Consider the following 72,089-nt stretch of genomic DNA (forward strand, 5'->3'; position numbering starts at 1 on the left):
GACAGGAAGACGTTCGAAGCCATTGATCGGCGTCTTAGGGAGCACGGAACATTCCAGCCTATGACTCGTGACTGGGGAAGACCTAGAACGATGAGGACACCTGCAATGGACGAGGCAATTCTTCGTGCAGTTGACGATAACCCTAATGTCAGCGTCAGAGAAGTTGCTGCTGTACAAGGTAACGTTGACCACGTCACTGTATGAAGAGTGCTATGGGAGAACCAGTTGTTTCTGTACCATGTACAGTGTGTGCAGGCACTATCAGCAGCTGAATGACCTCCATGGGTACACTTCTGTGAATGGTTCATCCAACAATGTGTCAATCCTCATTTCAGTGCAAATGTTCTCTTTATGGATGAGGCTTCATTCCAACGTGATCAAATTGTAAATTTTCACAATCAACATGTGTGGGATGATGAGAATCTGCATGCAATTGCGCAATCACGTCATCAACACAGATTTTCTGTGAACGTTTGGGCAGGCATTGTTGGTGATGTCTTGATTGGGCCCCATGTTCTTCCACCTATGCTCAATGGAGCGCGTTATCATGATTTCATACGGGATACTCTACCTGTGCTGCTAGAACATGTGCCTTTACAAGTACGACACAACATGTGGTTCATGTACAATGGAGCTCCTGCATATTTCAGATGAAGCGTTCGTACGCTTCTCAGCAACAGATTCGGTGACCGATGGCCTCCACTCTGTCCTGACCTCAACTCTCTGGACTTTCATTTATGGGGGCATTCGAAAGCTCTTGTCTACGCAACCCCGGTACCAAATGTACAGTAGAGACTCTTCGTGCTTGTATTGTGGACGGCTGTGATACAATACGCCACTCTCCAGGGCTGCATCAGCGCATCAGGGATTCCATGTGACGGAGGGTGGATGCATGTATCCTCGCTAACGGAGGACATTTTGAACATTTCCTGTAACAAAGTGTTTGAAGTCACACTGGTACGTTCTGTTGCTGTGTGTTTCCATTCCATGATTAATGTGATTTGGAGAGAAGTAATAAAATGAGCTCTAACATGGAAAGTAAGCGTTTCTGGACACATATCCACATAACATATTTTCTTTCTTTGTGTGTGAGGAATGTTTCCTGAAAGTTTGGCAGTAGCTTTTTGTAACACCCTGTATTTTTTACCCTCATCTTCCTTGTACAAAAATCATCTACAGTATTTTGAAAGCCTGTATCTTTTAGTTCACCATTATCTGCTAATTTTTCTCTTTATCTTTATAAATTGCTTGGAACAACACAAAATCACTCTTCTCTATTTCAGTTTCATACTGACTGAGTTATACAGATTTTACTCAACCTGTGGCCTGACTTCCCCCACCAATCAGGATGAAATGTCTCTCAAAACGCTATGATTTTGGTCTTTACTCCCTTTTTCTCATTACTGTCTTCGTAATTATCATGTACCATTCTCAAAATTTCAACCAAATCATTATTTTTACTTATGTCACCCTTTTCAGTTAATGCATTACTGATCTTCATTGGTGAACTCTGGCTGTTGTGATTTGTATTGCCAGTGTCTTCACTTCCAGTACTTGTCTCATCATCAGCATCTAATTCTGCTAATTCTCCTTTCACCTCAACAGAAATTATACCATCAAGTTCCTCGTCCTAACCATCCTCATTTCTATTGCAGGGGCTACTTGCCCAAGGGTATGGTGAATGGTGGGCCACTGGGGCCTGGGGATAGACTGGTGGTTGAAAAGATACTTTATTGCATTTAATCACAAAATTTCTCCATTGTCGATGACAGGCAGACATGCCCAACCAGACATGCACTACAGTCGACAAAGGTCGGGTAGTTGATGCCCCCACCCCAGACGAATGGTACTTGAGTCAGCATCCAGTGATGCTGGGGTCAGACCTGGGAATTGAACCAGCAGCCTGTCAGTAGGCCAAGGCTCTGACATCAGCAGTGTACTCCCTTCTTCTTGCAGCATCAACCCTCCGATGTTGAATGGCTGTGCCCAGGCGATGCAGGCACGGCTCACATCTTCCACAGTGATGACAGATAACTGCTGTACATGCGACCTGACCTACTGCTTCCTGGCAGGTGTCTGGGAGTGGCTAGTGTTGGTGGTAGAACTGCTGCACTGCTGCGCCAAGCCCCCCCAAGGTGGACTTAGTGGTCTTCAATACATGGCTGCAGCTGACAGTGTAGTTCTGCCATCATTGTAGTACTGCAGGGCTTCAAATATCTCTGTCACAAAATTTACATTTATTTATGCTGGTCCAGGACACATTTGTTGCATCATTGCCTGGTTGTCGGTCACTTAGCACATAGCAAAGTTCTAGTCCTTGTGTTGTCATACCCTCTTGCCCACTCTGGCTGTTACTACTTCACATTGCAGGTTTTGCAGAGCACAGCGAGGCCGCCTTGCAATCTTTGTGTGTACATGTTGCTATAACCTGTGTGTCACCTCAATGTGCTTACCGGCCAGTGGCAGCTAATACAGTGCTTTACAGTAGTTTCTTACAAATTTCACCTAAGACTATGTCGCAGCACTGCATAACACCTCTCCATGGGAAAGATCAAGTCCTTAGGTCTTGCTCAGGACCGGTTTGCCACTGTAACTACTTTTATCATCGAATTACAAAACAAGTGATACTTCCAAAATGATACTCGGATAGCAGTCTAAAATACTATACATTTCTTATATTACATTACATTTCATGGCAGCTTCCTTTTAACACCTAAGGCTTTGCTTTCTGTATCTGTGCCCATGACACATCTTTGCTCATGACAAAGCTATCTCTGTGCTTATAATCTTCCTTAAAGTCTAACAAATTCATCTTTTACCAAATAGTCTCCGGACCACTGGGATCTGGATTACCCACAGATTGGTTGTTCCTCCATCTCACATAAATACGAGCAATGGAAAACAAAGTTAGACTCCCTATGGTGCTAGGAATAGAGAGACTCAAGGTAATGGTTATCCATCTTCTGTCATCCTAGTAATGTTCAACGTGCAGCATTAGTTGCTCCACAGTGATCTGCCTTTCCTGTGCAGCTATCATCTAATTCGGAGAATGAACTAGACTTGGCTCCCTGGTATGATTTAGAAAGGCAAGGTTTTGTTTAGGAAACATTTCCAAAGGTTCATTTGGCCAATACAGTTTTGGTGTCCACCTTGATAGCTGAATGGTCAACATGGTGGACTGCCGTCCTAAGGGTCCCGGGTTCAATTCCTGGCTGGGTTGGGGATTTTCACTGCTCAGGGACTGGGTGTTGTGTTGTCTTCATCATCATTTCATCCCCATCCAGAATGCAAATTGCCCAATGTGGCGTCGAATGTAATAAGACCTGCACCAAGGCGGTCGGACCTGCCCCATAAGGGGCCTCCTGGCCAATAACGCCAAACACTCATTTAATTTCCATTGAGTTTTGTTTATATTCTAATGAGTAACACCTGTCAGTGTAGCACATTTTATACTGTGGACATCCATAGCTATAGAATTAATACCATGATGAAAGAAACCACTTCAGCTGTATGATAAATCTTTATTTATGCTCCAGCTGGTTTCATAGTGTTTGACCCACATCTTCAGGAGAACATCTGTATACAAACAAGAGTAAAATGAATAAATATCCTGCTTTGGGTACAATGTAGTTGAACTAACATGAAGCTATACAGGAAAAAATATATACTTACATTTATTTTATAATTTATTTTAAATGATAACCTGTATATGGCCCAACATACTTTGTCCAGTTGTGATAAAATAGGTTAGTAGTCCAATTTAAAATAGGACTGAATACAGGAAATGTCATCCTGATATAATAAATCTAGAATATGAATAATGTAGTAAACAAGATGGATCTAAAATATAAAACAAATTGTATGTGTTGGTGGTGAAAGCTGCATGAGCACTGGCAAGGGTAAAAGTAAATCTCATAAAGCAGAGCTTGAATGATTGTACTGTGGGTAATGAAGGTCAAGTTTAGATAAAATGCTGCTTACAGAATAAACTATCAAACTAAAAGAAAGACTGGGAAAAAACAGAATGCAGGGAACATCACCCAGATACAGGATATCTAAAATAAGGATAAAACAATAAACAAGGTGGACTGTAAAAGTATAAAACAAATGAAGTGTAGGTGAGTAAACAAGTGTTCACCTGGTACAGTAAAATATATCTGAAAAGGCGTGACTGTATGATAGGTAATGAGGCTCCAGTCCTGATAAAATGCTGTTTAAAAAATAAACCATCATCTAGATAAAAGAAGGACTGGAGAAAGGAAAATTGAAAATATTATACAGGCATACCGTATGTGCAGCATCATTATGACAATATGAGGTCTACAGTGAACACCTAGGCAAACTGAACTGAACCAGCACCAGTGCTGATAAGTACAACTTTGATCAGTTCGATAGAATGACCTGGTACATATGTTTGTTTCATATTTTTAAACCATTTTTACATGCAGTTATTTGATGTTTATCCCTCAAATCAAAATTCTCTACTCTGCCATTCCATCCTTGACCTCTAGAATTGTTAATCATTGTGAGATTTGTACATCACAATTCATAAAGAAGTTTACTAATAAAGTCTACATAATTCATTTAATTTTGTTGTTGCATTCCATTATGCGTGATTGCTACCCTTATTTTAAAAATAAAATAACAAGTGTATATTAGGTTATTCTACTTTTCACATGTGACATTACTTGTAATGATGCTACCCAACTTTCCCTCCTGCCACTGTTTATGATTCTATTGCTATGCCACCTCACGTTGCATATGTTGTCATGTGGATACACCTGTTTCCTTATCAGTACCAGCACTGATTCACCTCAGTTAATCTACGTTGTCACTGCGGACCTCATGTTGTCATGGCAATGTTACACATGTGGTATGTCTATATAATGTTTCAAGTTTCTTTTCTCCAGTCCTTCTTTTACCTAGATGATGGTCTGTTTTCCAAACAACATTTTATATAGACTAGACCTATCGCCTCACATAATTTGTTTTATACTTTTACAGTCCATCTGATTTTCCACTTTATCCTTATTATACATTTCCTGTATCAGGACAATTTTCCCTGAATTCTACCTTTCCTTAGCTCCATCCCCTCTCACCCCCTAACCCCCCCCCCCCCCCAAAAAAAAATCCAGATGATCTGTTTCATAAGCAGCATTTCATCTAAACTTGACGTTCGTTACCTACCATACAAGCTTTACTTTGTGAAATTTATTTTACCCTTGACAGTGTGAATGTAGCTTTCACCACTGACATGCATTTCTTTTGTCTTCTACATACATCTGGTTTGCCACTTTATTTTTAATCTAGACTTAATGTATTTGGACGATGTTTCCTGCATTCTTCTCTGTTTTAAATTGGGCTACCAACCTTTCGATCGTTGAACATTTTTGTCATGACTGAACAAAGAATGTAGGGTCATTTATTGGTTATTGTTTGAAATAAATTATGAAATAAATGTGAGCACATAATTTTTCTTATATAGCTTCATGCAAAGTTCAGCTACTTTTTGCCGAAACAGGATCTTTATTGATTTTACTCTTGTTTATAAACAGATGTAACACATCTACAGCTACTCCTACATGATCACTCTGCAATTCACAATTAAATACCTGGCAGAGGGTTCATCGGACCACTTTCAAACTGCTCCCCTACCATTTGACCCTCAGATAGTGTGCAGGAAAAGTGAACACTTAAATCTTCCTGCATCAGCTCTGATTTCTCTTATTTTATTATGATGGTCATTTCTCCCTATGTAAGAGGGCTCCAACAAAATGTTTTCACATTCTGAGGAGATTTATTTTTATTTATCTATTCATGTTCAAGTTCCATGGATCTTTGATGTGAGTGTATCACTAGGATGTAGAACATGTCAAATTATTACAATAATAACTATATGTAAATGGTTATAGTACTTACAACGTAAATCTACATCTACATCTACACAGACACTCTGTAAGCCGCTGTAAGGTGCATACAGAGGGTACCCTGCACCACTACTTGTCGTCTCCTCTCCTGTGCCACTCCCAAAGAGAGTGAGGGAAAAATGACTGTCTGTACACCTCTGTATGAGCCCTAATTTCTCACATCTTATCTTCATGGTCCTTAGGTGTGATGTATGTTGCTGGCATCAGAATCATTTGGCAATCTGCTTCAAGTGGCACTTCTATAAATTTTCACAATAGTATTTTCCAAAAAGAAAGCTGCCTTCCCTCCAGGGATTCCCATTGAAATTCCAGAAGCATCTCAGTAATACATATGTTTTGTTCAAACCTACTGGTAACAAATCAAGTGTCCCTCCTCTGAACTGCTTCAATGTCTTCCTTCTATCTGACATGGTATGGACCCCAAACACTAGAGTAGTACTCAAGAATAGGCCAGACCAGTGTCCTATATGTGGTCTCATTTACAGGTGAGTCATTCTTTCCTAAAATTCTCCTAATAAATCAAAGTCGACCATTTGCCTTCCCTACCACAGTTTTCACATGCTTGTTCCATCTCATACCACTTTGCATCGTTATGCCCACATATTTAAACAACTTGACTGCACCAAGCTGGACACTAGTAATACTGTATACAAACATTCCTTCTCATCTGCATTTACTTACATTTTTCCACATTTAGGGCTAGCTGTCATTCATCATAGCAACTGGAAATTTTGTCGAAATCATCTTGTATCTTCCTACAATCACTGAACTTCAACATATTACCATACACCAATGCATCATCAGAAAACAACTGCAGACTGCTGCCCATCCTGTCTGCTAAATCATGTATCTATATAGAGAACAACAACAGCCCTGTCACACTCTCTTGGGGCACTCCTGACGATGCCCTTGTCTCCAATGAACACTTCCCATCAAGGACAACATACTAGGTTCTATTATTTAAGAAGTCTTCAAGCCACTCACATATCTGTGAGCTTAACCCATATGCTCTTATCTTCATATGTAAACAGATACATGAGGTTCAAATAAGAACATAGATTATAGTAATAATGATGGTTACCCAAACAAAATATAAGGCTTACATTCCACTTCATATAAAAAGCATTGTCAACAACTGATATGCCACTGCTGCAAAGTCATTTCTTATAGAAATTCTTAAACACATTTCACTAATTACTACATATTGTCAAAAAATTCCTGTAAAGAATAGAAATAATTATTCAAAAGATAAAGTTTTAGCTGTTCTTTGAATTTGGTCTTAACCCCAATAACTTATTTAACATGAACTGGAAGTTTGTTGTGCACTTTGATGCTTGAATAATGTACTCCTTTCTGCACTATGCTGAGATTTTTTAAATCCTCGGAAGCTCATGTTTACATTTTGTATCATGATCATGATATGCACTGTTTGTTCTGTACACTGTATGATTATTGTTCACAGAGCACATTAGTGAAAAATGTAATGACATCATATGGTGAAATCCCCAGCTGTTTCAATAAGTTTCTGCAAGAGCATCTAGAGTGAACTCTACCCGTAATTCTGATGACTCTCTTCTGTGCAATAAAGACTTTATTTGCTCATGACTGGTTTCACCAGAACATGATGCCATATGTCACAAGTGAATGGAAATATCCAAAGCATGCAGCTTTGATTGCTTCCAAGTTACAAACAGGTGAAACTGAGTGACTGGAAAATGGTGTCAAATGCAATCTTTTACCTAGGTTGATGATGTGAACTGACCTGTTTAGAGGGTTGTTAATGTGCAAACCCAGGAATTTGGAAGACTCAGTTGTCAATATTTCTTTGTCATTACATTCTGTTTCAATGTTTTCTAGTTTTTTGCTTGCTGTTTGAAACTGAATGAACTGAGTCTTGTTAACACTGAGGGAGAGACCATTGAAAGTGACCCAGTGTAGAGCTTCTTCAGATATAGTGGCCAGAGAGTTCTCTAGACTACATTTTGGTACTTTCTCTATCATAATGGTTGTGTCATCTGCAAATAGGACGAAGTGTGCCATACACCATGGGAGATCATTGATAAGAATTAGGAAAGTAAGGGACCAAGCACTTATTCCTGTGGTACTCCAAATTTCACTGTGGCCCAGTCAGAACAGTCAGGTGCCATTTCAGAATTATTCAGTACTGCCTTCTACCATCTGTCATCTAGATATAAGTTGAGCCACCTAGTTACTTCACAATATAAGCCGTACTGCTCAGAATTTGTAAGTAGAACTTTGTGATCTACACAGTTGAATGCTTTAGACAAATCACAAAAGATTCCAGCTGGTGACATTTTGTTGTTTATGGATTCAAGGAGTTGGTTGACAAATGTGAAAATGGTGTGTTGAGTTGAAATACCTTTTTGAAATTCAAATTGATTTTTATTAAGAATGTTATGTTTATTAACATGACGGATGATTCTCTTGAGCATAAGTTTCTCTAGGATATTGGAAAGACTTATTAGCAATGAAATTGGAAACCTCATATTTATGATCTTTTTTGAACAGTGGTTTAACAACTGGATATTTAAGTCTATTAGAGATAGTACCTTGATTTATAGACTCCTTAAATAGGCGACAAAGAACTTAGAGAACAAATTTGTAGCAGTGCCTCAGTATTTTCACAGACATATTATCCACTCCAGTGGAATGTTTAGTTTTCATTTGATTTATTACCTTCACAGTCATATTGTTTGTAATGTAAAGCATATGCATCTGACTAATTTTGTTCTGCACTGCTTTTTGAAGAAGGTTCTTGGCTTCAGTAATAGATTCATTACAACCAATTTGAACCACTGTAATTCTTCAGGCTTTCCTGGCGATCTAATGACATCTTGGGTTGTCAGGTGTTCTGCCGGATATCAGCATCATACTTGCACAATATTTCAGTAGTGTAACTCATTACCTTCATCAAGTGTGACCTGAGACTATTCCTCGAGTGGACCTGGTCCAGTAATTTTGCCTGTGGCCTCCCCCCTTCACCAGGTGCTCCCTCTGCGGTCCGCGCCTGCTCGCTGCATCTTCTGGAGCATTGCCATTCCCTTTTCTGTCTGCTGCAGTCCTGGGTGTTCTCTTTGCGGTCCGCGCCTGCCAGACACCGAATTGTTCTGGCCTGATATTTTCGTCTTCCAGAAGAGCGGATTGGATTTTATGCAGGATTATCCTTTTGAATATCTTTCCCATGTTTGACAGTAGGCTGATGGGTCTGTTGTTAGCTGGATTTCTTGGGTCTTTTCCTGGCTTGGTGATGGTGATCAATTTGGCTAGCTTCCAGGCTGAGCGAAAGTAGCTTAGCTGCATGCATCTGTTGATAATTCTCATTTGCAGTGCCATTGTTTTTTGGGGGAGGTTTTTGAGGTGCATGTGTGGGATCTTGTTGAGGCCAGGTGCAAAGTTTCATTTCCTTTTGCTGATTTCTTTGCGGATTTCTGTGGGGGTGACAGTGATTGGGGGGCTGGCCGGGGTGGCTGAGCGATTCTAGGTGCTACAGTCTGGAACCGCGCGACCGCTAGGGTCGAAGGTTCGAATCCTGCCTCGGGCATGGATGTGTGTATGTCCTTAGGTTAGTTAGGTTTAAGTAATTCTAAGTTCTAGGGGACTGATGACCTTAGAAGTTAAGTCCGATAGTGCTCAGAGCCATTTGAACCATTTTGCAGTGATTGGGATAGTGTTATGGAGTGCTGAGACTGATCTACTGCCATGTTGTGCTGATGGTCTTCCCTGGATCTTACATCAAACTCTGGAAGGGTGTTCTGAGCTTCGAATGTGTCGGCTAGAAGTTCGGCCCTCGACAAGGCATTGTATACTGGTCGTTGGTTGCCTGCTAAAGCCCTATTTGCTGTTTGGGAGCCCTTGAGACGTTTAACTATCTGCCACTCGTCTCGCTCTTGGAGTTTTAAGAGCTCCATTTTGTCCTCCCACGCCTCGGCACACCATTCTATTAGATGCTTCTCTAGTTCCCACTTCAGATGGTTTGTTTCTGTATGGTACTCCTCGAGTGGACCTGGTCCAGTATTTATGCCTGTGGCCTTCCCCCTTCACCAGGTGCTCCTTCTGCAGTACATGCCCTCTCGCTGTGATCTTCTGGACCATTGACATTCCCTTTTCCATCCGCTGCAGTCCTGGGTGTTCTCTTAGTGGTCCATGCCCACCAGACACACTCCTGGGTGTTCCATCTTCGGTCTGGTGCATTTGGAATCCCGTATGTGGTGCCAGGCATTCCCCCTGTGGTCCTCTCCCGCTCACTGTGATCTGCTGGAGTGTTGCCGTTCCATTTTCGGTCCACTGCGGTTCTAGATGTTCCCTCTGCGGTCTGCACCCATCAGTCCTGACCTTGATCCAGAACATCCCACCTCTGTTATGTACAATGCACTTAGCTTTTCACTCTTATTAACTCATTAATGATGTTTAAGCAGTAATCTCTGTCTGCATATTAACCTGTCTTCCACCTTTAAACTCTCAGTTTTCCAAATCTCATCTGATGCAGCCCCAGACAATCAGCCTTCCTTCTCATCCCATACGGTAAGTCTCCTCTGACCTGCATTTCTGTGTGACTTCCCCAAAATCTGTCCCTTTTCCTAGATCTCTCTGGTCTTTTTCCTTCATCCCTCTTCCTCCCCCTTCAACCCTTCTGCCTGGAGAAGGAGCCATGACTCCAAGAGCCACAAAAGCAGAGTTACTAAACATGATTTTCTGAAATTCCTTCACAAAAGAAGATGAAGTAAATATCCCAGAGTTAAAAACAAGAATGACTGCCCACACTGCCCACATGAGTAACTTAGGAGTAGATATCCTCCGTGCAGTGAAGCAGCTTAAAACATTTAAGAAAGCAAAGCCTCTGGTCCATATTGTATACTGGCCGTGTTTCTTTCAGAGTATTCTGATACAATAGCTCCATACTTAGCAATCATATACAACCTCTCAATCATAGAACGATCTGTACCCAAAGACTGGAAAGTAGCATAACTCACACCAATACCCAAGAAGGGAAATTGTAGTAATCCACTGAATTATGGACCTACACCACTAATGTCTATTTTCAGTAGGTTTCTGGAACATAAACTGTGCTTGAACATTATCAATTACCTCAAAGAAAATGATTTGTTGACAAATAGCCAACATGGATTAAGCTCTATATGGTCATGAAATAATGACTGTTATCAACAGGAGACATCAATATGATACCACGCTTTTAGATTTCCAGAAGTCTTTTGACACCATTCCCCACAAGTGACCTCTAATCAAATTGCGAGCCTATGGAGTATTGTCTCAATTGTGTGACTGGATTCATGAATTCCTGTCAGAAAGGTCACACTTAGTCATAGCTGGAGAAAGTTATCAAATAAAACAGAAGTAGGCAAATCGATGAGATTTCGGGATTGCAGCCGGATCATGTAGACTTCTAGCCACGATATTTTGGCTGGCAATTGTCCAGACTGGAAGGACCACATATGCAATGTTGTGGGGAAAGAAAACCAAAGACTCTGATTTATTGGCAGAAGATCTAGAAAATGTAACAGATCTACTAAATAGACTGCTTACACAATGCTTGTCAACCCTCTTTTAGAGTACTGCTGTGCAGTGTAGCAGCTGCATCAGATAGGATTGATGGGATGGAAGACATTGAAAAGTTCAAAGAAGGACAACTCTTTTTGTATTATTGCAACACAAGAGAGAGAGAGAGAGAGAGAGAGAGTGCCATGTATATGACACACAAATTGGGGTGGCAATCATTAAAACAAATGTTTTTTTCACTGTGGCAGGGCATTCTCATAAAATTTCAATCAGAAAATAAAGGTGATATATTTGCCAATATCTTCAACCACCATTTTTTGACAGCAGTGGTTCAAATTGACATCTTGGGTTGTCAGCTGTTCTGCCTGATATCAGTGTCGTACTTGCATGATATTTTGGTAGTGTAATTCGTTACCTTCATCGGTGCGACCTGAGACTATTCCTCGAGTGGACCTGGTCCAGTATTTATGCTTGTGGCCTTCCCCCTTCACCAGATGCTCCCTCTGCAGTCTGCGTCTGCTCACCGTGATCTTCTGGAGCATTGCCATTCCCTTTTCCATCTGCTGCAGTCCTGGGTGTTCTCTTTGTGGTCTGTGCCCACCAGACATGTTCCTGGGTGTTCCATCTCCATCTTCAGTCTGGTGCGTTTGGAATCCTGTCTGTGGTACCAGGCATTCCCCCTGTGGTCCTCTCCCACTCGCTGTGATCTGCAGAGCAGTGCCGTTCCATTTTTGGTCCGCTGCGGTTCTAGATGTTCCCTCTGCGGTCTGCACATGTCAGTCCCAACTCTGGGTGTTCCATATTCTGGCAAATACTGGTACCACTACTTCATCTTAACGTCTCAGCAAAAAACTGAGAGAACTCAGCATCCTGCCTTTCCTCTGTTGAAGCTTGTCCAGCTTCTTTATATTCTGGTACATCTCCTCCCTGTAGAGTCTCTTGATGTAATTCTTCAGGCTTTCCTGGTGATCTAGTGACATCTTGGGTTGTCGGGTTTTCTGCCAGATATCAGCATCATACTTGCACAATATTTCGGTAGTGTAACTCACTACCTTCATCATGTGCAACCTGAGACTACTCCTCAAGTGGATCTGGTCCAGTATTTATGTCTGTGGCCTTCCCCCTGGGGGGTAAAAAATAGATGGGTAAGACAATGAAATATGTAGAAAACTAAAACAGAGTGAAGCAAAGAGTATAGAAATGCTGAGATGGAAGAAATTGATGCAAATTAAGTCCAGGTGGGTGGCAAGAACCAATGACATGTTGTAGGCCTCATTCCCATCTGTGGAGTTCTAAAAAACTGGTGTCTGGGGTAAGAATCCAGATCGCGCATGTGATGAAACAGGTGCTGAGGTCATGTTGTAGAGCATACTCTGCAACAGGATATTACAAGTTGCCAGTATACACCCTCTGCCTATGCCCATTCATCCTAATTGATAATTTTGTGGATGTCATGCTGATTGCATATTTACCTTTAAGCTCTCAGATTTTCACATCTCGTCTGATGCAGTACCCAACAATCAGTCTTTCCTTCTCATCCTGTATGGTAAGTCTCCCCTGACCCACAGTTCCGCATGACTTTCCTAAAATCTACTCCTTTCCATGGACATCTCTGGTCCTTTACCTTCACCTCTCTTCCTTCGCCTTCAACCCATCTGCCTGAAGAAAGAGCCACTGGCTTGCCAGTTACAACCATCTTTTGTATGTGTGTGATGGTGCCACTTGGTGAGTAGAACATTTTTTTCGTCTATACAATTAAATAATTTCACCTATCTTGGGTGTTTTGTGTTCTTTTAAATTTGGAATGCCTTTTTCAGTGCTTCTGCAACAATGTTCTGACCTGTTTTGTGTGCCATAGGGGATCATTACCATCTCTTATTAATTTATTTGGTATGTATCTTTCAACTGCTGTCAGTTCTATTTCTTTGAATCCAAAACTCATCTAGTCTACACTGACACAGTCAGATTGGAAGGAGCAGAGCCCCTCTTTTAGGAAGGTGTCAAGGGCATATTTATCTGCTTTTTTAAATAGATGTATTTTGTGTTTATTTTTGGTGGGTTTGGGTGTTATGGTATTCAGTCTAGCTGCAACAACAATGTAGTCACTAATCCCTGCATCTGTCATAATGTTCCCTATTTAGTCAGGATTATTTGCTGCTAAGAAGTCAAGAGTGTTTTCACAATCATTTGCATGTTGAGTGGACTCCTGAACTAATTGTTCAAAATGATATTCTGAGAAGGCATTCAGTACAAGTTGGGATGATGTTTTTGCCATAAGGTCTTTACTACTCTGTTCCACTTACTTACTAACAGCATTGTTGATATTCCTACCTGTAGTTTCCACTTGCTTACTTGTTTGTTCTACCCTAGTAGCACTCTCTTTGAAGCCCTTCTCCAGCATTTTCATTAATATTGTGAACATGTCAGACTCAGTTCTACATTCTCCTCCTTGTGGTGTACCTAGGATAGCCAACAGTTCAACACCTGGACAGTCCGTCCCCGGCAGCTGAGTGGTCAGCACAACAGAATGTCAATCCTATGGGCCCTGGTTCAATTCCCAGCTGGGTCAGAGATTTTCTTCACTCAGGGACTAGGTGTTGTGTTGTCCTTATCATCACCATTTCATCCCCTTTGATGCGCAAGTCACTGAAGTGGTATCAAATAAAAAGACTTGCACCCGGCGAATGGTCTACCCGATGGGAGGCCCTAGTCAAGTGTCATTCAACACCTGGACTCCTCATGGCTACTGAGAATCTACAGTCCACTATATTGGAATCTTTTGACATCTGACTACTGCCTGCTTCATTTTTCATTTATATTGGATCATTTTCACCTGTGAGTCTGCATTTGCATCTGTAAGCATTGCAGCTGCATTAATTTTGTTATCTGACATCGTGAAATATGCCACACAAGCACCCAAGTATAATTAGGAAACTGAACCACAATAACTCTCTTCTATTTCTATAGTACACAAAACAAAACAATAATTCAAACTGTAATGCTGCATTAAGTTCAACACAAGACACACCTACATAAACAAAATAGGATAGGAATAAGCTTATATTTATACAGTAGATTCAATTCTAATTTAACATTGCATTCACAAATTAACATGGGCTAGAACGGTAAGACTGGGTAATGACATTTACATTACTGATTAATAAGTACCACTGTATAATACCAATGTTGTAAAATGCCATCAGTATAATAATTAATAATGAAGTACTGTCTGAAAGAAACTGCGTAAATATCCAATCAGATATTGATAAGATTTCAAAGTGATACAGAGATGAGCAACTTGTTTTAAATGTTCAGAAATGTAAAACTGTGCACTTCACAAAATGAAAAAAATGCAGCATTCTATGACTATAATATCACTGAATCACAGATGGAATCAGCCAACTCATACAAATACATGTCTGTAACACTTTGTGGGCATGTGAAATGGAATGATCACATAGGCTCAGTGATGGGTAAAGCAGGTGGTAGACTTTAGCTTATTGGTAGAATACCAGGGAAGTGCAATCAGTCTGTGAAGAAAATTGCTTACAAAGCACTCGTGTGACCGTTTCTGGACTATTGCTCAAATGTGTGGCACCCATACCAAATAGGACCAACAGGGGATATTGAACATAAACAAAGAAGTGCAGCATGACTGGTGACAGGTTTGTTCGATCCATGGGAGAGTGTCACAGAGATACTTAGGAACTGAACTGGAATACTCTTGAAGATAGACATAAATTATCCCTAGAAAATCTATTAAGCAACGTTTCAAGAATTGGCTTTAAATGATAACTCTGAGCTATTATTTATTTAGCATATGTGGTTTTCAAGTACAAATGGTTTCATGTTTAAATACATACAGACAGATAAAGATAAAATCAACATACATTATAACACATAAATAATGTCTCGTCTTATGGACATTCAATTAAGGATAAAGTAGGCATACATAGGTTGTTACAATAAGGTATCTTGTCATAGATAAGATAAAATTATCATATAGAAATTGTTGCTATAAGGTCATTCAGCAATCACATATGGAACCTATACAGTCACTTTAAAGTTCTATGTCTAGGTTTCCCGTCCACTCAATGGCTGCAGGGGAGGCTGCATAAAGTTCTCAAATGGATCCTTTAAAAGTATGTTTAGGGCATTCCTGAATGATGTGCTGGATCGTTTGCTCTGGATGTCCACAATCACACTGTGGTGAATCTCGTATGCCCCATCTACAGAGCATCTCGCCACTTCTGCCATGACCAGTTCTAAGTCTATTGAGTATAACCCAAGTTCTTCTTGGCAGGTCTGTACCAGGTAGGTTTCCACCAGGTGATATTTCATTGCAGTTCTTGGATAGTCCGGTCTGACACCATTCATTTTTCCAATAATCCATAGCATTGTAAGACGTAGCCATAAGGTTTTGAGCTGTTCTCCATGGTGGTCTTCTAGATCTTAGTCAGGAAAGATTTGGGGCAATGTCCTGATGGATTGGAAGGTTGGTATTGGAGGAGATTTTACACCATTCATTAACTAAGGCGGTTTGCCGCTTAAGATGTGGTGGAGCTATACTGCAGAGAACAGGAAGCCAAGGTAGTGGGGTGGATTTAATGGTCCCAGTTATGCTTCTCGTGGTATTGTTTAGTTGAGTATCCACTTTAGACGTGTGGCTGCTGTTAAGCCAAACAGGGCTGCAATATTCCGCAACAGAGTATACCAGCGCTACTGAAGAAATCTTCAGAGTACGTTCATCAGCTCCCCAGCTAGTATTGGCGAGCTTTTGAATAATATTATTTCTTGTATGTATCTTAGCAGCAGTATCTATTAGGTGTGGTTTGAATGTAAGTGATCTATCCAATTTAATACCAAGATATTTTGGGTTTGGGTTATGCTTTAACTTTCTACCAGCAAAGGTAACGTCAAGGGATTGGGTTGCCTGTTGGTTGTTTAAATGAAACACTGTAACTTCTGACTTTATTGGGTTAGGAATTAATCTCCAAGATCTGAAATATTTACCCATTACTCTGAGGTCTTGGTTAAGGGAGTTTTCACACTGTTCAAAACTTTCATGTTGCACAGCCAGGGCAATGTCGTCTGCATAACAGAACTTCTGCGCATTTGTTGTTGGTATGTCGCTTATGTACACATTGAAAAGTAGTGGTGCCAATACAGAACCTTGTGGTAAGCCATTGTTTGAAACAATGGTTCGACTCTTCTTTCCTTCTAGAGGAACTTCAAGGGTTCTATTGCTGAGCATATCACTTAGTAATTTGTACAAGGTCTGGCAAGGGATAATCTCAAGTATCTTGCTAAGAAGACCATGCCTCCACACAGCATCATATGCAGCAGTTTAATGTACAAATGCAACAGCTGTTTTAAGTTTCCGTTCATAACCGTTCTTGATATGTGTTGTTAGAGCCAGTACTTGGTCGCAACAGTACGTTGTGGTCGAAAACCAGCCTGCTCGATGGGGATTCTATCATTCAAAGTCGTCCCAATAGTATTATACAAGAGTCTCTCCAAGAGTTTGAAGCAGGTGCTCAGGAGAGAGATTGGTCTAAAATGTTCAGGCTTGTCTGGTGTTTTCCCAGGTTTTAATATTGGAAATACTTTAGATCTTATGAATATCTTAGGCACTTGGCCTTCTTCAAGGATGTTATTATAGAAGTTCACGAGCCAGTTGATAACATTTTTCCCACTATACTTAATGAATTCTGGGTATAACTCATGTGGCCCAGTTGCCTTCCTAGTTTTTATGTTCGAGATAGCCGTTTTCAGTTCTTCCACTGTGAAAGGTGCTGCAGGATGTGATCTTTCAGTAGCTTGTCTCCACCGTGTTTTAAGTGTTTTAATTAGTTTCTTAATGTTTCTGGCAGTTTCTTTGTCAAGAGGTTCCCTGGACATATTGGCTATATGGCCTGCAAATGCATTGGGAGCGGTTTTTGCTCTTTCACAGGGATTGTATGCACCACATCCTAGTTTCCTGAGTAGGGCCCACGCTTTTCGACTGGACTTTCTAAAGTCTATACCTTCCGTGGTTTTTTTCCACTTTTCTCTTCGGGCACTGTCAAGTGACTCAATAAGTTCCTCTGCCACTTACCTGTCTCCTGATTCTTTGAACTCGTTATAGAGGCGTTCAGTTGTTTCATTCCAGGGAGGTGTATATTCTTTCCTGAAACCGTGTGGTATAGTTTTCTTAGCTGATGCAATAAGAGCTTTACTAAATCGTTCATAGTTCTTAATGATTGGCTTTATCTACCGTACAGTGGCATCGGCACATTTTGTGTATGACTCCCAATCAGCCTTTTCAAAATCCCATCTTGGTTTTGGAGCTGATTTTATAAGAGGGACTTGTATTACAATGTGGACAATGACAGGTCTATGCTGGCTGTGTGGGAAGTTAGTTAATACTTTCCTGCTTGATGGGTAACCTTTACCCTTGTGGTCTCTACTAACAAAGCACAGATCGGGGTTGAAACTGATTTGCCATCTAGCTGACCAGAAGATGTGTCTCTCTTTAGCATCATATATTAGTTGCAGGTCTTCAATATCTGCCCACTTAAGTAGTGCTTGACCATTATCATCGTTTTCACTATAGCCCCATAAACTGTGGTGGCTATTGAAATCGCCCATTAAGAGGGTAGGGTATTTTGTTTCAGGGAGTGCTTCTTTTGGCCATTGGATGTTAGGAGGATTATATACATTGACTACTGTGAGGTTACTTACTAGTGTTTCAATTAAAAATATGTTATCCGAAGAACTTATTTTTATTGGAGCCCAGTTATCAATGTCACTACACACGTATGTAGCAGGTCCATAGTTTTCATGGTGAATAGCTCCAGCAATGGTGTATCCAGTTATGAGACCTCTTTTCATGAGATCTGCCTTGTGGTTTACATGTGTTTCTTGGACCAGTATGACATGTATATTGTTATCCCGTGCTAGTCTTGAGAGGATATCACATTTAGTCTTACTTATACCTTCTATGTTAATTTGCAGTACTCGGACTGATGGGCCAAGGTCTCTTGTCATTGGGTTTTGAGAAGACCCATTCATTTTATTGTTTGCTTCCATTTGCACTTTTAAGCCGCGAGATGAGTTCACAATCATAGTGCAGCACCACGATAGTAGTAGACTTTTAGCTACCTTTCGGCATTGAGTAAAAACTACAATCTCCTGTGTATCATTCACATACAGATTATGAGAATAAGATTAGAATAATTACTGCATGCACAGAGGCATTCAATCAATCATTTTTCCCATGCTCCATATGTGACTGGAACAAGAAGAAACCCTAATAACTGATGCAGTGGGACATATCCTCTGCCATGCACCACATGTTGGTTTGGAGAGTGTAGATGTAGACATAGATGTAGAAACTTATTCATTTCCCTTTCTAAAATACTCCACCATATATACCCAATTAAGGGATCTAAAGTTCCACACTCCAACCTTTTTTTCTCTTGATGGTGACAAGCTCCTGAATAGTCCACACCTATTGATCTTAACTGGGGACAATTTTATTTCCAGAATATTTAACCCAAGCAGACATCTTAATCATTAACCACACAGTAGCCCTGCATGCCCTTGGGGGAAAAAACTTAAGAGGTGTAATTTCCCTTTACTTTCAGCAGTCCGCAGTACCAGCACAACAATGCTGAGGTGGCTAAATGGCTCAAGTGTGTAGAAACCATACCAGATTGGACTAGCAGGGAATATTGAATGTGTACAGAGAAGGGCAGCATGAAATGTCACAAGTGTTGTTGACCCATGAGAGTGTTACAGTTATGCTGAAGAAACTGAACTGGCAGTCTCTTATACATAGACATAAACTATACTGAGGCAGTCTACTAATAAAATTTCAAGAACTAATTTTAAATGATGACTCTAGGAATACACTACAATCTCCTATGTATTACTCCTGAAGGGCTCATGAAGACAAGATTAGAATTATTACAACCCACACACACCCATTCAGACAATCATTCTTCCTGCACTCCATATATAAATGGAACAGGAAGAAACCATAGCAACTGGTACGATGGGACATACCTTCTGCCATGCACTTTGGAGAGGTTTGCAGAATATGGATGTAAACATAGATGTAGATAACTGTTTGAGTCTATTGAAATTATCTGATTAAAGTCTGCATTGCCAGTCAGTTATGTGCTGGTATGTTACTTGCATGTGTGATCACTGCACTGCAATCAGCACTTATGTTAGACAGCTATCTGCACAGTAGCACAAGCATGTACATGAAGTCACACTCCTCCAGAAGTCACCATGGTGACATGCAACACTGCTGTCTGCTGGCCATACCATGAATCACTGCAACAGTTGCCCTGCAGTTCCTTGCATTGCTCCTATGCATCACTTGTGTTGCAAGTAACATTGCATGGATAATAGAATCACTTTTCAACATAGGTTTTTTGTACTGCACATGGGTGAGTGTTATCATTGTACTCTAAGCTCTGTGCTCCATGCTGTGCAGTCAGTCTGGCGTCACACAACACTAAGAATTCTGTTCACTATTTATGACCAGTCACTAAATTATAAAATCCACATTTCTTTGCTTAAGATTATGGGTCCTGTAGTTATTGCCACATAAGATGCCCAGGGATAATACATTGTACTACAACTGGTCCTTTTCAGACTGCACAAGTTACAAAACACAGGGGTGAAGTGTAAATATTTTACAGCTGCATGCCTAAGCCCACATACCTGGTTTCCCCATAGCTGTCTTCTTGCTTCTCCCGCTACCAGCTAGAAGTGGGCTCTTGTAATGCTTATTATTTAACAGGTTGGTGAGACACTCACACAATGAGATCCAAGTTTATCTGACGAGATTTAAAAATATTCTGATAATCAAACACTTCAAAAGCAGGGCTGCACTGTTAACAACTAATAGATCAAATAAGCAGTGCAATATTGGTACTTCTGCCACATAATCCATTGGAATGCCCATGGTCAGAAAGTTAACCAAACAGCACAAATGCCTGGAGCACAAACACATGAAATCCACCGGTCAGAGAAGCTGTTATAAATTTTGATGAGTGACACAATTCTTGCAAATGGCATTAATCAGTTCTAGTGGCATTATTATCTATTCTTACAGGCATACACATGACTGATTGCAACACAACTGTTTGATGATTTAGTGGTGCAATATCATGATGAAAAGTATTTGGTCAAACCAATTTTATGTATCTCTCTCACGTTTACTGTTCACACAGATAATTATTCAGTACATGTTACTTGTTCCATAACCAACCCAATGCAGCTGATTGTTGTTCTCTTAACACAACACATGATTTTGGAATTATTGTTTTCAAATAAATCACCAATACTGGACCATCAACACTGATCTGGAACGCACATGTTCCAAGACAACATACTGTGAACTGTGTTCTACTGCCATGGCACTGACACACACGCACCACTCCCTACAATCTCATTCTTTGCTTGTCACAGAGGTAACTATTGATATCCACATGTGGGATAGACAGTGATACTATAATATGCTTACAAGCTGTGCACTATCTGTTCTCACTTGCACAGTTGTTTCATAATAGCAGCAATGCAAGTTTTGCCGCCCGCATCTCGTGGTCATGCGGTAGCGTTCTCGTTTCCCACACCCGGGTTCCTGGGTTCGATTCCCGGCGGGGTCAGGGATTTTCTCTGCCTCGTGATGGCTGGGTGTTGTGTGCTGTCCTTAGGTTAGTTAGGTTTAAGTAGTTCTAAGTTCTAGGGGACTGATGACCATAGATGTCAAGTCCCATAGTGCTCAGAGCCAAGCCAAGTTTTGCCCATTAGGCCCTGTTACTAACTGTAGTTCTGGTAGTAGCTCTGTCTGCACCTTTCTCAGTCATGTTAGCTTCACTCTTCCATACCGAACTCTATCCGCTAGTAATGGCAAAAGTCAGGTTAGCATTACTCCTGCATCTAATACTTTCATTCACGCATGAACTGCCTCTAAACTGTGGTTTAGAGTGCTAGCTGATGCTCTAACATAATTCATTACTTCCCCAGTGAAATGTTAAACTATGCACATATTACTCAGCACACCACTCACCAAACTCACAATCCACATGTAATGTAACCCTGCAACCACTCTGTTCCTCTCATCCAACTGTCTCTGTCTCTTCTGTCCTATACAATTCACTCATATCACTTGTATCCACCATCCATAATATCGTCTTGAATATACTTCCTCCAGCATCTATCCACCTCTCTCCCTCCTCACAATTCTCCTGGCACCATCCTCGCTACTTCTTGAATTTGTTCCTTCAGTTGCTCGTGCACTATGTGTAACTTCTTGTGTTTCTGCAGCACCTCCCTAAATAACCCATTATTGCTTGCTAACTGCCATTAAACCAAGAAGAATACCTCTTCTACTCGCTTTATTTCATTTCGTAGTTCCCATAAATTAAATATCAGATTTAATGTCCAGACAATACCACATCCTGCTGCCTGGAAAACAAAACTCCTCCTTGCAGGTAACAATCTCACAGTGTTCATCTCCATCTCAGGTGAAGAGGTACAGCATCACCATGATTACCATCCTTCCTTCCTCACCCACACTGAGCGGCAGGCAATCTAAGGACAGGGACCATCATTATATCCCTTCCCCCCAAAAGCTGCTGCTGCTGGTCAGCATCTCTCACACAACAACTAAAGATAATTCTTACCCTAACACATACACATGATCCTACCCAAAGAAACACAATAAAACATAACAAAACACACCAACTACCTTCTTTCACTTAATGAATTTATTGTATTAGTTACATGGCCCTCCTTCTCGCATTGCACACTCTTTTGCTCCATCTTATTTACTCTCTTCTTTGGTTCTAGTGATACTAATAGATTCTGGTGCACCATCAAATGGTTATGTGTCTGACAGGTATGATCATTGACCTTAATGGTAATTGTAGTTTCATATTCATAAGTGATGTGGCTTCAATTACTTGGTGCAAGTCCTGGTATCATATCACAAACTTCTCTGTTTTTCCTTTTTGAGTATGGGGGAGTTAACATCACCCATTGCTCCATGTTGCACTGAGGTAAGTTTCCCATGCATTAATTACCTCCTGTTGCCTCTCCAACATCCTGGTACTTGCCCTCCTCTAAACTTCTCTCACAGTTCTTGCAAACTCTGCATTCCTACTCCTTTTCTGCTTAATCATATTGAATGGTAAGGGCATTTTTTTGCCACAGACCACCTCAAATAGTGACAACCCCATGCTGTTGTGCACTTTCAACTTATACATATTCATCACAAAAGATAAATACAATTACCTGTACTTATGGTTGGAGCTGATGTAATAAAATGAGCTTCCTTCCAGTCATTTGATGAAACCACCCCATCCTTCCAATTGTCTGAGGATGATGTGGGCTATTCCTTAATTTCTTCACTTTCAGCAACTGAAATGACTATTTCTTCAGGTCGATAAGAAGTTTGTCCCCTGATCTGCTATTATTGTTCCTGGCACCCCAAACTTCAATACCATCTATTCACCAACACTTGCATGATTGTGACTGCCTACAGGTTTGGCATCAACACGGTCTTGATACAATATAAGAAATGGTCTATTATAGTCAGAAAAAATGACTCCTTGCTTCGTTTTGTTTAAATAGTCTCAACACATACACCCCAATCATCAAAATTGGTTCCATAATGTTGCAACTTCCTTTGCATACTTTGTGGTTCTTTAGTGGATGCAGGAGCAAGGAACAGATGTAGTTCATAGACACAGAATTTCAGCTCTTAATTTATTCTATACCAAATATCAAATAGTAAAAGTAATATGTAACCTTCTTTGTTGTAGACACAGTGTCAGTTGCTAACAATAGATTTGCATGTTAATATATATACAGATACAAAGGTTTAAAATCCAGTTAGTGTTCAATGCAATGACTGTTCCATAGATGGTGAGCCCTAAATGCTATGAACACCTGTACATGTTGTGGAATGGCAAAAACACAAAATGGGCTCTGTGCTTCAATTTTTGAACTTAAGTAGACCCACCACTGGAGTTCAGCAGAGGGGATGGTCGCCTCTCATTGGCAGCAGCATAAGCATTTGTGGGAACACCATCATATCAAAGTGACGGCTGTATGAAACATGGTGGCATGCCACTAGTGCACATATTTTAAAGTGTGGCTGACTGGATGGCAGCCTATACTGCACATAACTTCTAGCAATCTCTGCAACAATACATGTTTTTGACTCAAGTCTGCACATTGTGTGCACTGCATACAGTTATTGATATACTGATTGACATCACTTTTTCTTCCTCTCCATCAATGCTTCTCTGCCACTCTCCAATTTGTTTCTCTGTACGCTCCAAGGCCAGACAAAACATGGTCATGCATCTCTTTAACCACCTCTTCCCTTTAGCTTCACTGGTACTATAATACCACTCATGGCCCCAACCTTGTCTCCTTGTATAAAAACTCATTACACATGCTGAATTGCTGCTGCGTGCTGTATTGCTTACATTATCCATTAGCACTCTGCACTGCTTGCTACCAGCAAGGTCTTGACTTAGCACTTGTATCATTGTTATCTTCTTGCTTAATACATGCGTGTTTATTTCCACTTTGTGGATTACTTCACATTCAGATTTGCTTAGTATTAATGACCATCTCATCAGTCTTCTAGATGGGTCCTTCAGACCTAGTAACCACTTCAAATCAGCATGATCAGTCACTACTTTAAACTTTCTCCTGTAAAGGTAAAACTGGAACCATGTTGCTATGCATGCCAGGCTTAACATCTCCATCTCTGTAGTAAAATAATTTCTCTCAGCTCCATTCAGCAATAGGGTGTTCATCTTCATTGATCTCCTGGCTCAAAACTTTCTACAGCATGGTTCAAGGCATCAAATGATATTACAAATTCTTTACGAAAATTTGCAAATACAACACTGGACTTGATGTCAAAACTTCCATTAGCTTGTCAAATGCTTTCTGACACTCCTCATACATCATAAATTTGATACCTGATCTCAGCAGTTGCATAAGCAGTGGTGATCTATCTGCCAACCCTCTCACAAATTTCCTGTAACAATTTACAAGGCCTAAGAAAGACTGTAATTTTTTGCTCATCCCTGGGGCTGGAGTCTCCTGCGGCCTGTATCAGTCTCACATTGGTCCTCACATCATCCTTGCTAATTACATTTCCTAAGTAATTCATTTCTTTCAGTGCAAAATGACAGTTCTCAGTATTCACTGTTAAAAGTGCAGCCTGTATTCTCTTGAATATTTGTGTCAGTCATTGCCTATGCTCTTGCATATCTCTAGAAAAAAAATTGTATTGTCCAAACACACTAAACATTGACAAGGCACTAATCTCTTCAACACTATGTCTAACAAATGCTGAAATGTTGCTGTAGCTTTCTTCAAACCAAACAGCATTGTTCTATACTGATTTATCACCAAGGCAATGAAAATGTAGTCTTTGGGATGTTGTCCTTTGTATGTCTTCTGGAATCACTTCCAATTGATGGTATCCAGTCCTCAAATCCATGATCAAGAAATACAGGCAACGCCCAAGATTATGAGCTGTTTCCATGATGTTTGGAATGGTGTAAGCATCAGTGATTGTCTTACTGTTCAAATGGTGATAGTTGCAGCAAAATTGATACTTCCTTGAACAATAAATAGACTTTTCGGGTACAATTTCAATTCATGCCCCCATGGGATACTACTTTCTTCTATTATCCTGTCTACTAACTGCTAATTGATAAATTCTTCTAAAATCTGCTGCAGGTAGTGTGGTATTCTGTACAGCTTCTGGTATAACAGCACTTCATTCCCCCATATGAATATTGTGCTGCATCACATGTGTTGCAGATGACAGCCCCCCAGGAAAAAACAAATCCTAAATTTTCAACAACAGTTTTCTATATGCACTCTCTCTGTTCCTTTCAAATAAAGATCTTTCCACGAACAATACGAGACTGGAATAGAAGGGAGAACCGATAGAGGTACTCAGGGTACCCTCCGCCACACACCGTCAGGTGGCTTGCAGAGTATGGATGTAGATGTAGATGTAGAAATGCTTAACCTTCTCATGCAATGCAGGCTTAGTGGTTTCCTCTGCCAATTCATAGCTCACACCTTCTGTGCAGCAGTCTTCCTCTTCTGGAATCTTTGATGTGGTCACAAACATTCTCTTTAACAACCTGACCTATGTGACACAAAAATTATCCACACTGGCAGATATTACCTTGCCTCCATCCTTTTCCTGTACGTGCACAATACTTCATCTCATTAAACAACAACCTGCATCTCTTAAATCACTACTCTCCAGCTGTTAAACTATACACAACATACCAACTGATAAGCCAGGCTCCCCACTCACCCACAATGACTTCCTGGTGACACTTCACACAGTCATGTGAATTATGCCTTATTGTCATTGCTTGCAGTTTAATTGGATTGGATTGCTTACCATGACAGATGCTCCTCATGACAGATAAACATTGATGGCAGCTTTCCCTACTTGGAAGTATTCCCATTAAATTCCATCACACATTGTCAAAAGCCAAATATGGTATGATGCTGTAAACCTTATTTTCACGAGAGACCACTTCTACAAACTACCTTAAGTTGGTCGCTCCCAAATAGAAAATTCACTGTTGTCAACTTCACTGGCCATAAATTGTTTCCCCACCCCTCACAAATTACAGGCAGAGTCTGCCCAGAATAACATGCCTGGTACATGTGCAGTCAGCAGGACACACATGGGGAGAGTGGTAGTGGTGGGGGCTACAAGCAGGCATTGTACGGGAAATGCCAACAACTCAATGGGAAATGTTGTTTTAAACTGAAACCTGTGCTCACACTTTTTCTGAATATTACATGAACACCCTCTACATGCATACTTGCATGGTGACCTATCAAAAAGATCTGCCACCTCTGCTTTGGTAAGTATGTAAAAATAATTCAACTTAAAATGTAGCAGTTATTTTCACCTGGCTTGTTAACCATTTGTAACTTTCAGAGAAGTATCATCATCATCATCTTGGACAGTTTCCAGCCACTGGCTGGGTCTGTCGGGAACACAAGCCTCTCCATCATGTTCTGTCTTTCCACCATTCCCCCTCTTCCACCTTTGTCCAGTTCTCTCCTCTTCTCGTCACACATTCCTTCACTCCCTTCACCCATCTATCTCTTGGTCTTCCTCTGGGCCTTTTCCCCTCCAGTTGCAGATCAAACATCCTCTTTGGAATTCTTCCCTCATCCATTCTCTTCATGTGTCCATACCACTGCAGTCTTGATTTTTCTGTCCTGTCCTGTACTGGTTCCTCCTTTAGTCTTTCCCTCACATACACATTTCGCAATCTGTCTCGTATTGTTACACTCAACCTGCTCCTCTGGAACTTCATTTCACTAGCCTGTATTCTACTTTTGTCGCTTTTGTGCATTACCCATGTCTCACTTCCGTATGCCAATATGGGGACAAAGTAGGTTCGGTATATAATTCCCTTGGATTTCTGTGGCACCTCCTTGCTCCAAATAAGCCCCCTAATGCATTTGTAGAACTGCCCTGCTTTTCTGCACCTTTCATTTATTTCCATTGCGTTTCCCCCCTTACTTTCAATCATGCTTCCCAGGTACTTGAAGTTCTCTACCACTTGTAGTTTTTCCCCTCCACAAGTCATATCCACATTTGGCCTATTCTTCTTCCTTGTTGTGACAATTATTTCACTTTTCTTTGCAGAGAAATGCATTCCATATTGTGCTGCCGTTGCCTCCCATACATCTAACTGCTCTTGCACCTCCTTCTCGCAATTTCCCCATAACATCAGGTCATCGGCAAAAAGCACTGCTTTCATTTTATGATCTCCAATTGCATCTGATACTTGCTGTAGGATTTCATCCATAACAATAATAAACAATAAAGGCAAAAGTGCACTTCCCTGTCGCAGCCCATTTTCCAGCTTGAACCATGCAGTACGTTCCCTCCCCACTTTCACACAACTCTCACTTCCCTCATACATTTTTCTGACTTTTCGTGTTATCTCTTCATCTATCCCTTTTGCATTGAGCACATCCCAGAGCTTGTCCCTACAGATACTGTCATACGCCTTCTCAATATCTAAAAAGGCCATGATTAAGTCCTTCCCGTACTCATAGTGCCTTTCCTGCAGTTGCCTTACCGCAAATATGAGGTCCGTTGTTGATCTTCCTGGTCTGAAACCATACTGCTCCTCTTGCAGTCTACTTTCAATACTGCTTCTTATTCTCTTCTCCAGGATCTTTTCATAGATTTTTCCACAGTGGCATAGCAGGGTGATTCCTCTGTAGTTCTCACATCTCCTTTTATCCCGTTTCTTGAAGATCGGGACTATAATTCCTTTCTTCCAATCCTCAGGAATTCTGTTCTCCTTCCACACCACCCTCAGCACTCTGTATAGCCACTGGGTTCCTACTTCTCCTGCTGCTCGTATCATATCCACTGTTACTTCGTCCCAACCTGGTGCCTTGCCCCCTTTCATCCTCTTTATGGCTTCTTCCACTTCATTCCAAGTTAGATCATCAATTTCCCCACTATTATAATTGTCTGCTGCCTTAGGCTGTCCAACGCTGTTAGTTACCCGCTTGGCGGCATTCAACAGATCTTCAAAGTACTCCTTCCAAATCTTTTTGAGCTCATGCATTTCCTCCACAACTCTTCCATTATTATCCATGATCCTCAGGCACTCACTTCTGTCGTTCCTCTTATTTCTTACCATGGTGTAAAGTACTTTTTTGTTCCCTTCACTGTCCTCTTCTAACATTCTTGTCCATTTTTCCATCCACTTCTTCTTCTCCGCCCTTACTATGGTCTGTGCCACTTTCTTGCTTTCCTTATATTTTACCCTAGCTTCCTCTGTTCGGGTCTGGAACCATTCTCTGAAGGCTTTGTTCTTTCGAAGTACTGCCTCTTTACATATGTTGCTCCACCATGGGGTTTCCTTACTTCTCCTCTTTGTGCTAGTTCTTCCGCACACAGTCTCAGCTGCCTCAACTAGAGCCCTCTTAAAATCTCCCCATTCTTCTTCCACTGTTCTCTGATCTTCCTTTGGCAGCTTCTTCCTGATCAGTGTCTGGTACTGGGTTCTCCGTTCAGCCTCTTTCAGCACCCATGTCTTCAACCTTTTCTCCTGTATATCTGTTGCCCTCCTATCTTTTTTCTCTCTCAGGGTGGCTACCAACAGCCGATGGTCACTGTCTAAGGCCTCAGATGGAATGACCTTAACATCTGTGAGGCTGCTCATCATCTGCCTATCCACTAGTACATAGTCTACTACTGAAGTTTGGGACCAGTCTCCACTGTACCAAGTTATTTTGTGGCTACTTCTCTTCTTGTACCAGGAATTTGCGATCGCCAGCCCATTCCTCTTGCAGAATTCCAGCAACAATTTTCCTTCTCTATTTCGTTTCCCCCAGCCCTCTGGTCCCATTATCTCCTCGAATCCTTTCCTGTCTGTGCCAACATGTGAATTGAGGTCCCCTATTATAATCTGATTACCTCCAGTTAGCTGCTTTTGCATGTCATCTTCAAATTCCTCCTTCTCCTTTTTTGTACACCCCACCTGTGGGGCATATGCTTGGATGATTTCAATGCTTTTTCCTTTCACTCGTACTCTGGCTTTTATCATTCGATCATTGATACCTTCCACCTCCTCCTGCAGACCCTCTCTGACCACTATTGCCACTCCATTTCTTCCCCTCTCATTCCCTATCCAGTACAGTTTACATCCTTTACTTAGTGGTTTTTCACCAACTCCTCTCCACCTAGTCTCAGCAAGTCCCAAGATGTCCAATTTCCTCCTTTCCATCATTTCTACAATTTCTTCTAACTTCCCAGTTAGAGTCCTTACGTTTAAGGTGCCCAGTCGTAAACCATCTCATAATCCTTTTCCATTGCTTGGTCGGTTTCCTTTAAATCCATTCCGTGATCCAAGGCATGTTCCCTTTTTAAAAGCAGTTGATTTATCCACTACTGGCTTGCTAGGCCTATCGCAGCTTCACCAGAGCCCCGTTAGCCGTCACGTTTCAGGGTTCCCATAGGGCCTTCCCAGCTACCGTAGCGGTCCTGGGGCACACGAAGCCCCTGCTGTACACCGCCCCTATAGGCAGTCCCCTACTTCGTGCCATTGCCCATCTCCCACGACTTGCACGAGGGGTTGGACTTATGGGAGACCAGAGAAGTATCATGAGTCGCAAATTCTGAGTAAAACCTACAGATTTCTCTGGTTGCCTTGTTAAAATTTGTTTCTTTTGCCAAAACATAGCAGAGTTTAAACAGCATCACCTTACTAACACATTGCACAGACCCAATTTGCATGAGTATTGAGAAACAGTGATTTATTAACTGAGGTACTGAAAAAAGTTACTTCAGCGGCTTATGAAAAAGCACATCTTCAATACAAATTAAATTTGTAAGTCTTCACTTATGTTATTCCAAAAATGACAGCATTTCTCCTTTCACCAGATGTCAATGGCCCTTAAAAATCACATTCTTTCATTGGAAAAGTCATTAGTTGGTGGAGTAACATGGTAGATAATTAAGTTTTGTGTAATAACCATATGGCAAAATAGTCTCCTCTTTGCTTGCTATCATTTGCTAAAACCTCATTTTGATATCTCAAACCGTTTATGAACTATTAGGAATGTTGTAAATATTTCACCCTAGCTTTATTGCTGGTGCAGTGTGAGTACAGAGTGCGCTACATCATATCGATTTTCTCAAGTCTGGTGACAGGTAGAGACCTCCACCCAAGTCTAAAGAAAAAATCAATATATGATATCAATATAATGGAAGGAAACATTCCACGTGGGAAAAATTATATATAAAAACAAAGATGAGGTGACTTACCGAACAAAAGCGCTGGCAGGTCGATAGACACACAAACAAACACAAACATACACACAAAATTCAAGCTTTCGCAACAAACTGTTGCCTCATCAGGAAAGAGGGAAGGAGAGGGGAAGACGAAAGGAAGTGGGTTTTAAGGGAGAGGGTAAGGAGTCATTCCAATCCCGGGAGCGGAAAGACTTACCTTAGGGGGAAAAAAGGACAGGTATACACTCGCACACACGCACATATCCATCCACACATACAGACACAGACACAGACACAGACACAGACACAGACACAGACACTGCTTGTGTCTGTATGTGTGGATGGATATGTGCGTGTGTGCGAGTGTATACCTGTCCTTTTTTCCCCCTAAGGTAAGTCTTTCCGCTCCCGGGATTGGAATGACTCCTTACCCTCTCCCTTAAAACCCACTTCCTTTCGTCTTCCCCTCTCCTTCCCTCTTTCCTGATGAGGCAACAGTTTGTTGCGAAAGCTTGAATTTTGTGTGTATGTTTGTGTTTGTTTGTGTGTCTATCGACCTGCCAGCGCTTTTGTTCGGTAAGTCACCTCATCTTTGTTTTTATATAGAAAAAATCAATATGTTAGACAAAGATTGTGCATATTATGTAATATGCACCAACACAAAATGCTAAATCATAGTGAACCTAGTTTTCATTGCAGACTTTTTCAAATTTTGTGCAGTCTCTTACTTCCATGTAAATATCACAGTAACTAGGACCATTAATGAAATGATGAGCACATCATCATCGATCTAACATATAAAGCTATTAATGCAAAAATGAATTTTTTTCTGAATAGTTTCTGTAATATTGTTTGAGAAAGATTGCAGGGCATGTGTCTTGATTCTCTCATCGCCGACCAGTTGAAAGGTGGCAAACACTGATGGCCTCCCATTCTGAACAAATGAATGAACTTGCCCAGTGCTTTGGATGAAAATTGGTCACTGCATATCACCCACTTTATCCTGCATGGACTCTATGACATGATGGGTCTCCTACCTATTGCATCTCTCAAGGTCACTGAGATATATGCCCCCATGTACAACAGAAACGTATACCTTCTTTCACCTACTTTACCCAGTATGGCAAATACCTCCTCTGCATTTATATTTCCTACATTCTTTTGTATTGGAAACACCTTTTGGCGCTTCTAGGGTTCCCTTTTGAGTTCAATGGGAGCTTATTACCATACTGACCACCCCTATTGCTACTCTCATGATACTGTTGATGGTTTGTACCATCCCCATATTCCTTCACAGCTGAAGGAACTGCCTCTGCACAGGCTCCATATGCACACAGTTAAAACATTTTACATTAGCTGCAACACTTTATCTCTCTTTCACTGTGATTGCAACATCAGTATCTTCAAATTCCATTGCCAGCCTCACAGCTGTCAGAAGATCCTTCACAACCTCGTAGACATTCCCATTGCCAATGCCTTGAGTGCCCTTTGCTCAGATTCCTGTAAGAACACCCTGTTTGCCTCATCACTCTATGTTAATTTGTATATATCTGTGCCATCTGAGCATGACAACATTGGTGTTTAGTTATCAATTGTATCTGCCTTATGTATGCCCCTGCCTCATTGCTGTGATACCACAGGTTGCCTACCCACAAGAGGGTGCAAGAGCAGCAGAAGCCAGTGATATAGGGGCAGCAAGCAAGGGGCAAGTGACCTGCTGGCAGTGGTGTGGAGAGTTGGAGGTCTACATTTACCTAGGATGTGTGAGTACTCTGTTGGGCTGAACAAAGCTGGAGTGTAACAGTTGGTTGTGTGGAGTGTCACTGACTGCACCATGCTGGTTGGTGTTTGTCGGCTACTCTACCAATGAAGGAAGTGAGCCTGCTCAGGGAAGTGTTGTATGCTCATATTGTGGCCTGTATTATAAGTTCTTTTGTAATAGGAATAATGTTGTTCTTAACTGATGTGTGACCCACTGTGCCCTTGTTCCTGTTCAGTCTAGCTGGTATTTGTTCATGTTCCTCCAGTTTTCTGTTGTGAGTGAAGCTGCTCTTTTCTACTTTTCTACCAGGCTGTGTTTAAGCAATTTTCTGGACACACATTTGTGATTTGTGGGGAACTTGGATTATAATTTGATTTCTGTGCCTACTCTTCACGTTCCTGGGTAGTGTGGCTTGGTTATTTGTGTATGCAAACCTGCACTTCCTGTAAAATAATTCTATCAAGTTAACTTTAAACCACTTGTTCATTGCAACGCCTATTTAGTACTTGCAAGCCTTATTTAGTTCATTGGTGTCTTGTGTTTTATGAAAGCAGTGTTTATGGTATTCAGCACTTGCCAAATTTATTTTATTCAGTGGCATTTTGTATTTTGTTAGAACTGTTTTTAATTCTGCTTTTGTGTTTATGTTACAGGACAGGTTAGCCATTCTTTAATGCCTTTTTTATGGAGTTCAGGCTCAAACTTGGAAAAGGGTCTCATTATGTGGTTTCATTGGCCTTGCAGCATTCCACAAATCATTTTGTAATGTAAATACCTGTGTTAATTTGTATATATGTGCACCATCTGAGCATGACAACATTGGTGTTCAGTTATCAGATGGGATAGCACAGGGTGCCTGCCCACAAGAGGGTGCATGAGCAGCAGAAGCCGGTGATACAGGGGTGTACTCAGCAAACAAGGGGCAAGTGACTTGCTGGCAGTTTGTTAGAAACGTGGCCAGCTAGTTCAAGTAAATCCATGTTACTTGTTATTAGCTCTTCTCCAAACTAATTGCATGTATAATAATTATCCTGTGATTAGTTTATTTGCAGTTTCTGCCTGGGCTTAGTTGATTCCTTCTGTATATTTGGTTGGATAATACCACTGTTTGCTTACTTGTAATCTCTGAGATTAGGTCTATGCCTTGCTTTGATGTTACATATTCCAAGTGTGCGTGATACCAACAAGGCAACCTCTATATTTATATCTAATTTAATAATGGTCTGATGCTGTTGATTTCTTCTAAAACCTGTTTGAGTAAATCCAAGGAATACCATCTAGAGGCAGCTTTTTGTGTAAGTTCAACCTGGTGTTTGGTTGGACATTGTGCCATAAAGATCACTATATTTATGAGCCTGATAACCTGTCTGCCTGTGGAGACATGTTTAGACATAAGCTTAAGATCCCTTAAAATGTATACAAATGGAGTTCTTGTATTTTAACAAAATTTCAGGTAAATCATAAAGCTCCTTCACCAGCTGTAAAGCTTGTTTGCCTGGTTGCCAGCCATTAATTCAGTTATCCCAAATATCCTTTAAAGACTATTCTGTTCACCTCAGACTGATTAGTGTTGCCATAAATTGGTCTTTAAATTATTTTGGCTTCACTGTGGTAGGCATTTTATCTAAAGGGCCTTTTGCCTTTTGTTCAGTTTATAAGTGTAATTTTTTGCTTGATCAGCTGATGTTTTTGACCTGCAATTGTCTCTTAATGAGTAATGGCATATGTAAATTAATAATTTTACTGCAACTACTTAGTACTTTGAACTATTTTGATAATTTTATTTTGGCCCACCAATGTGGGATGATCTTTGTTATCTTTCCAAACTATCATCATCCACCCATGCATTTCAGGGATTGAATTTATTGATGTGGGAGTCTTGGCTTGAACTACCTTACACCTTGTCATCAGGGCTCCCAATTAAATTGTGTATTTTCTCATTGTAAGGATTATATTTGTTTTTAACAGAAAATTGCTGTTCAAGTAAACTTTATTTTGTGGTCCCAGTGCCTTAACACTCCCCAACCAGCTCTGTACCTCTTCAGTGGTAGCAGAGCATGGTTAATGCTTGAGTGGCAGGGTTGTGAACCTGTGTAGTGTCTAACAGTCTCATTCCCACATTCCAACCACCAAGAAACTATTAAAATGATGTAATAAGAGTTTTCACATTTCTTTTTCATAACTATCTGATGTCTAAATGTATAACAGTATGTGATGGGGTACAGCACTTTGGATCAGCAATTCCAATAATGATTGTTGATTTAGTCATATAAATTTTAATACTCATCTTGATTATCTGAAGAATCTTTTGCTTAGCTCATTGTCAGAATATGTTTTGTGGAGTGATTCTTTAGGAGATGCAGGTTTGTACAGTTTCAGATGAAAAAAGTCATAGTTTATTGTCAAGTTCAACTTATCCAGTAATTAACTTCATAGTTTAATAGATACTGTTTTCATAACTGTTGACATTGCATTGATTTTTGTAGTTGTAGAATTATAAAAAAAATTATTGACATTCATGTTACATACAGTATCCACAGTAACCAGTCCAGACTATGGAGCTCCACTCCATGACCCTGTCAAGACACAACTTGACACTACTGTTCTCTCTCCATAACTGAACAAAGTATTTTTCTCCAATTACTCAACAAAAGCATTACAACTCTTTGATGCTGATCACCAGCAAAGTGTTTTCATTGCAAGGCTGAGTTAACATTTACCACAGAAACAATTTTCAGGATATGAACAAAGTTTATAGAAATAAAATGATAATGTATTTTTGAAAGTAGTTTTAGAATGGAATTTTCATGACCAGATAATTCAAATGCTGAAATATCTGCCACTTACTGAATAAAGAAACAACTGGAATTTTATAGGATAATTAACTTTCTTAATAGTCAAAGACAAAAATGGATTTCCACAATACTGCATGGAAAATATGAAAAAGAATTAAATTTCAAATAAATACTCCCAATCAATATATTGATCCCAGAGACTCCCTCCTTGAACATTAGATTTGCAATTTTTGAAAAAACATAGCTGAAAAGTGGACAGAATCATAGATTCCATTAATCAGAATATCTATCAAAGTTACTATTGAACAGTGGTCCTTATGGTACAGATTCATTATGAGTGGAAATATGGAATAAATTTTATTGATTGGCGACTCCATGTTGTCTTGTGCACTACGACCAGATAACAGGTATACTTGAAAAAAGAGACAGCATTGGTCGTATATATTTTTTACTATTGCAAAATCGATTTTCTGTCACTGAGTGACCATCTTCAGTGCTATATTGTATAACTTAAATTGGGATGCACTGTTGTCACTAAGCTTACGGCAATCACATAGAGTCTATGTGATTGCTGTAAGCTTAGTGACAACAGTGCATCCCAATTTAAGTTATACAGTATAGCACTGAAGATGGTCACTCAGTGACAGAAAATCGATTTTGCAATAGTAAAAAATATACGACCAATGCTGTCTCTTTTTTCAAGTATACCTGGAATAAATTTGCTCTTTACTGTGTGTTTTGATTTTGGTGTTTCAGTATTTGATTAAGAGGTGAAGGGTCATGGATTGGAATGGAGCCCTAGGAAGTACAACTACAGTTTGAGCTGACTGTGTGGGGTGAGGAATTGGAGGTCAGTGTTACGGAGCTGGGACAATGCTTGCTGTGTGCACTGAGCCTCTGTCTTGTATTATACCTAACACCATGGGAAAGGTAAGTGACATTGTTCAGTTCATAGCAGCCGCCTTGCTGATCTATAAGCCATCATTGAGATGTTGCAGGCTACTGTCCTTACCCATACTCAACAATTCAGAATCAAATTCAACTCAGTCATTTAGACAATTGAGTGCAAGATCTCACCTTAATTAGTACAGACCATAAGCAGAAGGTTGCAACTGAAGAATTGCTTGACAGTGTTATCAATTTGGAACTTGAGAGCAGCTTGTTCATTTTCCAGGAGAATGTGCACTGGGATGAAAATTCTGTTCCTGGTTAAGCCAATCAGCTACAAATGTTTTGAGTTCACTTGGTGGGGCAAGATAGATGGGTGGAAATTATTTAACAAATTAGCCGACTTCCTCTGATCTAAGATGTAGGGGATCACCAAGTTATCTATTGATGCCTTATGAACAAGTGGTAGACATTTTGTGGCTAACTTTGCACTCACAAGACCAAGTGTCCACATTGTGCATTGCTCATTTGGTAATTTTTCAGTCTCACAAGGGCCTTCTGAGAGAGGCTGTTAGAGGAAAATGTGTCTAAATGGTGTCACAATGACTTAGTGAGTCAATCTCTTTATGAGGTCCAAACACATGATGAAATTTTGGTGTTGTATCCTGAAGAAGTCTGCATCATGATGATGGCACTACAACACTTTGTTAACATGCACAGATGTATACAATGGCTTGCTGTTAATAACATTTTAGATAGGATGCATCTGGAGGACTAAGCTTGATTTTATTTTTTAGTAAGCCCCAAACCCTCTCTGAGTTAGATAGGTTAGTGTCCAGCATCAAAAATGTCTCCCTCAATGATGAGAAGTGTGCACCAGCACCATCTGTTTCTAAAACATGAGAGCAAACATCAGCCGCCCAGTATGATCAATCTAATGTCAAACCTAGTAATGAGAGGGAATGTTTTTGGAGCAACCAAGTCAGGCACTTGGTGTGGGACTGCCTAGTACTGGAAGAAAAGGATGGGTAGAGTTGCCACTATGTGAGCGAAGGCCATTGCATAAGTCTGCACATGTTAATAAAGCATTGTAGCGAGGTCAGGGCTCTCACAAAGACTTACTTACCATTCATGCGCACTACAGTGAATCATGAACCAGTCTGTACAATTCTTCATACGAATTGGCAATGGTATACGAGAGTTTCTTGTATTTGTAAATTACTGATCAAGTATGGTGTGTTACTTTGTGAATGGGAGGCTGTTACCAGTGGTGGACCAGGTGCAATTGCATCTTGAAATTCAGGGACACTCTTGTCCTAGTGAATTCACCATTGTTGAAGTACTGATTACTAATATGCTACTAGGGTGTGATTTCCATCAGCCGCCTTGAATGTATATTAAATTGTGTAGAAAAGATCATTATCTTAAATTTTAGGCCAGGGGAGAAGTTTTTTGTGTTGGAATTGGCACAAGAGTGGAGCATGTTTTGCAGAGGCAGAGTGGTCACCATTTGATATGTCCAATTTGAGTAAAGGGCAGGGATGGGGCTTGTTGGAGGTCTTGGGATGGTATGCAGAAGTATGAACACCCACCAATAGGATAGGGGTCACCTACAAAATCCAATACAAGTTCTCACTGATGGATCCCATGCTGATTCAGCAGTCACCCTACTGGTTATCACTACTGAAGATGAGAGAGTTTGGAAAAGTTGTTGATCACCTTTTAGCTGATTGTGTAATTCAACTGTAAGCCTTGCCTTGTGTTTGACCAGTCTTTTCGGTTCCCAGACTTAATGGTGAATGCTACTAGACATTTGTGGATAATAGTGCACTGAATCAAAAGGTGAATCAGGAATCTGTACCACTGCCTGACCCTCATTATTGTTTTATTTCACTTTCAGGTGCAAAATATTTTACCATTCTCAGCCTGAATCAGACCTACCACCAAGTGCCTCTCACAGAGGAGTTCAAGCCTCTTACTGCTTTTTGCACAAATTGGAACCTCTTCAAATGTAACCAAGCTTTGCTCACATGTGTTACTGGAGCACATATTATCACATGTACTATGTTCTTTGCTGGGTGACCTGAAATTTAAGTACCTGTGTGCAACAATATGGACAATGTGGTTATTTACAGCAAAACCTTCAGTGAGCACCTGGATCATATAGCCAAGTCCTTCACTGTCTCCAGGAAGCTGGGCTGACTGTAAAATGCTAACGTCAACCTAACCTGAGAAGAGATCTTGTTCTATGGTCATCTCGTGTGCAGTGACATTGTAAGTGTGGACCACAATCAAACTAAGGCTATTCATCTGTTCCACAGGCATAAGGATAAAAAGTGTATAGCTAGATTTATAGGAATGGTGAACTTTTTCTGTATATTTATTCTCAACTTTGTACACTTGGCTGCCCATTTTAACCTGCTGCAGAGGAAGGGTGAGCATTTTCGGTGGGGTGATACCCGACAGGCATCATTCAGTGCATTGAGAGTGGCGTTGGTGAGTGTACCTGCCCTTGTTGTACCAGATTTCAACAGACAGTTTGTCTTGCAGACAGACACCTCTTGCTCAAGAGAGAGAGAGAGAGAGAGAGAGAGAGAGAGAGAGAGAGAGAGAGAGAGAGAGAGAGAGAGAGAAGCCTATCACTCGTGCCTCCAGATCATTATCAGTGGCAGAGAGCAAAAACACTGTGCATGGATTAGAAGTGCTAGCTGTATTATTTGGATTGGAACAGTTCAAGTTTTGTCTCAGAAATAGCCATTAGACCTAGAGAGCAACAACCAGGCCTTAACATGGGTGATATCTAGGCCACAGAAGATGAGGAGAATAGCCTGGTGCGCTGTGTAGATATTCACCTTCTGTTTTTATGTTAATCACATAAGGAGTACAGATAAATGCATGGCTGACACCCTCAGCTAAATGTATCAACATGAATCAGAGGCAACGGATCTCCTGCTTGCTGTGGAAGTAGTGATTTGTGTGGGGACAGTCCTTGGGAAGATTCTGGGGCTGTTTGGAGGGTAAGCCAAAAACAGGATGCTGATCCTCAATTACTGAAAACAAAATAACACCTGAAAGGTGGGGAAGAGGTGCCAGGATATTTGCTTAACAAGGATTGTTTTGCTTCCCTATCTGCTATAATGCAAGGGATAAGATCTGCCTGCCCCTGGTGCTCAGTAATTGATTGTATCTCCATGCTATAGGGCATGGGAGTGGTGACAGCTGACAATATAGGTGTAGGCTTGGTAAACAAGGGACAGGTGACTTGCTGGCAGCAGTGTGGACTGTTAGGCTGAACACAACTGGAAGGTGGTGGCCTGGCCTGTGGAGTGTCATTGGCACCATCCTGCCAGTTGAGATTTAACTATCAGCTACTGCACCATTTGAGGAAGTGAGTGAGCCTGCTGAGGAAACCATTGCACTGCAGTGAATCATGAACCGGTTTGCGCACTGTTAGATTCGATAATAATGTGTCACTAGTGAACTGGGAATGTTTCTAGTTAGTGGGTACATAGGAATCACATATGGTGTGTTGCTGTGTGTATGAGAGGCCATTACCAGTGTTGGGGATGGTTCCTCTGAAAGGGCACGGCCGACTTCCTTCCCCATTCTTCCTTAATCCGATGAGACCGATGACCACGCTGTCTGGTCTCCTTCCCCAAACCAACCAACCAACCAGTGTTGGGGAAGGTGTGGCTGCATCTTGGAATTCAGGGGTTCTCTTGGCCTCTTGAATTTGTTACTGAAGTACTTAACACATGAATAGTGTAGTTGTTCAGTAGTGGATCTCTTTTCTTATGTATGCATAATGTGTTGCATTTATTTACTATCAGGGTCAGCTGACAAAGCCTGCACCATTCATCAACCGTCTGCAGGTTGTTCTGCAAAATAGTAATATCTTCCGGTACTGCTACCTCTTATAGACAACAGTATCATATGTGAACAGTTTTAGTGAGCTTCTGATGCTTTCTACTAATCATTTGTATATGTTGTAAGCAAAAATGGTCCTATCACACTTCCTTTTTGTTGTGCATTGGCAAGATACCCAACCCACTATGAGAGGAAACCGAAAGGCATGCTTTTTAGCTCACGCAGGCTGGCGTGAGGTCTGGAACAGGTCAAGGAAATGAGACTAACAAAAAATGTACGTAGCTGTTGGAGTACTTAACTTTAATCCATAATTGGTGAACATCGCTCTTGATGGTACATGTTTTACAGCATCAATAGTAACTGGTAATGGCGCCTTGCTAGGTCGTAGCAAATGACGTAGCTGAAGGCTATGCTAACAATCGTCTTGGCAAATGAGAGCGTATTTTGTCAGTGAACCATCGCTAGCAAAGTCGGCTGTACAACTGGGGCGAGTGCTAGGAAGTCTCTCTAGACCTGCCGTGTGGCGGTGCTCGGTCTGCAATCACTGATAGTGGCGACACGTGGGTCCGACGTATACTAACGGACCGCGGCCGATTTAAAGGCTACCACCTAGCAAGTGTGGTGTCTGGCGGTGACACCACACTTTTAATACTCTGGAAATTACCTTTACATTGACCAGTTTTGTCCTATTAAGAGCAACATGTTGAGTTCTGTCTCCAAGGAAGTCTTGAATCCAGTCACAAAGCTGATCCAGTATTTAATAAGCTCTTTTTTTTTTCACTAAACAGCAACACCGGATGATGTCAGATGGCTTCCTGAAGTGAAGGAACATGGCACCAACCTGACTGCCATTGTCTACAGTGCTATGGATCTTATGGAGAAACAGAATAAGCCAAGTTTCATAATATCTCTGTTTGCAGAATCCATATTGATTTTTATAGAGGAGATTTTTGTTCTCCAAAAAACATAATAATTATTGAACGTGAAACATGTTTCATAATTCCAAAACAAATTGACATCAGTGATACAGGTCTATAATTACGCACATCTGAATCAGGTGCCAGTATGGCGGTCACTCTACTGGTTATCAGCACAGAAGATGGAACAATTAAGAAAAATTGTTAATCAGCTTTTGGCTTACAGTGTAAGTTGACCATTGGTCTCATCGTATGCATCACTGATATTTTGGTTCCCAATTCCAATGGGGAATGGTAAAGGCTGCTTGTGGATCAAAATGTGATTCGGGGATCTGTACCATTGCTTGACATTTGTAAATGTTTCACTTGGCTTTCAGGTGCACAATATTTTACCTGTGTATGTCTCAGTCCCATTGCTGGGATACTGCAGGATTCCTACCCAGAGGAGAGTGGATAGGTGAAGAGAGTACACTGAAGGCCTCTAAGAGGGAGAAGATTTGTCTGATGTGATAGGAGAAACAGGAGTCAATTTGGAATCCAGTTTTAGAATCAGAATTTAAGAGAGCTTTGGAGGATTTAAGATCAAATAAGGCAGAAGGGGTAGATAACATTCCATCAGAATTTCTGAAATCATTGGTGTGTAGCATGTTTCATTCTGAAGATATACCACCTGACTATCAAGAAATATCATCCGTACAGTTCCGCAGACTACAAGAGCTGACATGGGTGAGAGTCAGCTTAACAGCTCATGCATCCAAGTTTCTCACAAAAATAATATACAGAAGTAGGGAAAAGAAAATTGAGGATGTGCTAGATGTTTATCAGTTTGCCTTTAGAAAGGGTAAAGGGACGAGAGAGGAAATTCTGACTTTGCGGTTGATAATGGAAGCAAGACTGAAGAAAAACCAAGACACGTTCATAGAATTTGTTGAACTGGGAAAAGTGTTTGACAATGTAAAATGTTCGAAATTCTGAGAAAAATAGGGGTAAGCTATAGGCAGAGATGGCTAATATACATTATGTACAAGAGCCACGAGGGAATAATAAGAGTTGATCACCAAGAACAAAGTGCTTGGACTAAAAAGGGTGTAAGATAGGGATGTAGTCTTTCACTCACACTGTTCAATCTGTACATCGAAGAAGCACTGGTGGAAAAAAGGTTCAGGAGTGGAATTAAAATTCATGGTGAAAGGATATCAATGATACGGCTCGCTGATGACACTGCTATCCTGAGTGAAAGTGGAGAAGAGTTACATGACCTGCTGAATGGAATGAACTGCTTAATGTGTACAGAATGTGGATTGAGAGTAAATCAAAGAAAGGCGAAAGCATTGAGAAGAAGCAGAAAAGAGTGAGAGACTTAACATCAGGATTGATGGTCACAAAGTAGATGAAGTTAAGAAATTCTGCTACCTAGGCAACAAGGTAACCAATGACGAAGGAGCAAGGAGGACATCAAAAGCACACTAGCACTGGAAAAAAGGGCATTCCTGGCCAAGAGAAGTGTATTAGTATCAAACATAGGCCTTAATTTGAGAAAGGAATTTGCGAGAATGTACGTCTGGAGCACAGAATTGTATGGTAGTGAAACATGGACTGTGGGAAAACCGGGACAGAAAAGAATCGAAGCATTTGAGATGTGATGCTACAGGCGAATATTGAAAATCAGGCGTACTGATAAAGTAAGGAATGAGGAGGTTCTGCATAGAATTGGAGAGCAAAGGGGTATGTGAAAACGCTGAGAAAGGGAAGGGACAGGATGATAGGACATCTGTTAAGACATCCTGGAATGACTTTCATGGTACTAGAGGGAGCTGTAGAAGGCAAAAACTGTTGAGGAATACAGAGATTGGAATACATCCAGCAAATAATTGAGGACGTGGGTTGTAAGTGCTACTATGAGATGATGAGATTGTCACAGGAGAGAAATTCGTGGTGGGCTGCATCAAACCGGTGAGAAGACTGATGTCTCAAGAAAAGATAAAGCTGCTCCGCTACACGAGGATATCAACTTCTATGTTAGTCACGTTGACCGTTGTTCGTGATTCGAATTCTGGAATATTTACTTCGTCTTCTCTGGTGAAGGATTCCCGAAAAACTGACTCTAATAATTACGGTTTTTTGTCACTGTGATTGGTACTATTACGATTGGTATCACGCAGTGAACGTATTGATTATGTCTTTGCGTGATTGCACGTTACATACTACAGTGTGTAAACTTTTAGGTGGCAGACCTCTTCCTAGTCCTGAATCGGTAGAAGTCGGTGAACGTCGGGAGGCTTCGGTAGGCACGCAGTTTCGGCTGCTGCCAACATTACATTAGGTAGCTTCGTTATTGTTTGGCGCTGTACTGTTCTGCATGTTTTTATTGTGCAGTTGTGCTAAACATTATCAAAATGAGTGAATCAAAATGAGTGAAGAGGCAGTTGCTGGCCCATCTCGGGAGTCGCCAACAACCCCTACCGGTAGGCCTACGGTTAGAAGGAAACCAGTATTACAGAATGAGATTTTCACTCTGCAGCGGAGTGTGCGCTGATATGAAACTTCCTGGCAGATTAAAACTGTGTGCCCGACCGAGACTCGAACTCGGGACCTTTGCCTTTCGCGGGCAAGTGCTCTACCAACTGAACTACCGAAGCACGACTCACGCCCGGTACTCACAGCTTTACTTCTGCCAGTACCTCGTCTCCTACCTTCCAAACTTTACAGAAGCTAGAAACATGATTCACCGCAATTCATAATAGTCCCCTGGACAGTACAAAAGGCGGGGTATACTTCCTAATAGGGTGCGTGTGTGTGATCAAATCGGGTGACGGTGCATGCTCTTCAATGTGCTGCAACAGTGGCCACAAGGGCGGTAAGGACTTCGTATGGTAGGGCGTTCCATATCTGCTGGAAGGTCGTTGCTGGATGTGAGCATGCTGCAATTTGTTTTCCACACGTACTCGATGGGATTTAAGTCGTGGGAACGGGCAGGTCCCTGCATTTGCTGAATATACTCTCGTTCGAAGAGCTTTCCACCTGTGCAGTTCGATGCTATCGTGCATTGTCGTCCATAAAAATGAAGTCAGGGCCGAATGCATCCCTGAAAAAACGCGGGTAGGTAAGGTGTGCTGTGACACAACAATTTTGACTGGTGAGTGTACCGTGTTCAAAGATTTGGAGATCAGTATGCCTAAGTAACATAATGCCTCCCCACACCATAAGCACCTGGAGCATCAAAACCGTCATGTTCGACAAAGTTCCTGGGTGTGTTACGTGTTCCTACCTCTCGCCATGTGAGCGTAGGTCCAGAATCACTACTCAGACTGAAGCTATTCTCATCCGAGAAGAACAGGTGACCCCACTCCTCTCTGGTTCAGTCCCTACACTCTTGGCACCATCGCAAATGGTGTTGCCAATGTGCGGTTGTCAACGGAACACAACGTACAGACCATCGGGAAAAGAGACCAACCCCATGCAGTCACCGTGCCATTGTGGGCGCGAGATGGAGTGCCTTGCAGTGCTGTTATTGCAGTGTTAATATTGAGTGTCATGTAATATTTTGTCTAATGTAATATCTTGTATAGACACCTTTTATTAACCTGACATGTTCCACATCATTACGAAGTGTCGTATTCATGATCTATGGAATAAGTACCAATCTAATCTAATCTAATCTGTTAAACGTTGTTGCAGTTGCACCCGCTGTTAGACGTGGACCCCTTCTTGCCTGTTCCACGTTGTGACGGTCATCTGCTGCTGTAGTTGATCGTGGTCGACCACTTTCTCTCCTCCGCGCAGCAGTGCCTGTGCAAGTGAAACCAAGCTGTGAGCGATACTAAACTCCTAGGGTACACTCATCACACTTCGTCATTCTTCCAGTTTCCCGTTCACTCATCCCCGTGTGCAGTCATCCCGACGATGTTGCCTAGGGCCATGTTGTAATGAACAACAACACCGTAGTGTACCGTAACTGCTCGCTGATTGACACTCATTGTCTTTTCCTGTCCCTTCAGCAACCCCGTGTTGTGTAGCCAGCCCTATTTGGCGTTATCGTCACACCTCAGGTCACAAAACGTCCATATTTTTATAGGAGACCTCTGGCAACATGCCTCCTGCACTTCGATTCGTTTTCACCGAGTTGTTAATATGTTACTTTATCTATCTTGTCCTTAAGTTTTTCAGAGCAATTATTCTGTGCGTTTTATTGCAGCAGTCGTCAAACGTTTGTATTCAAGACCCAATAGGCCAAGTACGTACCTATCTAACTGATAACCTACATAAGTTAGTATGTTATGAGCTCCAATTAACTAGGTATAATAAGAGTGCGGTAAGTTTCCCACCGGCCCCCAAATACCGGTTCTGATAATTAAAAGTCGGCACCACACGGGGCATTTCGTTTTGATTGTGGTCATTTTCAGACTGCTGCGAACCTCAGCGATCTAACAGTTGCGACATTATACCGGGTGATCAAAAAGTCAGTATAAATTTGAAAACTTAATAAACCACGGAATGATGTAGATACAGAGGCAAAAATTGACACACATGCTTGGGATGACATGGGGTTTTATTAGAACAAAAAAAAAAAAAAAAAAAAGTTCACAAAATGTCCGACAGATGGCGCTGGGCAGCAAAACGTCAGTGACTGCACATGACAATCGTGTGTAAAAGGAGCTTTAATGAGAGAGAGAATCAGATGCGCCAGCAGTCGCAGCATGTTGACGTTACCTGAAAAGGCGCTTTTAGTGAAACTGTATTATCAGAATGCAGAATGTGCTACTTCAGCGTTACGATCCTATTGCCGTAGGAAGGGGATTCGAACGGGTAAAGGTCCGTTTACAAATACACCTGTGGCGAGATTGATTTCGAAGTTTGAAGCCACGGGTTATGTAGACGATAGGCCCCGTAGTGGCCGACACAAGGCGTAATGCTGCTGAGACAGTTCAGGAAGAAATGGAGACTGTAGCGGGTTCATCTATGCACGGGGAAGTCAGCGCTCGTGCAGGCGCACGTCGCACCGACATTCCATACACAACTGTTTGGTTGGCACTTACGCGTACCCTCCGACGCTATCCGTACAAAATCCATCGGCATCATGAACTGTTACCTGGCGATTTAGTGAAGCGGAGGGCATTTGCGGTGTGGGCGTTTCAAGAGACGGCGGAAGATGACGATTGGTTGAGTAACGTGTTGTGGACCGACGAAGCTCATTTCACGCTCCGTGGGTCTGTCAACGCCCACAACTGCAGAATTTGGGCTACCGAAAATCCTAGAACTGTCGTGGAAACTCCATTGCACGACGAGAAAGTCACGGTATGGGTTGGATTTACCACATCTACCGTTATCGGGTCTTTTTTCTTCGAGGAAATGCGTGAGTCTGGTTTTGTAATTGCTACCGTTACGGGTGAGAGGTACGCCGATATGTTACAGAATCGCATCATCCCCAGCCTGGCTGATAAACACCGTCCACAGCTCGTGGTCGTGTGGTAGCGTTCTCGCTTCCCACGCCCGGGTTCCCGGGTTCGATTCCCGGCGGGGTCAGGGATTTTCTCTGCCTCGTGATGACTGGGTGTTGTGTGGTGTCCTTAGGTTAGTTAGGTTTAAGTAGTTCTAAGTTCTAGGGGACTGACGACCGTAGATGTTAAGTCCCATAGTGCTCAGAGCCATTTGAACCATTTGATAAACACCTGCTGGAACGTACGATGTTAATGCAGGATGTCGCTCCACCCCATGTTGCTAGACGCGTGAGAGATCTCTTGCACGTGTCGTTTGGTGATGATCGTGTGCTCAGCCGCCACTTTCGTCATGCTTGGCCTCACAGGTCCCCAGACCTCAGTCCTTGCGATTATTGGCTTTGAGGTTACCTGAAGTCGCAAGTGTACATCTACATCTACATTTATACTTCGCAAGCCACCCAGCGGTGTGTGGCGGAGGGCACTTTACGTGCCACTGTCATTACCTCCCTTTTCTGTTCCAGTCGCGTATGGTTTGCGGGAAGAACGACTGTCTGAAAGCCTCCGTGCGCGCTTGAATCACTCTAATTTTACACTCGTGATATCCTTGAGAGGTATAAGTAGGGGGAAGCAATATATTCGATACCTCATCCATAAACGCACCCTCTCGAAACCTGGACAGCAAGCTACACCGCGATGCAGAGCGCCTCTCTTGCACAGTCTGCCACTTGAGTTTGCTAAACATCTCCGTAACGCTATCACGGTTACCAAATAACCCTGTGACGAAACGCGCCGCTCTTCTTTGGATCTTCTCTATCTCCTCCGTCAACCCGATCTGGTACGGACCCTACACTGATGAGCAATACTCAAGTATAGGTCGAACGAGTGTTTTGTAAGCCACCTCCTTTGTTGATGGACTACATTTTCTAAGGACTCTCCCAATGAATCTCAACCTGGTACCCGCCTTAACAACAATTAATTTTATATGATCACTCCACTTCAAATCGTTCCGCACGCATACTCCCAGATATTTTACAGAAGTAACTGCTACCAGTGTTTGTTCCGCTATCATATAATCATACAATAAAAGATCCTTCTTTCTATGTATTCGCAATACATTACATTTGCCTATGTTAAGGGTCAGTTGCCACTCCCTGCACCAAGTGCCTATCCGATGCAGATCTTCCTGCATTTCGCTACAATTTTCTAATGCTGCAACTTCTCTGTATACTACAGCATCATCGGCGAAAAGCCGCATGGAACTTCCGACACTATCTACTAGGTCATTTATATATATTGTGAAAAGCAATGGTCCCATAACATTCCCCTGTGGCACGCCAGTGGTTACTTTAACGTCTGTAGACGTATCTCCATTGATAACAATATGCTGTGTTCTGTTTGCTAAAAACTCTTCAATCCAGCCACACAGCTGGTCTGTTATTCCGTAGGCTCTTACTTTGTTTATAAGGCGACAGTGCGGAACCGTATCGAACGCCTTCCGGAAGTCAAGGAAAATGGCATCTACCTGGGAGCCTGTATCTAATATTTTCAGGGTCTCATGAACAAATAAAGCGAGTTGGGTCTCACACGATCGCTGTTTCCGGAATCCATGTTGATTCCTACAGAGTAGATTCTGGGTTTCCAAAAACGACATGATGCGCGAGCAAAAAACATGTTCTAAAATTCTACAACAGATCGACGTCAGAGATATAGGTCTATAGTTTTGCGCATCTGCTCGACGACCCTTCTTGAAGATTGGATCTATCTGTGCTCTTTTCCAATCATCCGGAACCTTCCGTTCCTCTAGAGACTTGCGGTACACGGCTGTTAGAAGGGGGGCAAGTTCTTTCGCGTTCTCTGTGTAGAATCGAATTGGTATCCCGTCAGGTCCTGTGTACTTTCCTCTGTTGAGTGATTCCAGTTGCTTTTCTATTCCGTGGACACTTATTTCGATGTAAGCCACTTTTTCGTTTGTGCGAGGATTTAGAGAAGGAACTGCAGTGCGGTCTTCCTCTGTGAAACAGCTTTGGAAAAAGGTGTTTAGTATTTCAGCTTTACGCGTGTCATCCTCTGTTTCAATGCCATCATCATCCCGGAGTGTCTGGATATGCTGTTTCGAGCCATTTACTGATTTAAAGTAAGACCAGAACTTCCTAGGATTTTCTGTCAAGTCGGCTACATAAAATTTTACTTTCGAATTCACTGAACGCTTCATGCATAGCCTTCCTTACGCTAACTTTGACATCGTTTAACTTCTGTTTGTCTGAGAGGTTTTGGCTGCGTTTACACTTGGAGTGAAGCTCTCTTTGCTTTCGCAATAGTTTCCTAACGTTGTTGTTGAACCACGGTGGGTTTTTGCCATTCCTCACAGTCTTACTCGGCACGTATCTGTCTAAAACTCATTTTACGATTGCCTTGAACTTTTTCCATAACATTCAACATTGTCAGTGTTGGAACAGAAATTTTCGTTTTGATCTGTTAGGTAGTCTGAAATCTGCCTTCTATTACTCTTGCTAAACAGATAAACCTTCCTCCCTTTTTTTATATTCCTATTAACTTCCATATTCAGGGATGCTGCAACGGCCTTATGATCACTGATTCCCTGTTCTGCACTTACAGAGTTGAAAAGTTCGGGTCTGTTTGTTATCAGTAGGTCCAAGATGTTATCTCCACGAGTCGGTTCTCTGTTTAATTGCTCGAGGTAATTTTCGGATAGTGCACTCAGTATAATGTCACTCGATGCTCTGTCCCTACCACCTGTCCTAAACATCTGAGTGCCCCAGTCTATATCTGGTAAATTGAAATCTCCACTTAAGACTATAACATGCTGAGAAAATTTATGTGAAATGTATTCCAAATTTTCTCTCAGTCGCTCTGCCAGTAATGCTGTTGAGTCGGGAGGTCGGTAAAAGGAGCCAACTATTAACCTAGCTCGGTTGTTGAGTGTAACCTCCACCCATAATAATTCACAGGAACTATCCACTTCTACTTCACTACAGGAGAAACCACTACTAACAGCGACAAACACGCCACCACCGGTTGCATGCAATCTATCCTTTCTAAACACCGTCTGTGCCTTTGTAAAAATTTCGGCGGAATTTATCTCTGGCTTCAGCCAGCTTTCTGTACCTATAACGATTTCAGCTTCGGTGCTTTCTATCAGCGCTTGAAGTTCCGGTACTTTACCAATGCAGCTTCGACAGTTGACAATTACAATACCGATTGCTGCTTGGCCTCCGCATGTCCTGACTTTGCCCCGCACCCGTTGAGGCTGCTGCCCTTTCTGTAGTTGCCCGAGGCCATCTAACCTAAAAAATCGCCCAGTCCACGCCACACAACCCCTGCTACCCGTGTAGCCGCTTGCTGCGTGTAGTGGACTCCTGACCTATCTTGCGGAACCCGAAACCCCACCACCCTATGGCGCAAGTCGAGGAATCTGCAGCCCACACGGTCGCAGAACGGTCTCAGCCTCTGATTCAGACCCTCCACTCGGCTCTGTACCAAAGGTCCGCAGTCAGTCCTGTCGACGATGCTGCAGATGGTGAGCTCTGCTTTCATCCCGCTGGTGAGACTGGCAGTCTTTACCAAATGAGATAGCCGCCGGAAGCCAGAGAGGATTTCCTCTGATCCATAGCGACACACATCATTGGTGCCGACTTGAGCGACCACCTGCAGATGGGTGCACCCTGTACCCTTCATGGCATCTGGAAGGACCCTTTCCACATCTGGAATGACTCCCCCCGGTATGCACACGGAGTGCACATTGGTTTTCTTCCCGTCTCTGCTGTCATATCCCTAAGGGGCCCCATTACGTGCCTGACGTTGGAGCTCCCAACTACCAGTAAGCCCACCGTCTGCGACCGCCCGGATCTTGCAGACTGAGGGGCAACCTCTGGAACAGGACAAGCAGCCTTGTCCGGCCGAAGATCAGTATCAGCCTGAGACAGAGCCTGTAACCGGTTCGTCAGACAAACTGGAGAGGCCTTCTGTTCAGCCCTCCGGAATGTCTTTCGCCCCCTGCCACACCTCGAGACGACCTCCCACTCTACCACAGGTGAGGGATCAGCCTCAATGTGGGCAGTATCCCGGGCAGCCACAGTCGTAGTCCGATCTGGGGATGCGTGGGACGAGCTGGCTGTCCCCGACAAACCCCCATCCGGACCCTCACAGTGATGTCCATTGGCAACAGCCTCAAGCTGTGTGACCGAAGCCAACACTGCCTGAAGCTGGGAGCGAAGGGATGCCAACTCAGCCTGCATCGGAACACAGCAGTTGCAGTCCCTATCCATGCTAAAAACTGTTGTGCGAAGAACGTCTGAACTAATCTACAGAGAGCACAAACAATTCGACACAAAATTTAAACGGTTATTAAAATACAAGATTGCCTAGTAAATGCAGTAATGCTGCTACTTGAGCACTGCTGACACACTGCTCGGCGGCGGAAGGAGACTACGCGATTTTACACTATTCAGGTACTAAAACGCGGTGCTACAACTCTCAAATACTATAATAAGCCCGAAATTTATGAATTAAACAATGCAAATACCAAAACACGCAAAGAAAGTAAAAATTAAACTATGTAACAAGTAAGTGAGCTAAGAGTATACGACTTGCTGCTGCAGCTGCTTATCCAACGGCGGCAGGGAGCACTGACATCTCTAGGGATGCTGAAAGACAACATCCGACGTCAATGCCTCACCATAACTCCGGACATGCTTTACAGTGCTGTTCACAACATTATTCCTCGACTACAGCTATTGTTGAGGAATGATGGTGGACATAGTGAGCATTTCCTGTAAAGAACATCATCTTTGCTTTGTTTTACTTTGTTATGCTAATTATTGCTATTCTGATCAGATGAACCGCTATCTGTCGGACATTTTTTGACCTTTTGTATTTTTTTGGTTCTAATAAAACCCCATGTCATTCCAAGCATGTGTGTCAATTTGTACCTCTCTATCTACATTATTCCGTGATTTATTCAGTTTTCAAATTTATACTGACTTTTTTGATCACCCGGTAGTTACGTGCTTAAGTTTTCTTGTTTTTTTTCTATGTGTGCGAATGACTGATTGGTAATAGTATCTGCGCTTATACACTGAAGCGCCAAAGAAACTGGTATAGTCATGCGTATTCAAATACAGATACATGTAAACAGGCAGAATACGGCGCTGTGGTCGGCAACGCCTATATAAGACAACAAGTGTCTGGCGCAGTTGTCAGATAGGTTACTGTTGTTACAATGGCAGGTTATCAAGATTTAAGTGAGTCTGAACGTGGTGTTACAGTCGGCGGACAAGTGATGGGGCACAGCATCTCCTAGGTAGCGACGAAGTGGGAATTTTCCCGTACGACCATTTCACGAATGTGTCGTGAAGATCAGGAATCCCGTAAAACATCAAACCTCTGAACCTCTGAACCTCTGAACGGGACCGACGACGACTGAAGATAATCGTTCAACGTGACAGAAGTGCAACCCTTCCGCAAATTGCTGCAGATTTCAATGCTGGGCCCTCAACAAGCGTCAGCGTGCGAACCGTTCAACGAAACACCAACGACATGGGCTCTCGAAGCCGAAGGCCCACACGTGTACCCTTGATGACTGCACGACACAAAGCTTTACCCCTCGCCTGGACCCGTCAACACCGACATTGGACTGTTGATAGCTGGAAACATGTTGCCTGGTGGACGAATCTCGTTCCAAATTGTACCCAGCGGATGGACGTGTACAGGTATGGAGACAACATTATGAATCCATGGACCCTGCATGTTAGCAGGGGACTGTTCAACCTGGTGGAGGCTCTGTGATGGTGAGGGGCGTGTGTAGCTGGAGTGATGTGGGACCCCTGATACGTGTAGATACGACTGTGACAGGTGACACGTGCATAAGCATCCTGTCTGATAACCTGCATCCATTCATGTCCATTGTGCTTTCCGACGCTCTTCGGTAATTCCGGCAGGACAACGCGACACCCCACACGTCCAGAATTGCAACAGAGTGACTCCAGGAACACTCTTCTGAGTTTAAACACTTCCGCTGGCCACCAAACTCCCTTGCAGCGTGCTCTGCGGAAGAGATCTCCACCCCCACGCACTCTTATGGAGAATCCTGGAAGATTCATGATGTCAGTTCCCTCCAGCACTACTTCAGACATTAGTCGAGTCCCTGACGCGTCATGTTGCCGCACTTCTGCGTGCTCGAGGGAACCCTACACGGTATTAGGCAGATGTACCAGTTTCTTTGGCTCTTCGGTGTATTTAAGTGCACTATTGACTATGAAACACCATCACAAAAGTTTCATATAGTTTTCTTCTACTCACTGCATTGTATTACAACTGCCTTAATTACTTTAATGTTCCATGATACAAATAAGTACTGCATTTGAAGATGTTCATCTGTGTAATGCCAATTCACTAATCCATGTTTCCTCGTGTCAAAAGTTTATGTCATTGTAGCTTATCAGTGCGAGTCGCGCACGCCCATGAGATGTGAGTACCGGTAGACAAACAATAAAACGTTCCCCTTCTCACATCCTCAGACTCTGCAGTGGTCGGGGTCTTACACCTCTGCCGCTGGAGTTAATGGCCTAATTTACTTAACTCATGGCCAAATTCACCAACATCAATTAAAATTAAGCACTTCTTAAAATATTACTGTCTGTAAGTATTTTTGTTTGTTACCGGGCAGGATACTACACTCTTAAGAAGCTCTTAACGTTATTTATGGATACTTCCGTTACTTATCGGTAGAACGATTTCATATTTAGTGCTGAATAGCGAGTACATCAATTCTTTACAGAAGAATGGAAAACTGGTATAAGCCGACCTCGGGGAAGATCAGTTTGTTTTTCGAAGATATGTAGGAACACGCGAGGCAATACTGACCGTATGACTTATTTTAGAAGATAGGATAAGGAAAGACAAACCTACGTTTATAGCATTTGTAGACTTAGAGAAAGCTTTTGACAATGTTCTTTGCATTACTGTAGGTAGCAGGGTAAAATACAGGGCGCGCAAAGCTATTTTCAACTTGTACAGTAACGAGACGCCAGTTACGTGACTTGAGGGGGATGAAAGGGAAGCAATGATTGAGAAGGGAGTGAGACAGGATTGTTGTATATCCCAGACGTTTTTCAATCAGTATACTGAGCAAGCAATAAAGGAAACCAAAGAAAATTTGGAGTAGGAATTAAAATTCAGGAAGAAGAAATAAAAAGCTTGATTTTTGTCGATGACAGAGATTTGCCGATGACATTGTAATTCTATCAGAACCAGCAAAGAATTTCAAAGAGTAGTTGAGTGGAATGGGCAATGTCTTGAAAGGAAGATATAAGATGAATATCAAAAAAAGCAAAACAAGGATAATGGAATGTAGTCGAATTAAATCAGGTGATGCTGAAGGAATTACATTAGAAAATTATACACTTAAATTAGTTGTCGAATTTTGCTATTTAGGTAGTAAAATAACTGATGATGGTCGAAGTAGAGAGGATATAAAATATAGGCTGTCAATGGCAAGGAAAGCGTTTCTGAAGAAGAGGAATTTGTTAAAATCGGATGTAAGTGAGAGTTAGGAAGTCTTTTTGAAAGAAATTGTATGGAAGTGAAACACGAACGATAAACAGTTTAGACAAGAAAAGAATAGAAGCTTTTGAAATGCGGTGCTAGAGAAGAATGCTGATTAGGTGGGTACAGCATGTAACTAATGAGGAGGTACTGAATACGTCTGGGGAGAAAAGACTAGTAGAAGGGGTCGGTTGAGAGGATAGATTCTGAGACGCCAAGGGATTACCAGTTTAGTACTGGAGAGAAAATGGGGAGGGGGTAAAAATTGTAGAGGGATACTAAGAGGCGCTATAGTCTGGAACCGCGCGACCGCTACGGTCGGAGGTTCGAATCCTGCCTCGGGCATTGATGTGTGTGATGTCCTTGGGTTAGTTAGGTTTAAGTATTTCTACGTCTAGGGGACTGATGACCTCAGAAGTTAAGTCCCATAGTGCTCAAAGCCATTTAAACCATTTTTTTTATACTAAGAGATGAATACTTCAATCAGATTCAGAAGAATGTAAATTGCAGTAGTTATTTGGAGCCGAAGACGCTCAAACAGGATAGAGTAACATGGAGAACTGCATCAAACCAGTCTTCGGACTGAAGACCACAACGGCAACAGGCACACTGTTCTTTTGTTTTACGGATTTTTGTTTATTTCAAACTAATTTTCGGCTTATTAGGCTATTTTTGGATTCGGCTGTTAGTCGCTGGATGCATATCATTATAAAATACGGCCGAGCAACGCGGGCCACACGAATAATTGATTGCCAGACCGCAGTTTGACGACCACCGTTTTATTGTAATCAAACAACTTATTCCAGAATGAGATTTTCACTCTGCAGCGGAGTGTGCGCTGATATGAAACTTCCTCGCAGATTGAAACTGTGTGCCGGACCGAGACTTGAACTCGGGTCCTTTGCCTTTCACGGGCAAGTGCTCCACCAACTGAGCTACCCAAGCATGACTCACGCCCCGTCCTCACAGCTTTACTTCTGTTTGGAACGCAAGACACGAGGTACTGGCAGAAGTAAAACTGTGAGGACGGGGCGTGAGTCGTGCTTGGGTAGCTCAGTTGGTGGAGCACTTGCCCGCGAAAGGCAAAGGTCCCGAGTTCGAGTCTCGGTCCGGCACACAGTTTAAATCTTCCAGGAAGTTTCATATCAGCGCACACTCCGCTGCAGAGTGAAAATCTCATTCTGGAAACATCCCCCAGGCTGTGGCGAAGCCATGTCTCCGCAATATCCTTTCTTTCAGGAGTGCTAGTTCTGCAAGGTTCGCAGGAGAGCTTCTGTAAAGTTTGGAAGGTAGGGGACGAGGTACTGGCAGAAGTAATGCTGTGAGGACGGGGTGTGAGTCGTGCTTGGGTAGCTCAGTTGGTAGAGTACTTGCCCGCGAAAGGCAGAGATCCCGAGTTCGAGTCTCGGTCCGGCACACAGTTTTAATCTGCCAGGAAGTCTCAAACAATTTATTATTATAACATTGATATATTGTCCTGTTAGTATTGTCGTACACGTCTGTGGCACGTTGAAACTGGGGTGATGGCAAGCTGTATTTGGAGCGGTAGAGGAGAGAGACAGCAAAAAACTGTCACACACACCCCCCTCCCCCCCCCCTCCCCCCCCCCTCCCCACTACTCGTAACTGTACTCTGGACTCGCGGCTGTTAGCAGTACAGTCGAAAAACTCTGTACAAAATTATCTCTTTGCGTAGTAACCTCGTCATCAACTTAAGCCACTGCAAAAACCAGCCGAAACAGCCCGATGCGTCCTTGGGTGCATGCAGTGTCTTACCAGTACTTCCTAGAAATCTGGCGAGGTAACCACGCTCGATCTGCAAGGATGCTCATTTCGCGCGCGGCGGTGTGCATTTTAGCGCCATTCGCAATGACGCGCTCGAGATGACGCCGAGGCCAGAGGGCGGAGCCTGCATGTGTGGTCTCGTGGGCCGGGCGGGAGGGGTCGCCCCGAGGCGTCCGCAGCCTCTGAGGCCCAGCTGGGCGCGCCACGACGCCTCGCCTCGCCTGCATTTGAATCTGCAGTCGGCCAAGGGCGGCGCGAGGCGCTGGGCGCTGGACCGGCACGCGCGTCCGCCGCTGCGTCAGACTGCCGACGGCAACTGCTTTCTTTTCAGTCAAAAAATGTGTTTAAAAATTTCTGTCGTAAAATCTAAAAATTGTAGAGTCCGCTTCTTGCTGCTAAGCCTCGCTTGTTGTAGAATCGAGATGCCGTCGGTTTTGTGATAACGAATCACACTTTCGGGTGTGGTTCATACATACACTACTGACCATTAAAAATTGCTACACCACGAAGATGACGTGCTACAGACGCGAAATTTAACCGACAGGAAGAAGATGCTGTGATATGCAAATGATTAGCTTTTCAGAGCATTCACACGAGGCTGGCGCTGGTGGCGACACCAACAACGTGCTGACATGAGGAAACTCTCCAACCGATTTCTCATACACAGACAGCACTTGACCGGCGTTGCCTGGCGAAACGTTGTTGTGATGCCTCGTGTAAGGAGGAGAAATGCGTACCATCACGTTTCCGACTTTGATAGAGGTCGGATTGTAGCCTATCGCGATTGTGGTTTATCGTATCGCGACATTGCTGCTCGCGTTGGTCGGTATCCAATGACTGTTACCAGAATATGGAATCGGTGTGTTCAGGAGGGTATTACGGAACGCCGTGCTGGATCCCAACGGTCTCGTATCACTAGCAGTCGATATGACAGTCATCTTATCCTCATGGCTGTAACGGATCGTGCAGCCACGTCTCAATCCCTGAGTCACCAGATGGGGACGTTTGCAAGACAACAACCAACTGCACGAACAGTTTGCAAATGGCTCTGAGCACTATGCGACTTAACTTCTGAGGTCATCAGTCGCCTAGAACTCAGAACTAATTAAACCTAACTAACCTAAGGACATCACACACATCCATGCGCGAGGCAGGATTCGAACCTGCGACCGTAGCGGTCGCTCGGCTCCAGACTGTAGCGCCTAGGACCGCACGGCCACTCCAGTCGGCGACCTTTGGAGCAGCATGGACTATCAGCTCGGAGACCGCGGCTGCCGTTACCCTTGACGCTGCATCACAGACAGGAGCGCCTGCGATGGTGTACTCAACGACGAACCTGGGTGCACGAACGGCAAAACGTCATTTTTTCGGATGAATCCAGGTTCTGTGTACAGCATCATGATGGTCGCATCCGTGTTTGGCGACATCGCGGTGAACGCATATTGGAAGCGTGTATTTTTCATCGCCATTCTGGCGTATCACCCGGCGTGATGGTATGGGGTGCCATTGGTTACACGTCTCGGTCACCTCTTGTTCGCACTGACGGCACTTTGGACAGTGGACGTTACATTTCAGCTGTGCTACGACCCGTGGCTCTACCCTTCATTCGATCCCTGCAAAACCCTACATTTCAGCAGGATAATGCACGACTGCACGTTGCAGGTTGTGTACGGGCCTTTCTGGATACGGAAAATGTTCTACTGCTGCCCTGGCCAGCACATTCTCCAGATCTCTCACCAATTGAAAAGTCTGGTCAATGGTGACCGAGCAACTGGCTCGTCACAATACGCCAGTCACTACTCTTGATGAGCTGTGGTATGGTGTTGAAGCTGCATGGGCAGCTGTACCTGTAAATGCTATCCAAGCTCTGTTTGATTCAATGCCCAGGCGTATCAAGGCCGTTATTACGGCCAGAGGTAGTTGTTCTGGGTACTGATTTCTCAGGATATATCCACCCAAATTGCGTGTAAATTTTATCACATGTCAGTTCTGGTATAATATATTTGTCCAATGAATACCCATTTATCATCTGCATTTCTTCTTGGTGTAGCAATTTTAATGGCCAGTGGTGTACATACGAATTAGAGGCCATTAAATAAAAGAAAGCTAATAGTGTCTACTATACCTACAAAAGATATCCCAGACAATTAACGCGTTAGTAAAGCACACTAACATAAAATTTGCGCACCATGCACGACACAATCTTCCAACACTACTACACTCTGAACAAACAAAACCAACCATATATTCAAATCGAGGCATATATAAAATTCAATGTATAGCATCTGTTAAACTTTGTATGGGTCAAACTGGAAGCAATTTCAATATTCACTACCGTGAACACATTAGAGCAAGCGACAGTAGCCATGAACATTCTTCCACTATTTGAAGACAGAACGACTCACAGCAGACGATACTGTCAAGGTTTTACACGTTGAACAAAAAGGACCACTAATGAATATTCTTGAAAAGATCAAACTACATTCACACACACAAAACCACCCTCAAGAAATTCTAAATGAATATATCAATTTGAAACACAAACGTTCAATAGAAAATTTCGTTGAAATTATCCTTTCAAACGGGAGGTGAGTACAAAAACAAAAACCTATATACATATCAGAGATCATGTTACTATGAAATTAAAAGTAACCACTGATAAGCATATGGTTAAGAATAAAACAACATTGTGAAGTTGTCATAAACCTCGTGCTCTACAACACTATACGGCATAACCATTAAAAAAAATAAGAACGTGGAGCCACATAAACACGAATCAAATAAATAATATAATAGAGCTGGTAAGAACGAAGACATGACCTAATAGGATACCATAGAAACAAACAGCCTGTAGCCATATAACCTCACTAACTCAACTGCCAATACAGCTAACAAGTAACGTCGTTCTGAAATACACTTTCATAATTCGACACCTTTACAAATAACTGCTCCAGTAAAAGTTTAACACCTACAATGACTCCACCAACATCAAAGGAGCAAACGTATATAGCAGTGTGACAGCAATTGAGACATCGAAGTCATATGGATATCAAGATCACCTGATGTACCATCATATGTAGCAAATCATAATACTGTAATACCTAAACTTACCTACTTCAAAATTTGAAATATTCTAGCACATTATGCATTTCCACAGATAATATGAAGATGCCAGTCACACTGAAATAGGCCTATTGTACGTAATAAGCTATAAAACAGAATGCAGCAGCGCCTTAGTGTCATAGCGTAAAATAGAATGTCCATACATTACTGTCAAAGAGATAGACAACTACTCAGTTGGCTGAATTACATTAAGCCATTAAACCAATACGATCTTCCACTATTCCATAAGGCACATATTCTGGTATCATCAAATGCAATGGATGTTGAAAGAATCATCAGTAATCTCAGATAATTACTGGTTGTCACCGAGGGACATTCTGATTTGAGTCTGAAAAATAGGGTGAACAGATGGAAGAACACGAAATCGTAGTATCAGATCCGGTAAATATAAAGTGGTAGCAACTTACCGGAGATGAACTCCTGATGCTACTTAGAAAAACAGCTCTCTCGGCTGCTGCAAGGAAGTAATAACATCGTGTGGAGACTTATCCGCTAAAAAGTCATAGTGTATGTATGTTGCCGTAAATTTCACATGAAGATTAGAATCATTATCGCGAAATCTGCTGTACCGTGATTCCACAATAAATGAGGATTAGCAGTTACAAGCGGTCTCTTTAGTATTTTAGAATATTTTACCACAAAAATATTTTTAAAAAATTTTAACATGCATAGATTATGCTGCGGTTACCTACATAGAAAACTTATATATTTCAATATATTTATTATTTACATTCTTCTTGTTGTGCTCGGGCTTAATGCATTAACAAATAGGGAATATTAAAATAAATTTTGAGTTCATAAGGGAATTTTTTGTTCCAACAGGGCAGAAGGCGTAAGCAACAGTCCTTCATAATTTCGAAAATCGCGGAGGGCAGTCACAATGAAACGGTTATTTAAGTGACTCCAAGTAGAATTTTATAATTCCAATGTGATGAAAAAACTTTCGAAATCCACCTGGTGGAATATTAAAGGTATCAGTCAAACTTTGCTTTAAACACTAATGGCCGCTTTCGTCACTATTCTCATACATGTCGCTATGACCGTGGCAGCGTCGGACTTTTCGGTCGTACTGCATGTATTTCTGCAAAACTTGCTGTATGAACTACACTGTGTACCAATAAATAAGTGAAGGATCGAGGAGACATAGTCGGGTGTTATTGTAACTTTGTACACCTACACACCATATAAGTTATTAGAGCGGTATTCGTTCGTGACAGGTAGTGCGGCCACCAGAGTGCGTTAGTGCAGTCCGTGTTTCCTGTTGTCACAGGGCCTGACAGGGTACATAATTGGCGTGAACAGCTTCAGATGTTGAGTGATCACTGTGGAGGACACTTGTGTGAGACAGCTTTGTCGGTGCCTGACAGAGTTTGAAAGGGTCCTCATTGTGGGTCTGTATCTGGCCCGCTGGTCAAATCGTGCAATAGTCAGATTTATGGGGTGTTCAGACATGACAGTGGCCTGATGTTGGACTGTATGAGATAAAGTTCTGACCACGTCAAGGGAGGGTCTCCGTACTGTGCTCCAAGGCTATGATAATGCCTTCACATCCCCGCCTGCCATCCGGGAACAAGATGTAATGGATTCCCTAACACATTCTGTGTCACAGCACACTAATGGCCAGAGACTAGCAGAAGCCTGACTAGGGAATTGCTGTCCCATGTGTAGGCTGCTGCTAACGTTATAACACAAACGGCTGCTTTTCAAGTGGTGTTGTGATCAGGAAGCAGGGGATGCCTGGTTGTACAGTACCGTGGATGACCATTGTAGGCGATTATGGTGAGGGCCTGGGAAGAGGTCCATTCCTTGCTGTGTTTTGGAGAGGCCGAGCAGAGTTACTCCAGGGGCACTGTGGGTGCGGGGAGCCATTAGGTATGACTTCAGATCACGGCTGGTTGAGACAAGAAACTTTGAAGACACAATGTTATGCCAATGACATTCTGTGTCTTCAAGTGTTGCCTCTCATGCTACGGTACTGTGGTGCCACGTTTCAACAGGACAATACCTGTCCATACATGGCTCCATCATAGTGCCAGGATACCAAGGACCAATTACAACAATTGCTTCAGGGCTACATAACACAGAATGGAGACTTGATTTGAATAAGAACAGTCTATCAGATGTTAAGATTGTTTCCAACAGTTTAACAGACGTGTAATTAAATAAAGGTTGAGAGACCAAAGTCAAGAGCTCGCTGTATGAAATGGTAGGAATAGTTGTCATAGTAATTTAAAAGAAGGTCGGTGGACCCAATCCGCACATGGCCATAATATGTGAAGTATGTGTTTGTTCGCAGATAGTGATGAGGGGTGTAAAAGAGTTATGGGCTCATAGCAAAGGATATCAGATCCCAGTACATAACAGGACTTTTCAGTGTGTGAGGACCTTAATTATAATTATTAATATGTTGAGTGGGGTGGACCGCAAATGAATTGTTATGCATAGGGGAAAATAGAGTAGGGTTAATACAGAAGCAAAACTACCTTATAGGATGGGAAATTGAGACTAAGGAGGATTAGGTTAGGAACAGCAGTTCAGAAACGAAACCAGAGACAATACATGACGCCACAAGTGTACCTGTAGATGAATACACATAATGTAAGCAAACCTAATCGATTTCTATTTTGTAGGTAGACATGAGCCAAATAGAGAATGGAAAAAAGGGAATGTGTATATAAATAAGAGAATTTGAGAAGAAGGTAACAGAGTAATATATAAAACCAACGGAGTAAGTAAAAATACAGGTACATGAATCAGTTGGACAATTAGACCAAAAGAAAGGAAAAACATCCAATTCTACTAATATTCCAGGAAGAGGCGGTAGAAAACACTCTATTTCGGATAAAAGAAACGTACAGGTGGAGAGCTGCTGGACGATCGTCAATGTGGATGGAGAAAAGACACGATCAATGAGTAACAAAGAACTTTGAGAGCATGTAGGGCTAGTAATTAAGTACAAACACTAAACATATACTAACAGCAAGCAAATTATAACTCTAAACCCATGATCATGAACAGCCTTCAGTCAAAAGCTTATGAACTAGGAAGATGAGGAAACCTGACACCATTAAATAGAATGCAGACTTAAAGAATGAACCTCCCTATACATAAAGTCTAAAATGAAGGGCAAAAGGTGTAATAGAATTAAATTCTGTTAACAATGTTACATATAGCCAATTATGAAAATCTTTATTTTTCACAGTGACATGTAACTTAAAATTAGATTATCACACGGATTAAGTATAAACTTTGATTACAAAATTGGAAACACGAAATGCAGACGCATACAAGAGGAGAACTCTGTTGGAACGTCGAGCCAGGGGCGCAATGACCATGATACAACAAAATAGAACATCAAGCAGACAGCACAAGTAAAGGGTGGAGGAGACGGGTAGCAAATGACATGATAGCTTACGAGCAATAAAATACAAGCGATGGATCAAAAAGGGGCAGTATGAAGGTAAATGAAGTCAAGAACGAGTGGCGTGGTTACTTCAAAAAGGAACCACACTGGAAGACAACAGCCTTCTGCAACCGATGAAAAACAATAAATCCATGTAACAGCAGATATGGGGAAAAAGCGCTACACAATGGAATGATGTGGAGCAAAGAGTTACCAAGGTCACCAAAGACGTCTGTTCAGTCCTAGCAAAATCTCACATAAAATCTGGCAAAGTTATCCAATATCGTCAACTCTCTTATTATGAGATTACACCCTATGCCAGCCCAAGAAGGATGGAAATACAAGCAAGAAGAATATAAGTTGCTGCAATAAATGAAGAGAAGACCATGAGGGAGCAGAAAGAAGACCTGGGCTAGAAGAATGAAAATTCACCTTCCAAAATCCTCTCCTGAGATGTGAAAAGTCAACTATGCCAAAGTACCACAAAAAATTCTGTAACATCTCAACTTAAATGCTCACCCAATAGTATCAACATGTAGAGCTCTGCCTGTCAAATAGTAAGCATCAACATAAAACTGCTGCTGGTCTTCATAACATGAGTATCCAAGAATGAGGGTCTATGATCCCCAGCAGACCCATGATTTGTTACACCACCAAAGCAATCACTCTGTTAATAGAGTACTACCATGGAAGTCGCGCTGATTTCTGTACAGACACATATCTAATTGATCATCTACCGTGAAACACTGTGAGCAAAGCTCATCCCCCATTCTCCAGTTACACTTCAACTAGAACCATCATCAAAGTCATTATATACTTCTGTAACACGTCAAAACAGAAGCGAGCTGTGGTCCTCACAGCCACTCAACCTACAGGAACAGCACACTACAGGTCACAAATAAGTGTACGTGTAAGATGGGAACTGTATATTACAGTCCACAAATAAGTGTAGGAGTACAATGGGAACTGTATATTACAGCCCACAAATAACGGTTAGGATGCAGCCATAGTACTGGAAAAATGTATTTCATACAAGGTTCTACAAGGAACAAAATGATCTCTAGAAGTGGCAAGAAACATTATCTCAATGTCACTTGCTTGTCAATACTGAATCTACTGCCTGATGTAATATGTACCTAGTAAATTTCCGATGTTTTGTGTACATGTATACTTTCGTAAACTTCATATATTTTATGTAATTGCATCCATTTGTAACTTCAGTTCTTTTATGTAGATGTATAACCTTGTAATCTTCAAATATTTTATAGATGTATGTTGTGTTTACCATCAACAAGATCGAATTTGAAAGTTGAAACTTCCTGGCAGATTAAACCTGTATGCCGGACCGAGACTCGAACTTGGGACCTTTGTCTTTCGCAGGCAAGTGCTCTACCAACTGAGCTATCCAAGCACGACTCACGACCCGTCCTCACAGCTTTAATTCGGGTCGTGAGTCATGCTTGGGTAGCTCAGTTGGTAGAGCACTTGCCTGCGAAAGGCAAAGGTCCCAAGTTCGAGTCTTGGTCCAGCACACAATTTTTAACTTGCCAGGAAGTTTGATATTTTCACACACTCCGTTGCAGAGTGAAAATCTCATTCAAGATCGAATTTAATAATATTATATATAATATCATTGTATTATTATAATTATTTATTATATAAGTAGATATAGAGAGACAAATATTTTAAATGCACATGTATTGTGAAGGGTTGAGAGAAAATAATATGATAGAGTAGAGAAAGGTTTTCTCAATTTCGGCCATACACACCATCATTACTGATGAGTGGAATGAATGTGGGCTTTTCTTTCTGAAAATTTGAAACATAATTAGACTAGTTAAAGGATGAGTCAGATACTGATTCAAGTGTGAAAGAGACGTTCTAGCATAATTATCTACAAAGGGCCATTAAGAAGCTACGCAATAATTGTGGGCACACAGTCCATGAACATATAATATTTCAGTGTAATAACATTAAGATATACTAAAGGATCTAGCCAATCACACCTTTGAAACGTTTACATGTTAAAGATAAACAATATTGTAGCATGTCTCACCTGAAGACAAGGTAGTTGATCAAAGCAGTAGACAGCTCACTACTCAAACTGAGACATGTATCTAATTTGGCGCTGCTTTAGTCAGTGCCTCAACCATTGACTAAACCCAGTACACAATTAACAAGAAGGGGGAGGTTATATAAGGTGGCAGTCCATTTTTATCACTTTCCATGGTAACGTAAGTTGATAAGAGATAAGTTAATAATCCATTTTACCAGTTTCCACAGGCATCTTCTCAACAAGACGATTTGGTTGATATGGGAGATGCTGTACTTCAGGTGTAACAGACTTAATTTGCATATCAAGTTGTAATGAAGATGTACTTGGCTGAGTAGAATACAATACTAAGTAATCTGTTTTCCCCATGTACATACATTCTGACAGCAACACAGACCTGGAACAGAGAGGAGGGGATGAGCCACGACACATTTCTCCTTAAAAGCCACTTTGCAGACCTATATCAATGTATAGGAATGTGTCAATAATACCCATGGCTGCAAGCGATGCAACCTGGGTCTCAACAGAGTTGCATAGCTTGTTTTACCACAGGGGTCAACGGCATGCTTACAGCCTCAGGTGTCCCAAGGAAGAGACGACTGTGCACCCTAATTGGATGGACCATATTTTTGGAGGTCGGGAAGGAAACATGTAGTTAAAACAGCATGCAGCGCTCACGTGAACAGTACATGATTCTACAAATATATATGCATTATAGTAATGGCCTGAGCATCTCGTAGAACCCTCTCTCATTCTCAGAACAGTTTTAAAATTTTGGGGGAAAGGAGGTTGCACTCTTTACGTCATTTGTTTATGGAGGTGGAGTTAGCGTATAGAATGACTGAAAGAAATGTTTTGACAGTGATAGAAATTAGTTTGGCTGCCAGACTCCAATTTTGGAGAGAGACAATGTTCTCCACAGAGAGCTCGGTATACATAATTTGCAGACAAGAAAGGGCTTTCTCCCCAATATGTTGTGTTAATACACAGGGTGCTTAATGACCCATGTGGCATGGAGACAGATTTATTCTGTGGTAACTTTGACCGCAATGTACTCTAAATAGATCAGCATTAAATAAGCTGAGAGTCTTGTATGTTCTCCAAGTGGAGAAATCAAGAAGAGCTGTGTTAGTAATACGTTCTTATGATAACTATGAGGGCATCACTGTGCACATTGCAACACCAACCAGATGAGTGAGACAACAGTTGTAGATAGACTATGGACAAACAGTCGCCTGCTTCATAGAACTCGGTAAGAGTATATGATGACGTTCAGTCAAGAATGATCAGATGCAGTCATCTGTCGTGAAGCACATCTAATAACATACCACGCGGCAAAGGTAAATAACGCGTTGCAGTCACTCAAGGATAACGTTACATATAATTTTGTCACAAGTGTGCCTCTTCGTCCAATTCAGTATTTAATTTAGAGTAGTACACTAAACCCTCCTTTGTGTTGTGTTTGGCCAAGCAAGATAGTCATGTCGAATGTCAGTTAGTAATGATTGTCCAACTATGTTAATTAACATTGTTTAAGTATAGTATATTACAGAATTAATTTCTATAGAGTTTACTTCTACTCTTATTTGTTTATTTTAACTTATTGGGTAGCAAAGCATCATTATCTACAACTACCTGATACTTGTATCAAGACTCATGTGCCCCTTTTTTTAAATTTAACTGTCAGCAGACCACTTCTATGTTAAATCTTTTGTATACAACATGATAATAAAAACAATACAATAGTACAAGGAATGAATTGTTTGTCGTAAAGGTATGTTAAAGATAAATAATATTGTAGCATGTCTCACCTCATTAAATTAAATTACTTGGTAGAGGAACTCTTTCAGGTATCCATAAATAACCGGTCTTTTGATGTCTAACCAGTTCCATGATTCATGCTCCCTTCCTTTCATGGCCAGAAATAAACACTTCTACACACACTCAGAGCGATCCTTGTGTGCCTAGTGGTGGGGAGTAAACTGTAAAAATCGCCACTATATATATTTAATATTCCACCAATTCTTTCTTCATATTAAGTTTATAAGTTTCTGCCAAATTAATCGAATTCACAGTTCTCAGGTTAATCCCAATTCGAATGTGAGACCCATGTGCTGACCATTGCGCTATCTCGCTGGGTTAAGCGCCACACAGCGTGTAGAATCTATGAGATTGCAGGTATACTATCGGACTTTAGGAAGGATACCATCCTCACAGTCCAGAAGATACTAAAGACAGACTTGTGTCTGCATCTACATTATACTCTACAATCCACCTTACGATGTGTGATGGAGGACACTTCTAGTATCAGTAGCATTTCCCTGTTCTTGTTAAATTCACGAATGGTACTTAGGAAGATAGTTGTCGGTAGAGCTCCACATGCCGAGCGGTCTAAGGCGCTACAGTCATGGACTGAACGGCTGATCCCTCGGCCATGGGTGTGTGTGTGTTTGTCCTTAGGATAGTTTAGGTTAAATATTGTGTAAGCTTAGGGACTGATGACCTTAGCAGTTAAGTCCCATAAGATTTCACACACATTTGAACATTTTTGAGCTCCACATGACATACAATTTTTCTCATATGAGAGGGCTATTGAACAGTAAGCTTGACAGCTCATGTGACTTACAAGAATGGAAAAGAAAGATGTGAATCTGTTCAGTGACTCTTTGGCCTTAGGAAATGTGAAGGCAAGAGAGAGGCAGTTCTGTTTTTGTGCTTGACAATGGAGTCATGCTTTTGAAATATCAAGGGACCTTCATTGGATCTGACAACACAGAGAAAGTTTCAACAACGTAAAATGCTGTAACGTTTTTGAAAGCCCCAGAGAAAGATATCTCAAAGAAACCAAAAGGGACCAAAAAGAATGGAAAACAAAGAGAGGTGTCAGATTAAAAAGAGGGTACGACATAGATGTAGTACACACATCAAAAAATTTTTTGCATCACCTGGTTCCCAGAACTCCTGAAGATAGATGCAGAGTGTGGATATTGTATCACAGACACAGTCCCTTTGACTGTCCCGAGCTGTCACTAAACCCACCCAAAGATATAAACAACCATGCATGAGCAGCGTCTATTAGACGGAGGGGTCCGTCAGCCGATCATTTCCAGTCATACCACCAGGAAGGAGGTACATGGCTAATGTTGTCTGTAGTTCAACCATGCTTAGATGGTCAATACTGCGGTTCGATAGCGTCCGCATTGTTACTTATACCAGTAATGGCTCTCAACAAGGGAAGTGTCCAGGAGTCTCGGAGTGTACCAAAGCAATGTCGTTCAGGCATGAAGGAGATACAGAGAGACAGGTACAGTCGATGACAAGCCTCGCTCAGGCCGCCCAAGGGCTACTACTGCAGTGGATGACCGCTACCTACGGATTATGGCTCGGAGGAACCCTGACACCAACGCCACCATGTTGAATAATGCTTTTCGTGCAGCCACAGGACGTCGTGTTACGACTCAAACTGTGCGCAATAGGCTGCATGATACGCAACTTCACTCCCAACTTCCATGGCGAGGTCCATCTTTGCAACCACGACAGCATGCAGTGCTGTGCAGATGGGCCCAACAACATGCGGAATGGACCGCTCAGGATTGGCATCAAGCTCTCTTCACCAATGATTGTCGCATATGCCTTCAACCAGACAATCGTCGGAGACAATATGGAGGTAGTTTGGTCAGGATGAACGCTTTAGACACACAGTCCAGTGAGTGTAGCAAGGTGGAGGTTCCCTGCTGTTTTGCGGTGGCATTATGTGAGGCAGATGTATGCCGCTGGTGATCATGGAAGGCGCTGTAATACGATACGTGAATGCCATCCTCCGCCCGATGGTGCAACCATATCCACAGCATATTGGCGAGACATTCGTCTTCATGGACGACAATTCGCGCCACCATCGTGCTCATCTTCTGAATGACTTCCTTCAGGATAACGACATCGCTCGACTAGAGCGGCCAGCATATTCTCCAGATATGAACCCTATCGAACACGCCTGGGATAGACTGAAAAGGGCTGTTTATGGACGACGTGACCCACTCTGAGAGATCTACGTCGAATGTCGTTGAGAAGTGGGACAATCTGGACCAACAGTGCCTTGGTGAACTTGTGGATAGTGTGCCACGCCGAATACAGGGATGCATCAAGAGGACGCGCTACTGGGCATTAGAGGTACCGGTGAGTACAGCAATCTGGACCACCATCTCTGAAGGTCTCGCTGTATAGTGGTTTTCATGAGCAATGAAATGGGCGGAAATGATGTTTATGTTGATCTCTATTCCAATTTTCTGTACAGATTTCGGAACTCTCGGAACTGAGGTGATGCAAAACTTTTTTTGATGTATGTATAACTCCCATAATGTTCAACCTGTATATCGAGGAATGAATGTGGAAATAAGCGAAATGATCAGGAGCAGGATTAAAATTAAAGCTGAATGGTTATCAACTATAAGATTCGCTGATGACGCTGCCATCTTTGGTGAACATGTGACTGAATTACTGGACATGCTGAAGTGAGTAATGAGCACAGAATATTTATGGAGACTAAGTCGAAGTACTGAGGAGTCGTGGAAATGAGATTCGCGATAAACTTAATATCAAAGTTTGGGACCACATAGTAGACAAAGTGAAGTAATTTTGCTACCAGTACCAAACACAGACGTTAATTTGAATAAAAAAATTTGTGAGAATGTACAGGGTGTTCCGAAAGTCTCGTTACACTCTTCTAGGGCTTGTAGAGGGGAGTGAGTACATAATATTTTGAATAAGAACCCATGTCCAGAGACGTACCACCAGACCAGCTGACGTTATTTGAAGTCTGTCCTATCTGTCTGACCTGCTGTGTGCCTCAGTGATCACTCACGTGTCAGTGAGTGTTGGAGCAACATGGTTGAGTATGCGTTTGCAGAATTCCTCCAAATGATCCTTTGGAACTGCGAAACTCACCGTAACGGAAGACCTGCTCGTCGCCTTTATCAAGATCGTTCCCCACAGCGTCCGAATCCTTCGTATATCCTTTTCACCACAATTACGCAACGTCGTCGAGGAAGGGCACCTTCTCCGTCAGCAGGGGTGACTGTGGTGCTCCTAGGAGACGCCGTACATCCAAATTGGAAGAGGCCATACTGCATTACGTTGAAGAGAACTCGTCAGCCAGTATACGAGCAGTTTCTTTGGCTATTAATCAGTATAATTGTACAACAAGTGCTGTACTGTGTTACGCCTAATCAGTTACTTGTCATCGTGTTACCAACATGTTGTCAAATAGTTGTAGCAAGGAATTGGTACGTTTCCGGACATGGGTTCCAATTCAAAGTATTATCAACTCAGTCCCCTCTCAAAGCCTTAGAGATCTGTAACAGTAATTTCTGAACACCCTGTGTATGTGGAATACAGCGTTGTATGGACGTGGTTCATGGACTATTGAGAAACCGGGAGAGTTCGAGGTGTTCTGACAATTAAGTGCAATAATATAAGAATCGTGAGGAAACGATTATCTGGAAAACTGACTAGAAGAAGGAACAGGATGCTAAGACATCAGGGAATAACTTCCATGATTCTGGAGAGATGCCTATATGACAAAATCTGTACGAAAAGAGAGATATTAGAATATATACAACAAATTATGAAGGCTGCATGTAAGTGCTGCTCTGAGACGACGATATTGACTCAGGACAGGTTGTAGTGGAGGGTCACATCAAACCAATCGGACGAATTATAGAAAAAAATTAGGTTAGTGAAAAAGAGATATGAAGGACGTATTGTTGGTAGTGTACAGTTTCTTCTTTTTCCGTGACTCTGGTTCTGGTAGGGAGTTTTTTAACTGTAGGCAAGGAATTTATGTATGGAGGATATTTGAGAGGTTGTTAATCGAAACACTGCACTACAATAAATAAAATAATTTTCCTATCTACAAGCTGACTCTACACAGGATACCTGAACGAGGAAAGATGTCAGAAGTAAATTAATACAGGTGAATAAAGGTTTTTCGATACGGTTAAGAAATCTATGCTAGTATTAGATATTGGTATAGACATGAGGGGGGAGTTCTTGAAAACACGGCACTGGGTGGAAGTACAGCGTGGACCCTCCTGGAATCCAGAGAATGGAGTTATTTGAAATGCGGCACTGCTGAAGAACGGTAAAAATTAAGTTGACAAGATAAAGTACGACATGAAGAAATACTAACAACAATAGGCGAGCAATCAAATTTGTGCGAGATTGGAAGACCCTTACCTAAACATGAGATAGCTTACATTGACATCTTCTATGGCATCCAGGGAAAGTTATCCTGGCGTTGAAATGGCAGTAGAGGAGAAAAATTGTAGAGAAAGATAAAGACTGGGATACATACACTACTGGCCACTAAAATTGCTACACCACGAAGATCATATGCTACAGACGCAAAATTTAACCGACAGGAAGAAGATGCTGTGATGTGCAAATGATTATTTTTTCAGAGCATTCACATAAGGTTGGCGCAGGTGGCGACACCTACAACGTGCTGACATGAGGAAAGTTTCCAACCGATTTCTCATACACAAACAGCTGTTGACCGGCATTACCTGGTGAAACGTTGTTGTGGTGCCTCGTGCAAGGAGGAGAAATGCGTACCATCACGTTTCCGACTTTGATAGAGGTCGGGTGGTAGCCTATCGCGATTGTGGTTTATCTTATCGCGACATTGCTGCTCGCGTTGGTCGAGATCCAATGACTGTTAGCAGAATATGGAATCGGTGGGTTCAGGAGGGTAATACGGAACGCCGTGCTGGATCCCAACGGCCTCGTATCACTAACAGTCGAGATGACAGGCATCTTATCCGCATGGCTGTAACGGATCGTGCAGCCACGTCTCGATCACTGAGTCAACAGATTGGGACGTTTGCAAGACAACCACCAACTGCACGAACAGTTCGACGACGTTTGCAGCAGCATGAATTATCAGCTCGGAGACCGTCGCTGCGGTTATCCTTGACGCTCCATCACAGACAGGAGCGCGTGCGATGGTATACTCAACGACGAACGTGAGTGCACGAATGGCAAAACGTCATTTTTTCGGATGAATCCAGGTTCTGTTTACAGCATCATGATGGTCGCATCCGTGTTTGGCGACATCGCGGTGAACGAACATTGGAAGCGTGTATTCGTCATCGCCATACTGGCGTAACACCCGGCGTGATGGTATGGGATGCCATTGGTCATACGTCTCGGTCCCCTCTTGTTCGCATTGATGGCACTTTGAACAGTGGACGTTACATTTCAGATGTGTTACCACCCATGGCTCTACCCTTCATTCGATCCCTGCGAAACGCTACATTTCAGCAGGATAATGCACGACCGCATGTTGCAGGTCGTGTACGGGCCTTTCTGGTTACAGAAAATGTTCTACTGCTGCCCTGGCCAGCACGTTCTCCAGATCTCTCACCAATTGAAAACGTCTGGTCAATGGTGGCCGAGCAACTGGCTCCTCACAATAGGCCAGTCACCACTCTTCATGAACTGCGGTATCGTGTTGAAGCTGCATGGGCAGCTGTACCTGTACGCGCCATCCAAGCTCTGTTTGACTCAATGCCCAGGCGTTTCAAGGCCGTTATCACGGCCAGAGGTTTTTGTTCCGGGTAATGATTTCTCAGGATCTACGCACCCAAACTGCGTGAAAATGTAATCACATGTCAGTTCTAGTATAATATATTTTTCCAATGGATACCCGTTTATCAACCGCTTTTCTTCTTCGTGTGGCAATTTTAATGGCCAGTAGTGTAAAATAAAAGCTATACTATATTGGATGTAATAGTTACGCAGAGATGAAATGATTGACACAAGGTAGAAATGATTTTCTTAAAAAAGGCATTTAAGTTAGGCAGAAAGAGAATGGTTTGGTGCCTTTATTGTATAATGCACAGGCTGTGTAACATTTTCTGTAAAACAACCGTATCATACTAAATTATATGTCCTAATGGCAGAGTGTGAATCGTTGACAACGACAACTAATGGTAGCGCTCTTTTTCCTGGTTCCGTTCTTTCTTCTAGCCTGTCGACGTCTTGTATACAGGATGGACTAGTCTCTTCCACCAATCCTGAAAAATCTAAAAAGATCTCTTCTGAAGTCTAAAGCCATCTGCTATCTGATTAAGATAATGAAGTGCTATTTGAATCAGACGTCTTAGCCTGTGACGGGCCTAATTCGCCATTCACTGAAAA

General features: G+C 42.1%; 1 protein-coding gene across 1 annotated transcript; it reads right to left on the minus strand.

Moving 5' to 3' along the window:
* Window positions 1-1,360: 1,360 nt before the first annotated feature.
* On the minus strand, window positions 1,361-28,915 carry LOC126482006 (uncharacterized). Its single transcript, XM_050105973.1, has 2 exons — window positions 28,331-28,915; window positions 1,361-1,630 (listed from the first exon to the last, which is right to left on the minus strand). Exons 1-2 carry the CDS (start codon window positions 28,913-28,915, stop codon window positions 1,361-1,363), a joined length of 855 nt encoding a protein of 284 aa, XP_049961930.1.
* Window positions 28,916-72,089: the final 43,174 nt, after the last annotated feature.

This window comes from Schistocerca serialis, chromosome 5 (genome assembly GCF_023864345.2).
Source record: "Schistocerca serialis cubense isolate TAMUIC-IGC-003099 chromosome 5, iqSchSeri2.2, whole genome shotgun sequence".
Lineage (NCBI taxonomy): Eukaryota > Metazoa > Arthropoda > Insecta > Orthoptera > Acrididae > Schistocerca > Schistocerca serialis.

Coding starts and splice junctions, on each gene's coding strand:
- LOC126482006 (XM_050105973.1), bottom strand. CDS start 28,915: ATGGGACCAGAGGGCTGGGGGAAACGAAATAGAGAAGGAAAATTGTTG. Junction 1,631..28,330: donor CCCGAACAGAGGAAGCTAGG/GTAAAATATAAG, acceptor GAGGATGGTTAG/GACGAGGAACTTGATGGTAT.